General features: G+C 44.8%; 2 protein-coding genes across 2 annotated transcripts; both read left to right on the plus strand.

The window, feature by feature from the left end:
• Positions 1-28394: 28394 nt before the first annotated feature.
• LOC142803112 (CRISP/Allergen/PR-1-like) lies at positions 28395-37311 on the plus strand. The gene is made up of 2 exons (XM_075888216.1): positions 28395-29123; positions 37303-37311. Exons 1-2 carry the CDS (start codon positions 28395-28397, stop codon positions 37309-37311), a joined length of 738 nt encoding a protein of 245 aa, XP_075744331.1.
• Positions 37312-37409: 98 nt separating this feature from the next.
• On the plus strand, positions 37410-38291 carry LOC119168585 (CRISP/Allergen/PR-1). The gene has a single exon (XM_037419981.2). It carries the CDS (start codon positions 37410-37412, stop codon positions 38289-38291), a length of 882 nt encoding a protein of 293 aa, XP_037275878.2.
• Positions 38292-72089: the final 33798 nt, after the last annotated feature.

Consider the following 72089-nt stretch of genomic DNA (forward strand, 5'->3'; position numbering starts at 1 on the left):
GTTTCCCTGTAGTGAAACTGCGATTCGGCCTAGTTGGAACTTATCCATCTTGAAGTTTTTGCGCAAGCGCACAGGGACAAAGAAAGAAAGACCGGGAGCCCGTTTCTTTTTCTTTTTGTGTCCCTGCGTGCTTGTGCCAAAAATTCAAGAGGAATTCTTTGTCCTCGTCTTATCCACATTGTCGACATTACCTACTCGCCCAATTAAGTTCGCTGACAAACTTCTTCTGCAGTTTATGCATTTTCTTCTTGTATAGGCATGGCCGCCGTTAGAGGTAACACACAGCAGGGGGCCGCAATAGTCGGTAAAATATGATGGATAATTTGCGCCGCACAGGTCGGCCACGCGAGCTGTAATATATGCAGCGATGGTCGCGCCTGCTCCTCCCGTGCGATACGTGGCGCCCCTTCAACTAGCCGCTAGATTGATTGATTGATATGTGGGGTTTAACTTCCGAAAACCACCATATGATTATGAGAGACACCGTAGTGGTGGGCTCCAGAAATTTTGCTAACGTAGGGTTCTTTACCGTGCACCCAAATCTGAGCACATGGGCCTACAGTATTTTCTCCTCCATGGAAGATCCAGCCGCTGCAGCCGGGATTCAGTCCAGGTACCTGCGGGTCAGCTGCCGAGTACCTTAGCCACTAGACCACAGCCACGGGGAGTAGCCGCTTAGACGTTGCTTTGAACATATCTTAAATAATGTGCCAAAAATAATGGAGCAGCAACCTCAAACACACCAGAAAAACACCGCCGGGACAATTAACAAAGCATTAACAGAAGGGGCACACAGGAAGTCTTCTAGGGTAAGCCGTTCGGCGCGAGCCAGTTTGTATACAAACACCGAAACAGTCTATTGAAACAGAGGTGCGTATGCCCGTTTTTCACCAGGATAGATTGTATATTTTTGAAGTTCTCCGTTCATTGGCACTTGCTTCGGCCACTTTTGCACGAACATCGCGGTTTACTCGGTGACGACATGCCCACACGCCGAGTGTCTTCTTCTTCTGCAGAATGAGAAATGCTCGCCGTCCTGAAAGGGCAAAGACCTGAATGGTGGCACTGATGTACTATTTTACACTACACTGCGCCTCGCCGTCACACCATCTTAGCGTGTTTCTGGAAGGTTCACCCCTCTACCTCTTCGTTCTCTTCCTCGCCTCTCGCAGCACGTCCTGGACATCCCCTGCCCTTGCCTTCGCCTTTCACAGCAGGACTCGCTTATCGCAGCACACACAGCCCTTCCCTACATATATACCACGATTCACCTTCCCCGTGATACGAGGTTACGGGATCAGCGATACCCCAACGACGGACATGATATCCTCTGCTGAGAACAGCTTCGCTTAAAAAAAAAACGGCACAGCAACTAAATACTCTAAGCACCTGCCAAGCACTTCATCGTTCTCACTCGTACATACCCATCATCATCGTTTTGCTTGTTGGTGTTATGATCCGAGACAGACATCACAAAATAAACGCATCTGCTGCTGCTGCCTAGTGAAGCCTCCCTGCGTCTTTCAGTGTGGTGGAGGCGGATCAAGATCCCGACGTCTTCCTACTTTCGTTTTCCACGTAAAGTTTTGATCCGGTCACCGCTTTCACCCAGCCACCCCACGGGTAGGCAGAAATCAGACCTAACACATAGCCCTAACGATACAGCCTCAATGCCGGCGGCTGCCCGCTCTTCATCCGCTCTCACCAGCTCTCACCGAGAACCGCTAAAGCTCGTGGGTCTCCACAGTGTCGTGGCCGAGAATGGCTCGACCTTTACAACCGTGTGGGTTCAGCCAATCGATAGACTGAAGTAGAGAAATCAAGCTACCTTCCTTTTTACTTGACTGGCGTAGCCAAAACATGGTATTTCAATCAGGAAGCTGACTTCGATTGGGTCTACTTTTACCAAGAAACTGAGAAAAATTTTCGAATGCTCATTGGTGTGTTTTAAAACCGCGAAACAGAAGCTGGCCGTTCGTTTTCAACTGCACATAAGTCTTACAATTCGTATATCGAGGATGTTCTGGCCCTACGTCGCCGTGCGAACAGCGATATGATGGAAGACGAGCGCGTTCGCCACATTCTTAAAGGAATCGTACCAATTGCGTTCAACGTCTTGGCTGTCGGCAATCTCACTACTTTTGAAGACATATTTTCGACTTGCCTATGCCTTGACCAGTTGCCGTCTCTCCACCAACAACAAGACAGCGATCCTCGCCTTATGCCTACCTCCGAAATAAAAGCCCTCATCCGCACCTTTACCTGGGAAGAACTTCAACACTTCAGAACGCAGTGGCCCACTGTTGCCTTCACCCACTCCGTTCCCACTGTTCGATCTACGGAAGCTCGTTAGGCAGGATGTGGTGGCAATGACGGCACCGATAGCCCTGGTTGCTCCACCAGCGTGCCCTATGTCTACATACGCTGATGTGACGTCCAGGATGACACCGGCAGCATTAGTTGCTCCGACTGTGTTCCCACATATGTGAAGAGCACTGCAATTCCGCCTGGTCCCATGATACTTGGGTCTTCTGACATTGCTTGTAGCCGTTTGACTGCTGTGCGAGGTGGAATGACGGCTGCACCCTCGTATCCTCGATGGCGTCCACTCCTTCCCGTTTGCTTTTTTGCGGTATCGAAGGCCACATTTCTCGCTACTGCCGTTGCCGCCAGAAGCAGGAACAACGAGGCTATGCTGAGTTTGAGCGAGGCCGGCTCCGAAGACCAGATTTTTATGCTGCAGACACCTATCCGTTGACACATTACCGATTTCCGTCTCCCCCAGTGTCCACTCGTCAACATCAGAACTACCGCTCCTTCAGACGACACTCTCCATTGCCCTACCAGTGCTCCGCATTGCCGTTTCATCCCATCATCTCCCGTCCTGTTGAACAATCTTCGGAAAACTAAGGATTGCAGTTTTTTTAGAAAAAACTGCGTCCCGTCAACCGACAAAAATACCTCCTGTTCACCCAGCCAATATGTTGTCAGTGACTTTTGAAGGTATTCCTTTGCAACTCTTGTTGACACCGGTGCAACCACTTGTGTTTTGCGTAGCAACTTGTGCTCGCGGCTCCGTAAAGTCAGAACTCCATATGCGGAACCTATGTTGCGTGGCACAAATAACATGCTGATTCAACCTGACGGACAGTGTACGGCTCGTGTTTCAATTGATGGCGTACGTCACAACATTCAGATGACTGTGTTGCCCACGTGTGTTAAACGTATCCTTGGTTAGGCCTTTCTGCATTCTGCTTCCGCTGTTATATCCTTTAAAGAGAATGTCATTCACATCGCCGATACAATGGATGCGCCCGTTCCAGTTTTGTCACCCTCGATCTCCAACTTGGGCATTGTTGAAGACTGTGTCCTGCACCCTGGTCACGAACACGTGATAGCTGTCGCATCTACCCAAGCAACCAACGGTGATGCACTAGTGGCTCCTTCTTTTCGCTGCACCTCTCGTGGAATTCTCGTCGCCTCTTGCCTCCTCCGGTTTTACTGGGACTGCACTTTTCTACCTGTTTGTAACACAACTTCAGAATCTATGCTGCTGCCCAAGGGAATGACAATGGCAAAGATGGACACCTCTCCACTGACCTCCATTGCGGCACTCTGCCCGCCTTTGTCACCAGTACCAGCCCCAAGTTCACATTCTTTCTCTTTTCGAGCTGCTGTCGGTTCAGACCTCACACCTGAACAGTCCAAAGCGCCATTGACCCTTTTAGCTAAGCACAAAGCCTGCTTTGATAGCTGTTTCACAACATTGAGTCAGATTTGTGCGGCTGTACACCGCATTGAAACCGACAGTTCTCGTGGGATACGCCGTCGGTCATATCGGGTTTCGCAGCCAGAGAGAAAAATTATTGAAAATTAAGTGAACGACATGCTATCGCGAAATATAATACGGTCTTCATGTTCCTGGGCATCTCCAGTCGTTTCAGTTAAAGATGAGGATAGCTCTATTCGTTTCTGTATTGACCACCGCGCGTTAAATGAGATCACACGCAAGGACGTAGATGCTATGCCTCGAATTGATGACGCTTTAGACACACTACAAAAGGAAAATATTTTTCGATCCTTCAGTTATGATCAGGCTACTGGCAAATCTCAAAAAAGAAGCTGACGAAGAAAAAACTGTTTTTGCTACGCTGGACGTTTTTTTTAAATTTATTGTAATGTTATTTGGCTTGTGCGACGCTCCAGCCACGTTTGAGCGCATGATTGATACTGTTGCCCGTGGCCTAAAATGAAAGACTTGCCTCTGGTACTTACACATTATCGTTTTTTTTTCATCAACCTTTGTCCAACATTTTCCAGGATTAGATGGAGTACTTCAGTGTTTTTCCGAGGATGGCCTTGAGATAAATACAAAAAGTTCACATTTGCCAGCAAAAGTATCAAGTCCTCGATCTCCTCATTTCTAAAGACGGAATCCAACCAGATCCCGAGAAAAGCAGTGCTTATAGTTCCCTCGACCATCCAATCAAAAGATGTTGCGCAACTCTCTGGCTCTCGCGTCCAATTTTCGTCACGTTCTACGCAACTTTGCTACCCTAGCGGCTCCGCTAAATGAGTTATTGGCCACTGGTGCTCCTTTCTCAGGGTCCAACGACTTTTAGTCCGCATTTAAAATATCGAAAGAGCGCCTGACTTCTGGAACAGTGCTGCGCCACTTCGATGAGAGAGCGACCATTATACCCCTACTGACGCAAGCGCACAAAGCATTGGAGCAGTCTTTCTGCAGCGTGATCCCACCTCCAAGGAGCAGGTTGTGGCCTACGTACGCTTGCCGGACTCTGTCAACAGCTGCGCGGAACTACACCATCACGGAGCAGGAGTGCCTGACTATCACCTGGTTGACACAGAAATCGCGCCCGTATCTCTCCGGTCGGCACTTCACCATCGTCACCGACCACCAAGCACTGTTGGCTCTCATCAATAAAGAACATGTCAGGACGTCTAGGGCGCTGGATATTGAGCTTACAGGAGTATGATTTTACCATCGCGTACAAGTCTGGCGATTGTCATCAAGATGTTGGCACGTTGTCTTGATGCCCACTTTTGCTCTCTCTTGACAATAGGTTCACCGCATTGGCTTCAAATGACTCTGACACCCAGATTGCCTCACAACACGTATCACTAGCCTCACTGCAGGGACCCAATGCAACTATCTTCGAGCTCCGAGTTACGTTCACTTCATCTGGCAGACTCCTAATGTCGGGCTTTCATTGATCGCCTTCGCGGTGTCACTCAACACCCAACAGCCGCTTGAGACACCAGCTTAGGCAATTTCGCCTTGAGAATGGTGTGCTTCAGGGCTACTTTGACCATCCACCAGCAACAAGTGGGTGCCAGTTTTTTTTCGCTGCCTTCGTCTTCGAGTTTTGGAAGCATAACACGATTATAATACTCCCGGTCACCTTGGCTTTCACAAGACCTACGATAGCATCAAGACGGGCTGCTTCTGGCCTGGCTTGTCCACAATGGCAGCCAAATACGTGGGCTTGTGCGCGTGGTGTCAGCACCACAAGTGATCCACATCTCCGACTGCTGGTTTCCTTCAGCCTATTCCCTGTCTGACCCCACCATTTGAATTTTTCCGAATAGGCTTGTATGGTCTTTTGCCACTGACGTCTTCCAGTCATCGTTGGATTGTCACTGCAGTCGACCATCTAACGAGATTCGCCAAGGCTTGACCTCTTCGTTCTGCTACCGCCACAGAAATCGCCGAATTGTTTTTGCACTCAATCGTCTTGCGCCGCTGAGCCTCTCGCGTTCTTTTGAGTGACTGTGGCAAAGCCTTCATTTCCAAGGTCCTCGAGGAAGTCCTGCGGGCGTGTAGTACAACGCATAGGACTATTTTAGATACCATCCGCAGACGATTGGTCTTACTGAGCGCTTCCACCGAACACTATTTTACGTGATATCCACGTACTTAGTTCCTGACAACACTAACAGGAATGACTTTTCACCGTATCACATTCGTCTACAATGCTGCATTACAACTATCGACTGGCTACTGCCCTTTTTTTCTCGTGTATGGCCGATCTGTCTCTTCGGTCTGTCACACGGCGTGCTTATTTGCACCTGCTCCGAGCTGCACCTCGCTCCCTGAAGAGTTCGCTGCCCGAGTCACGCACTGCCACGAAATCACTCGCCAAAACACGGTAGCAAGCAAAAAGTAGAAAATGCGTCACTGTGATCGCAAACGATGCAACACGGCCTCTCATCCGGGTGATAAGGTTTTAGTATTGATTGATTTGTGGGGTTTAACGCCCAAAAACCACTGTAGTGCCATCATCACCATCATCATTTCTGAATGACCGCGCCGTGCCTCTCGTGCAGCTGAGGCTAGCTCGAGAGCTCGAGCTGCGCGAGGATTAGAACAAGCTGGCGGACTTGGTGTGTCGGACGTGGAAAGCCACGCGGCTCCGCTTCAGGCGTGGAATAAAGTGGCGAGAGAACGACACGACGACGTTGGCCGCCGTCCCATCTTCCTCTCTCGCTACACTAGCATTTGCTATGAGAGACGCCATAGTGGAGTGCTCCGGAAATTTAGATCATCTGGGGTTCTTTAACGTGCACCCATATCAGAGTAAACGGGCCTACAACATCCGCCTCCATCGGAAATGCAGCCGCCGCAGCCGGGAATCAAACCCGCGACCAGCAGGTCAGCAGCTGAGTACCTTAGCCACCAGACCACCACGGCGGGGCATAAGGTTTTACTATGGACCCTGGTTCAAGCGTCAGGGTTTTACGAGACATTCCTTCACTGGTATGTTGGCCCATACTCCGTCGTACCGCAGACAACCCCAGTTGACTATCTCGTCACCCGCTTCAGTTCCTCACTGACCACCGTCTGCACAGCATGGACATTGCTCAAGTCTCGCGCATGAAACCTTTTATTACTCGTTCAGCCGATCTCAGAGTGCCGGCCAGGTTGGCCGCTTCGAACAAGGGGAAAACGGTAAGCACTTTCCAAGCAATTCGTTCTCACTTGTACATAGCCACCATCATCGTTCCTGTTCATTGGTGTTCTGAGCCGAAGAAGACATCGCGGAATAAACGCTTCTGCTCGCCCTGCCTGGTGAAGTCTGCCTGCGTCTTTCAATACTAGTATAAATATGTGGGGTTTCACGTCCCGAAATCACAATATGATTATGAGAGACGCACAAATAAATACTCGTGGACTGCTTCGCATCGAAGTCATTTCCCCAAAAGACAAGACCTGCCACTTTTTTACAACTAACCCTTCATAGCGCTGTTCTTCATTTGAGCACCAGCACAATTGCGCAAATATTCATCCCTGAAACATATTTTCTGTTGTCGAGACGTCTGCTTTATTGGGGGGGGGAGTATTTATGTTTATAAGAAGGAAAAGAAGAGAAAAGTGAGCCCCGCAACTGTCTGCATCAGGGTGCGACATCTCAGCAGTAGCTCACAAGGGATGGGGGTGAGGAGGGATTCAAAGGATAGGAATAAAGGTGTAGAGAGAGAGAAAGAGAGATGCGCTAAGCCAGCGAGCGAGGACATATCGAGGGAATAGGAGAGATGGAAAAGATGGAAACGTGGTCACAGGAGTCCGAGGACGGGGCACCACTTGCGAGAGCTCTTGTCGGCGTCTTTTTTATGGGGCATATGTCAGGTAACTAACTAGTAAGCATCAAAAGCCTGCACACCACGTGACATTTACTTGCTTCATTTTCGTCGGCTTAGTCTTTTATGTGTTGTTTTGTTAACTCATTTGGTAGTTCGTTTTTGTCGTGTATACTTTCGTCACGTGTGTCCTTCCTAATCATCATTTCTAGTTCTTGTAACCGTAGCGCAATTTTTGAATCCTACAGATGAAGTTACGCTGCCCAAGAACGTAGAGGCGAATTTGATGCCATGAAGCGAAGACAACAATGTACCACTGCATGTAAATCTCAGTGCCTCAGAAAATTCACTACAGCATATAGAGATAAATACTATGTAGCACCCCTTTAGGCTTCGTCATCGTGGAAGTTCGAACTTATGTGGCCACAGCATTTGTATACCGAGGAGCATGGTGAAGGGAGACATCTGCATATTGATATTTTTGGGACAGCTCGCCCAAAAACATCAGCAGCAGCAGAGCTTGCAGCACTTCATGCCACGCTGTATTTTATAACGACTAAAGGATGCAAACCTGGACAATTTTCTGCATCTCCAAGGCGTCTTCTGTTATGCCTACGCTATAGTCCGCAAGAAGTTATTTTTCGAGAAGGCAGAGATGCTACACCACATATCCGGGAAAGGGCACCACATTACATTTCAGTGGCTACGAAGTCACTGAAAAATAATTGGTAATAAACGGGCCGATGAAACAGCTCATTCAGCTCATACAGAAGACCACGACCTATCGATACCTCTCCGTCGGACCGACGCTGCTAGAAAGCTCCGCATAACTGCCTGCCAATGCTCCACGTCAAATTGGCATGAGCCGCATTTTAGGTATGCTCGAATACGCTCAGTGGACTGTACGTTATGCCTTCGAATTCTGGCATGACTCTGACGAGGTGGCGCTACTGTTTCGTGCAGATATTGGTTGGGAATCGCGTTTACTCGTGCGTATGAATTCCGCATAGTGATGGCTGACACCACCTCCTGCTGACAGGGTGGGGCTGAAGAGGTGATTCGACATGTTCTGTGCTACTGCAAGGATTTCGACATACAAAGGCAAACTGTCTGTAGTGCGCGTAAAAATTTAGCTGGCCTCCGTTTGTCATAGGCAAGATTATTACGCTATCGTTCAGACTCGACGTCGCAGAAGTAGGCAGTGCAAGCATTACTGGGCTTGGTGCAATCTACTGGACTGTCTGGCCGGCTTTGCCCTTATCTCTCTCTCCACAAGATTATTTAGGGCTTCTTTACAACGTATGGCGGGGTAACTACAGAAAAGGCACACAGTCAACACGTGCGTTTATCACAGATAACCTGCCATGCAGAACAAGCAGAGTTCACATAGGCGGCAATGCACTAACCAAATAGAGCAACAAGAACAAAATCACATTCAGTCACATCAGGAAGGGCTTTCGCAATTTCGGTGGATACCTTATTTTACAGTTGTGAAAAGATTTATAAACCACTTGAACCTATATTGAGCCATTTTTGTAATTGTGAACCACTAAAATTATTCCACATGCGATTCATTCTTTATCCCACCCTGAAATCTTGGACTTTTCTGCCTGGCAGGGAGCTCTTTTTTTTTGACACTTACTCAAATCAGCAGGACCTGAGCTCTTGAACGAGGGCGTGCACTTTCTCCAACAATCACACTTAAGTCAACGTAACACTATTTAAACATAAAGGGGGTAGGTAATGTCACAGCACAAACACTCTCCAGCACACCTACAGCACACTGTTGCTCTTCATTTTCAGCGCAGAAAGGAGTGGACGCAATGGACAGCACGTAACGTAGAATCGAGGTGGTTGGTCAGAAGAAGGATGCCAACAGTAAACTACGGCAAATGACGCTCTGAACTGCTGCGAACTGCTGCGAACTGCTGCGAACTACTGCCATCATTTTTCAACTGAAGAGAGTGTATACAACACTGCGTGCGAGATAATGCGATTGCAATGCTAAAGTTTAAAAGAAGCATACTATGCAGAAAGCGGGAAGTTGGCATAAACTCATGCTCACTACACACTGGAACGCAGTTTTTTGTTGCTGTGCTCAGTGCTCTCAGAAGCGCTTCGCTGATCTCGGAAGGAATGCTTATATGACGCATCAAGGCTTTATCGACCAAGCTTTTTCGTGCATGGAAGGTTGGCTCGACTATCTATGCCGCTGTCTTTGAAGTACAATTTCAATCACTCAAGCTACGACTATATGAAAAAATGCGCAAATTCCACGTACCTGTGAATCAAAGTTATGCGAAGCATGCGGAGGGAAGACGACCGTGTTGCAATTTTTTTTATTTAGCAACACGTCTTGAAATGACGCTAAATTTATGTACATACGTTGCACGCACTGACATATGTTGAAGAGTTGCAGATGTTTGTATAAGCAGTTGTTTGCACTTGCGCAACTATGACAACTGAAACATGCGTATTAGCGACACCAGAAGCTGATATGAAGCGCTGATGCTCGCGAGGGTGCTGGCCCTGGACAGTGCTACATAAATCAACTTCAGCGCACTGCAACTAATCACAATTGACGTTAACCCGACGTAACGGCTGTATGAAAGGAGTACATATTCTTACAAGGAGACGCAATATATGTTTATAAAATTGGGTACGCAGCACTGCAACCACTATTGACGTTACACGACGATAGCGTCTATTTGTAAAGTAGTGCCGAGACCTGGCGTAGCTTTGCGGTAAAATGCTTCATTGCCACGCAGAATGTTGGATTTGATTCCAGCTGGGACGCTGGCAAGTATTCTTTGCATTCGTTAGGTCGACGCTACCGATGTCGGGTATTTTTTAATGCTCCCTGGTTAAAATTTCCCATGTCAGTTCTAGTCGCTCCTGGGTAGACACTAAGTATCAATCGCCTGTGGCACATACCCACATACCAGCGGCACATACCTGCCTGTGGGTATGTGCCACTGTCTGATGGGAAGTGTTTGACGACGTACAGGACAAAATTGTGACATTATTCGTTTCTTGACCAGCGCGTCCTATTCGTCAAACCATCTTACCCTCTCATGCTGATTTTGGTTAACGCCAAGTAAAGGGGTGACCACGAGAGCACCGATACGTAAGCAGCTAGATAGAGAGAAAGATAGCTCAAAGTCAATGAAGTTCGCTAAAAAATGCTTCGCATTTAAAAATGTTGCTGATTCGTGCTAACTCGTTGGATCGGCAGGTGAGCCAGCACAGATATCCTGGCCAAACAGCGACGCGCTACGGCAGCAGGCACAGTTATAACCTCCTGTTACAGCGAAAGCTGTTATGAGATCACAAGTTCAGTCATTCGCCGCGCCGTAGTTGTCCGCCGCCGCCAGTGCCGGTGTACGTAACCACATCGTGCGAAATTACCAGAAATACCTTACACCAATGACACAGTGGGGCTCGAACCCGGGTTCGCTGGGTAGCTGCTCAGTATTCTACCACTGAACGACGCTGGTGCTTGGAGTTTTCTGACAAACATGCCTTAGGCAGGCTTGATATCGAGAAAACAATCACGTTAACATGTCCTATAAAATGTTTTAAAACAGCGAAAGAACAAGTAGTCGTCACACAATGCGAATAGCGTAACGAGTGGGTCGTCCAATGCTCCAACCCATTACAAAAGTATGTGTTTGTTCAGCTATATACTGTGGCGCATACCTACTTCAGGCATAATTTCTCATCGTCGTCAGCCACTGCACGAACAAGGAGCACAAACTTTCTTGCAAGTGTTTAGCGGACACCACGCTTCTCATAAGAACGACAAAAAATAGAATAGCGAATGACGGCCTACTGTATACGCTAAAATTTTATTATTAATGTCGTAGTGGGCATCAAGCAAGTGTGCTTGCAGTAGTTACCCAAGGAGTGTTTAGAGAAGGCTTTGAAAAGCCGCTGTTCTAGCTTTCGCTGTGACATGTGCTGCGCCTTCCACGTAGGCCTGGCGCTTTTTGTTAAGTTCCCTTCCCTCCTACTAACAAGCAAGAAACAGTAGAGACACAATGGTAAAATACAGTTTTCTATAAACTTATGAAAAAAGAGCGAGTTGCTGCGATCGCTGGTAAGGTTCACGGATATAATAGCTTGGAATTCCAACCACTACTTGTCCGAAATGCGTCTCGTGAGTACAATATTGAGCTTAATTTGTGTAAAAAGATATAGGGGGCCGAGTTCAACGCACAATATGCGCGTGTGTTAGACGAAAGTTGTGGCAGTTTTCACGTTTATACCGTCATATCAAGCAAACACGCATACAAGCGCGAAATGTGGAAGTAACTGACGCAGATTTTGTGGGGCCAGTTCACGGGCTTCAGCACTCTTTCGATCAGTGATGTTACGTACTACGTCGAAGAATTTCCTTTCAGAGACATGAAAATTCGCTATTTTGGAAATTTTCCTTCAAAGGTTCACAAAATTTCCAGCATATTTGTTTGTGCACAACAGTAGTGATTTACACCCCCATTCAGGCATACACATGTTACAACTACACTTGTCTCACGCACTGGCGACATTTCAAATTATAACTATAGCTCCTCCGCTGCCGCACAACAAAAGTATGACTTTATTAATTAATATATTGTTAGAACACTGCACATTGTGGGCTTCAAGTCTAACACCAATAGCGAAACTAGAAATTGCCCCGCGTACATTTAAGGAACAAATTTCAAAGGCTATGCTTGCGCGGTGCTCGCGCCAGAATAAATTACTGCAGATGAAGGCGCACTGTGGCCGCTAATATTGGTGTTCATGAAAAAAATATTCATTCCTGAAATTTCCTGCAGTATTACAAAGATTCTCCCTTTCTTCTGGCTCAAAATGACAGGCGAGAATTCCCTTACAAAGGGAAAGGGAAAATTCCCTACACGGAAGATCACTGCTATCGATGCCGCCACCGGAAGCTTGGAGTCGGTCCATAGCTCTGAGCAGTGCAGACGGCATTGAACGCTAGGCAAGCGGAAGTTATTGTTTTCTTTCTATTTTAACAACTGCTGCCGAATAAGCAACTCTATTGGCTATAGTGAGCTGACTATAGTGTCTACAATGGTCGTTCAATAGGTTCCCCTAATAATAATAATAATAAATATATTGTTAGTATTACAAATATTTATTTCCACCTAAGCAGTGCAGATGGAGGGTGTTAGAAAAGAAGCGACGAGCCACTTGACTCAGTTCCCAGCCCACGGTTATGACAGGCTGGGGTAGTGGTGGCGACAAAACACATAATATTGTGCAATACCTTGACTAATTCTAAATGAAGGCAATACAAGCTATATCGACTTTTCATTTAGAAATAGGCATACAGAAGCATTTTTACAAATGCTCTTTACAAATACAGCAAAGAGAAGGCATTAACAGCAAGGGAAGAGAGAGAAACCAAAAAGGCGACACATTAGTTGACCCACAGAAGGGTAAGATTAATAATATCCTTTGACTGTTTCAAGAGTTGACGAGAAACTCGCAGAGCTACGCCAATGTTATGTCTGTAATCTCAATGTCCGCGAAATGACGTTTATTCAGTTGTGACGGGAACTGATAAGATACTCTTTACAGTCGATATTTTTTCTTGTGCGAGGAGGCACCAAGCGTGGCTGAATACAACGTTGGCTCATTGACCTTTAGGTTTGCATACCGGCTAACCTTGATAATATAGGTAACTGTCTTTAATGTAGTACTGTAGCAGTCTATAATCACGTTAATTGAAATCATTGTTGATGCTGTGTGAAGTAACCAAGGGATGAGTTTCTTGTCCCTCAGGAAAGTTATAAATTAAGCGAATGATTTTTCTGTGCAATACAAAAATCGCCTGCCATTACTTTGTGTCGTCATGGCTCACATTGATAGACAGTATTTGAAATGCAATTAAATTAAATCATGATATACGGCAAGCTGTGCTTTTAAAGGTAACAGTGATGTATGACGCAAAATTATGCAATCAGCTCTAGAGGCTTTAGGAAAAACAGTATTGACATCGTCATTTCATAGCATACTTGGTTTAATATAAATTCCAAGCGATTTTATAGATTTCACAAAGAACTAAGAGTCCAACCTTCAGGCTCTTGGTCTGGGACAATGCCTCTTTATTCCGTGTCACGCTTTCTTCTACATAAAGGTTTGGATGTTTTTTTTTTACCGAAAGATACAGCTATCGAAATAGTGTATTCAAGGAAAAGAGAAAACACTTTGGCAGGCTATTAAACGCATGCGAAACAACTTCACAAAAAATGACCAAAATCAGAAGAAGAAATTCCAAGGCTGCGGTATTGGAGAGGTAGATAACGGAAACTTAGAGAGTTTGTAAATTACCCTTTACGAAAAACTGAACCAACTGAAGAAAACATGATGACAGGCAGTATTGCTCACTAATACAACGGTGAATAATAATAATAAAAAATACTCGAATAGCCCTTGTCGTATTCCTCTAAGACTTCAAGACAAAAGCCATTTTTTTTACTTCTCAGTCTACGTATCGATTCTCACCGCCCCTATCCGAAAGCTTTTGCACCTGACATCGTTTGGCACTGCCGTGATGAGCGATTCACCATTGACCAACTGATGGTGTTGTGCGATGATGTTATGTGGACGGCACAAGTTGTGTACAGCTGTGATGTTCCCATTGCATCACATGGGGACGTCATCGCTCTATGATGACTTTAACACGAAAGAGTTTTATGCCGGGACCGATTACAGTTCCTTAGGATGTATTTTCGGGGTGGAAAACGGCTCGTAAAAGTAGTGACAAAGAAAAGTGAGAAGAAAATGCTTCGTTGATTAGGATGACCTGCTAGTCAACCCTGAACCTCCCGGTAGTACGGGACAGTGTGTGCCAACGCTCGTGCGTGAGCCTTCAAAAACGCGCCTAATATATCTCACCTCTTTTCGAAATCGCTGGGACTTTGGTTGGAGCCCGGTGGAGCAGCAGTGTAACCGTCCGAGTTCGGTGAAGTGTTGTATCAGGACTCTAACGAGCGCCGCAAGAGAACGCTTCAGTAATTTACACTTTTGGTTGAGCGAGAGACAGGTTAGCGGCAAGCGGAACGTGGGCTCACGATCATGGATCAAGCTACCAGTTCACCCTCCCGCGTTCTTCAAGTGTCGGGGTCCGTCACGCTACGCAAAACCAAAACGGAAATTGAACACCTGCACAGCGAAACACGAAAACATCTGTACACTAAACCGATTTTGCATGTACATCGATAAATTATATGACAGCAGAATACATCATAATGTGCGCCATCTATCTGTCCATGCGTCCATGCATTTATGCGTCTGTCCACCCATCTGCCCACGTCCGTGCATCCGTCAATCTATCTGTCCCTACTTTATACTAGTCGGTGACTTTGACTTGATGGAGATGCGTGTGTTATTGCGAGAGCAATTACATGAACAAACAGTCTCGGGCGGATTTTTGCCGTCACCGCCGCCGTCAGTCATGCACACACACAAACACACATACACACACACACACACACACACACACACATATATATATATATATATATATATATATATATATATATATATATATATAAACTGGCTTGAGCGGACAATTATTACTCCTACGTTTCGGCCGGGGTCCGGCCTTTGTGAGGAATTCGGCATTCCCTGACGAAGGCCGGACCCCGGCCGAAACATAGCAATAAAAGTTTTCGTATGTTTGTCCGATATATATATATATATATATATATATTATATATATATATATATATATATATATATATATATATATATATATATATATATATATATATATATATATATATATATATATATATATATATATATATATATATATATATATGCGAGGAAGGACGCGCTAACTGCGGAGTGAAGATCGCCTTTCCAGCCGGGCTCGCACACGCTTTTTTCACTGATTGCCGCGCTATCGCGGCAACGATGAGCGCGCCTTGTGTCCCCACAGCAGGCGGGAGCTTCTACGGGCTGGGCTCTCAACACCGAAAAACGGTGCCAAAAGTTTACCTGGAGCAGCCGTGTTCTCCTACACCAGCATTTTGTAGAGTCACGTGAGATCGGATCTAAATGAATTGTCTGCCAGCCTCATTTCGTATATCAACGCCGTCATTACGCGCGAGCATTGTTGTGGTCATCCACTGTGGCCAAGCCGCAGGAAACTTGGTTACCTCGCAAGCGCGCTTTTCCTACAATAATACACCTCAAATTGCTAGCCTTGCTTCGTGAAACATTCCAATATGTTGCTATCTCATCGATTGCTTAGGCCATTTGGAGAAACTGTGACTTTTTCATACATGCGCGAGTAAAGGCGTAGGGTTACTCTATCAGTTTCGATTATTCAAATTTACTTTTCCCTTTTATGTTCACGATGCAAGTCTTGTGTGGGTGGAAACAAATGAGCCCCTGCCAAAATACGATTCTTGAGGTCTTGTTCTTGGCTGCGCTTACAGATAACCCGCCTCGTACGTATCTGATTTCTTTCTTGCTCTAAATACCGTGCTTAAGAAGCTGTTATCTGAAAATGAGAATGTGATAATAGTGGGTGAGAAACATTATTCTCGTGATTGTCAATTCTAACGTGTACACTGCCGACACTAATTGCTTTAGTCGGTATGGTCTTGAATATACCATCACATCACCAACTCGATGCTCTCATTTAAGATCCCATTCTTATTGATCATGTTGTAACTAACATCGACCTACCAATTACTGCAGGCGTTATTTATCCTCACTCTATGAATCACTTTCCAATTTTTGCAGTTTTAAATGCTCATTTCACTAGAGTTGCACTTCAAGTTATATCACAACGTTCGATACAGATAAATTAATTTCTACAATTTGCTCAAGCTACTGTCTTCTTTCAATTCAATGAATGAGCCTACGGTGGCTTCCCTTTTTTGTGATGCTTTCATGAAGGCAGTTCGTACCACATCTAGAATTGTGCGCTTTAAAATTAATAAAAATACCTGGGATATCCTTGGATAACTGATGGTTTATCAAAAGAGCTTGAGGAAAAAAGATAACTTGTATTAGAAAACTTAAAGAGAGTCAATCAACAGTTCTCTACCTAATAGGCGGAAGAAGTATTGGAAGATTCTCACTAGCACTCTCCGGGGAGCCAAAAGGCGACACTACAAAACCGAGTTTGTGCAGAAAAAAGACAACCCTAAAAATCAATGGCAAATACTGTATGAATTTTTGAGTCGTAAGTACCCAGCATTTATATCTAAAATTGAACACGACCACGTACCTTTCAGCCATTCTGCTGAAATCGCTATCCCGTTTTCTGATCATTTCGCATCATTTTAGAGCAGCCAGTTGTCAACTTTTCAACCTAGAATAAATCATTTGTTCCATTAATCTTATATTTTCCCGGTTGACCCAAGTGAGTTTTCATCTACTATCCGCAATGCTCGCAACACAAGCCCTGGATTTAAATAGTATTTAAATAGGCCATTTAATACAGGCTACTCACATAGTTTCATCTTCAAAACTGGCGAATTTCCGCAAGTATTTGAACGTGCTAAGGCGAACGCGGTTTTCAAACAATAAATAAAAGAACTGCTGTCAAATTACCATCCCATTATCATCTTCCCACCCCTAAGTAAAATAAATTACGTTATTTGTTTACAAACTAGGTACTTTGATAAATTGCACTTTAGTAGATCTTGCCAGTTCCATTTAGCATTGCTCTAACAGATCTCTTTGAAAAAACGTCTCCATTGAAATGTACTCGTCGGTTGTGCCTTTCTCGGCCTGACCTTTGACATCATTATTCACAAAATTTTCTATCGTAAACAAGAAGCCTATGGGATCCCTGGCCCTGCTGCAATGTTTTTAAAGCATTTTTTAGGTGGTCGACTGTTTGTGGTGCATGAACGTAAAGCGTTCTCTTCCCTAAAAGTACTGACCAAAGAGTGCCACAGAGTTCAGTTTTGAGGCCATTGCTTTCATTTCGATAGCAATTATATGGACAGTCTAGACTGGATTTTGCCGCCAGCATCGCCATTACTCACCGTATATGTATAAGTATCTATATATACGAAAACTAAAGAAAGAAAAATAACCCAGAAAAAGACTTCGGCGTTTGGACTCGAATGTGGGACCTCTGAATTGTTAGTGCAATGCATTAGCCACTGAGCCGCAGAGGAGCAGCTGCTTGAACGTTAGACGGCGAACTATTTATATCTATCACTTACCACTAGTGAAGGGCAGCTCAGGGGAGTCATCTTGTTCTGAGCATTACCAACGACATGGCGCAATGAGAGCGCGTCGCCACATCGTCACGACGCGGTGGCGTGTGCTCTCATCTCCCACGCGTACTTTGCCCCGCGTAGAGGGGGCAGGATGGACGCTCACGCGTACGCTTATCTCGCGGTGGGGACAATCGTACACCTTGGCTGGCCTTGAGCTTTCACCGAAACGGTTCTGTTGTAGTTACCGGGCGCACAGAGGTTACTTCAATCGTTGAACAGTCTCGAGGATCCGTTCTCGAAAAGTGCGTGCTTTTCAGACACAGGGAAGTAACAACTGAGACGCTTTTTTGTGGTCATTTGTACCTGTGAGTGCATTTCGGGCGTCATTTGTGCGTGAGAAACGCAGGGCACGTACCGATCTGCTTACTATTCTGCGCGTGACCTTCCAATTTGTTGCTCTTGCGTTCATTCCTGTGCGGCAAAGCTGTGACTTTTTTCCATTTAAATTAATGATTTTCATGACATCACTGATTTACGCCACTTTGTATTGTACGCAGATGGTACACTATATATGTACCGAGTAAATCTATGTGTTCATTACTAAATAAACTAAATATGGCACTTTATCATCAAATAAAAGGTGGAATAATAAAAGCTACCTATTATTTTATCCAAAACATTTTTTTGTTTTCCATCCACATCAAAAGCCTCTAAATAATTCTCCTTCCTTATCATTGAAAATCAGTTTATTCCCATCAATGACCTGGGGTATATCTAAACGTGACAATTAACTGGCATTTGAAGTATTATATTCACGTCAATCGTAATAGTAATAAGCCGACCTTCATTATCTGTGCGCTCACCAAAGCACGCCACTATTTTTCACCTGATGCATTATTCATTCGCGTAATAACTATGACGTTATCGCTTGAGTAATACCTTTTAACGTTATCATCATTCCATCCAACACATAGGAAATCAAGCTGTACGCATCATAACGTACAGTCCATCTGGTTCGGATGCCCTTACCCAGCCAAATAAGCACAAACTTTTATCTGTTAAAAAGCTACCCCAGTACAACATAAGTATAATGTTTCATAAGTTACTTCATTCCCAGCTCTCTCTTGAAGAGATGGAATGTAGCTAAGTTTTAAAAAATACTATCCCCAGCAGATTTGCTTCTACATGTAATTACTTGGTACCGCGCATTCGCACTAACTACGGCAAGAAAACAACTGAATTCTCTACCATTCATCTTTGGAAGAGTTTGCTTGTAGAACCTGAATATGTGCCCAAATTTTAACTTTTCAAAACATCAATAAAATGTTTCCTTTTCACTACTAACTTCTCACTTGAGCTGTAGAGTTGTTTTCACTTGTTCAAACTTCTTTTCTTCATGCCTATTTAGGTTGTCTGCGTAAATTTAACATTTCTTTTTCATTTTCAATATTTTAGTGTGCTTTATCTACTTTTATTCTTTGTTACATCTGTGTACGACTTGACTTTTCATTGCACTCTTTATATATCATATTTCACATTAAGCCTTTTATTTTATTCTATTGCTATTATTTTATTTTGTATTTCAAGTGTTCTGAGATATTTGGCCTGTTTTGGCTTGTAGGTCGTAATTGTAATCACCTGCTAATCTTCTGTCAATCGTTATGCATTCAATTTTGTTGTAAATTGTAACTGAGAGTGCCGCTTTCAGCTTTCATACTCTTGGAACCTCATCTATATACAAGTGTTATGTAATTGATGCTTATATCATTATTAAACTAAAACTGAATTAGTACACATTTGACATCAATACAAACGTTCGTTAGGCAGTGTTTGATGCCATCTTTTCACAGGATTCACCGTATGACCTGCTCAGGTGTATGTGACTACTGCAGAGACCAGAAATATTTAGTGAAGATGATGGATCTTAGTCGCTGAGATGCAAACGTACCTCTATGCTTCAACGTGGGTGTGTCCACGTTAGGTGGTACTATATAGCTGCCAAATATCAAATAGACGTTGTGGAAGCTCTCATACACGAATGTACTATAAACAATCGCTTATACCCCTGGCAAGACATAGTTCAGTTTTTTTTATCACACCAACTTCTATGTCGAAGGATTGAACGATGGGTGTTTCATTGCAATGTTCATGTTCGCGCCAGCCACGCCAACGCACGCGGTTAGTTTTAGCCACGGTGTATTTTTCTTACACCGTGTTTTCTAAGGCTCTCACTTTAAATTAAAACGATTGCTTTAGCAACATTGCGGCCGGTGTACCGGGTTTGATCATCTCTACCTAGCAGAGTTTAAAAACACACCGACACGATCTGCAACTAGGGAAGAACAAATGCATGTTGCTGACGATTGCATGCAGTAAGTCAGACATGTTCTCATCTTTTGTTTCTATACAGGTGACGAATGTAGCCAAAAATTTTAGTAAAAAGTTGTAGATCACTTTACAAAAGGTTCAGTTACACAATTTTATCTTTGCGTCAATGAAGTAAAATTGTTTTGTGTGCGAGGTACAAACGTTATCGCATGGCATTCCTGCTTGCAAGCCTATGCACTCGGTCATTCTAGTGCACGCTGCAATGAAATTCAGGTGTTGACACTGAGTGTGCCTGAGCAGCCAAAGTATGTTCGGCTACTTCTGGGCTCACCTAGCAGATCTGCTGCGAGCGAATAGGTGGCGCTGTTGTCACAGTAAGCCTTCATTCCTATCCGGTGCTACCAAGATAAAGCTCCGCTGTATACCCAACATTTTCTTTCGTAGATATGTGAGTAATGATCAGCAGCGAAGGATGTACATTATTGTAGAATAAAATAACAAGTGTACACTTTTCAAAGATGCCCTAAAATGCAATATGTTGTGCGGGTTGCGAACGTCTTGAAGACATATCGATCGGGCTTCACTAAAACCCCATTCACGTTTCTCTTATTTGCACGACTGACTTCGCTTGTTCGTGGCATGCGTCCAGCAAAGGTAAAAAGAAAAGAACGTTAACCAGCATGGTTTTTCGAAATCAATATTTCCCGGCCACGGCAGCCACATACAGTTATCTGGAAGAAACGCAAATAACAACTGTTTGCTTAGATATAGATGCATGTTAAAGAACCCTGCTAGAGGATTGGGACTCTGCCTTATGAAGTTCAGAGTTGCTACCACAACTATGGGCTGTCCAGAGAGCCCACGATGCGGCGGTGAGGCTAGCCCTCTCCGATCCTACGTGGGAGCGGCCAGCGACACTGCAATAAAACAGTAGCATTTTTCAGGACCCAATAAAGTTCTTTGTCTGTCTGTCTGTTGATCGAAACTATTCAGCCGCCTTCCACTACTGCATCACTGCTAATCAAACCGTGCATTTGGCTTGTAAACTTCAAGCAATAAATATTATACCTCCATGTAAAGAAAATAGTGACTGAACTGGAGTTGTATTCGTTCGCATCAGTATTTCAATTCACAAAGATTCGAATATATCTGAACTTGTTAAGTTCCTAAAACACAGTATGATTATGAGAGACGTGGTAGTGGAGGGATGCGGCAATTTCGATCATCTGGTGTGTCACGTGCACGGTCATCGCACACTTCACGATACGCAATTATTTGGCCTCCAACGAACAGTGACCGTCGCGGCCGGGAAAATTCGCAATCTTAGGGCCAGCAGCAGAGCATTGTAGCCACTGATCTAGCATGGCGGATGCAATTCACACAGGAAACCATGCGAAGCACAGTACCGTGAGGTCAATGTGACCGCGATTCAAAAATAGATGTGAACTGCACAAGTATTTTGTGTACAGCGCACTAGAGCAACGTGGTTGTTCATGTCTGGGCATTACTATAAGATCGCTCATATAGTGATAGAAAAACTTTTTCAAGTTGAAATTTATCAGACGGGTTGGAGGTAAGGTTTTGACCTTGGATAAGAGCGTCATAAATAGTCTACTAAAAAAACTGGGCAAATAGCTTTCTTAATACAATTCCCATTACACTACACAAATACACCCATCACACTAAAACTTTCTTCAGTTTTTACTTTACAAAGCTACAAGAAAAAAATCAGGGGATCATTAAGCTTTGCCTTGAAGAATTGAAGACGATAGTGTTATCCTGTCACTAGAAAGCGTGCTACAAATACTTAGTGCATGAGATCATTTAGAACTTGCTATGCACCCACTAAGTGGCTTTAAGGGAATAGGTGCAGTAAACTGTAGTAAGTGAGTGGCTTTAAACCATGAAGTTAATATCATAATTCCATGTTCCGATGCCCGATTACAATGCATGTTTCTACCACGCATTATTATTGTATAACATGTCGAACTGATAAGGATGTATACAGAACGCATTTGTTAGTAAAAGAAGTTACTTTTACTCCATTTCCAAGCAGAGAAAGATATTTTCACTGTAATAATAGGCATATGCATCAATAAATAAAGAAGAAGGAGGAGCATGGTTGTGTGGTGAAACACCTACTTGCCCCGCAAATAACCCGGGTTCGATCCCACTGATACCTAAAGTTTTCTATAATTTGTTTTATCTACATCTTTCTCCATTTTTTGCTCACGCAGAAGACGGTGATTCTTCGCTCACAACCAATGAAACCGACGCTGACACCGGCATTTCTGTGAAACGAGCTCTTTAACCCTGTAGTGCTAAAATGTGTACGACATGAAAATTTTCAATAGGGAACAACCATCTTAAACATATATGTTCTTGTATACGGCCATGTTGCGGAAACGTAAAATGAAAATATTCAAGTCTGCAATGAACCCCCTACTTGTGGGGCATAAAAAGGCAAGAACTAACGGAAGTGTTACATATACATGCAACAAAACTTCGACGAAGTACGGTGGCACACACGCATATATTCTCTGTAGAACCTGCGGCCAAGATGAGCAAAGCTTAGCCATTTTCTTCTTTTCTCTCTCTCTCTCTCTCTCGTGCCTCCTTCTTGATGCTGATGGCATGTTCTTACGACGTGTCAAGTGCACTTTGGCCTGAAGCACTTCCTATTCGTTTCAAACGCCTCCCAGCTGCCACTTATGTCGAGACATGGTGATGAAACGATCGCGAACAGAGGAGCCCCCTTGAAAACAGTGGTGCCTCACATGCCAGGAAAAGATGCCGAATGAGCAGCATGTGCGTTGCTACTGAGACGACAGCACTGATAGATAGATGAATGGGTGGGTGGATGAACGCTCTGTGTGAGAAACGAAGAAGGAGGCCCGGACCCAATCGTGTGGCTGCATCCATGGTCAACGGAACTATTCAGCGAGCCAGCGCCCGTGTCTCTTGCTTGTACCCCCCAACCTTCGTCCTCCTTCTTTTGTAACACTGTGAGCGTGTCCTCTATAACTGGACGCCGACAAGTGTGGCACTTGGCTGGGCTACTAAAGAAAAAAATTCCGCTTTATTTTTAAAGTTTCCTAATGCCTTAATTGTCTGTTTCAAATGCCCCATTCTTCACAGTGCCTTCGCTGACAAAGCGGCAAGTCACGCGAAAATGGCCCCAACATAGTCTAGCCGCGCGAGAAGGGCGCGTTCTAGAGGCGTCAGAAGAAATTTTCTCGGGTGGGTGGTGGTGGTGGGAGGTTTAATGGCCGAGTATGACCCTACCCAAGGATCAACTATACTACACAGCTGAATGCAAAAGGCGGCACACATGAAAGGGTGAAAACTGCTTGCCCGGTGCGATCACCGAAAGCACTGGCTCGCATATGCAACTTTGCTGGATGTCCCGCCTGCTTAATGTAGAGGGGTCGTTTATTTGTGCTTTGAGGTTCGTAAAACAGGCAAAGTTCTCGGATGTCATTTTATTCCATGTTCAACGGCGTTGAATTTGTATATTAGGTATGATCTGCGAGCGTAATTGTCTTTGAAATAGTGCTATTTTAATGGAATGAAAGCTGTGCTCTTTTAAATTTGTATGTTTCGAAATATGAAGGTTTGGTTGTGTGTTCACATGCAAATTGTGGTTGTTGAATCTGATTCAAAAAGGCGTATTAGTTTGTCCATTATATTGTTTAGCGGAGATGCCACATTTCAACACGTAGACAACGTTTGTAGAGTCGCAGTTTAGGTAGCTAGGTATGATGTGTGTATAATTATTATGCGTACTTTCAACTATCGTTGCTGTTTGCATGTGCTTGCACACCTGACATCTACTTTACCCGCAGGGATCACAACCGACTTGTCCTACTCTGTACGTGTCAGAGTGTACTACGTAGTTCCTAACATTTTTCGGGCACGCGTATACACCCGCAGCGGACTTGTGAAAAGTTTTTTTAGGTGGTCGCTGTGTTTGATGATTCTGAATTGTTCTTTTAGGACATTGTTGTTAACATTGTGGGCGTTAGTAGTGAATGTGAGAATTAGGTAGCTCTGTTCGTTACTTTCATTGCCCTGATTGTGCACAATATGGTGGCGGTTCAGATTTACTGCTTTTTGTATCGCGTTATCAATGATGGGAGGTGGATAGTGCTGCTTTATAAGGATGTTGCGTAGGCTATCCGTGTTTTCTTTCAAGTTGTTCGTTTCAGAGCAGCTCCTTCTAAATTGGTGTGCCTGACAGTATGGGATGCTGGTTTCGCAATGCCTCCGGATGAGAGCTTCTAAAGTGGAGGAATTGTGGCGTGTCTGCGGGCTTATTGTAAAGATTATTAGTTTACCCCCTTCCAACTTTATGTTAACATCAAGAAAGTTAACTTCAGTTCTAGAATACGTGTGCGTGAAAGAAATGTTTCTATGAACATTGTTAAATGCCTCGATAAATTTACTTAGCAGTTCTTCGGTGTCCGTCCAAATGAGAAAGATGCCATACAGGTACCGCTTATTAAAGGCGGGGTGCGTGTATATGTTGAAACAAAACTCTGTTCACAAATGTGAACAAATATATGGGCATAGTTCGGCACCATCCTAGTTCCCATCATTGTTTCATTTGTTTAAAAAAAATATTGACTGTTGATCAAAGGTGTTCAATTCGAGGGCAATCCTAGCTAGAGTCCGAAGGGCAATTAGTTGCGGAGAAGAAGCTGGTGCATTTTCCCTGTAGGATTTTACAAGAGCCTGAATTCCATCATCATGAGCAATGTTTGTGTATAGCGACGTGATGTCTAATGTGACGAGAAAAGCCCCTTCCAATATGTTAAGTTTTTCAATTTCTCTCAAGAAGTGGTTTGTGTTAAGCCGGTGCGACGGATGGCGAAGCGAAAAGCCCTTATCAAGAATGTCATGTAGCTAGATAATGGTTCTATAATTGTTCCCGTTGAGATTGTTGTAGGTCTCCCAGGGTTGATTTTTTGTGTACTTTCGGTAGCATGTAGAAACGTGCAGGTATGGCACGAGCAGGAATGAGTATTTGCAGAGCTTTATGTCTATAGCTCCCGGTTTCGCGACTTGTGGTGGGTCGCATTACTCAATTCTTGGTGCTGTTTGGTTGGTTCAGAATCAAGTAGTTTGTAAAATTTACTGTCCTACAGTCGTCGTACACCTTTGATGTTTTCGCCCCTGTTGAGAATGACATGTCCACTTCTTTTAGGTGATTCATGTTTTTTTAATTAAGTTAGAGATGCCGGCTTTATTAGCAGTCGCACTAACTAAAAAAGGGGTTTCACACAGTCTCTTCCTGTCGAGAATGAAGAACGTCAAAAGGTATTCGAGCCATCTGGTGATGTCTGTTCATATAGCATTCGTAACCACGTCCTTAGAGTCAATGTTCACAGTCGCTTCTCGAACGCCCCTTCCCCCTACCCCACCTTCGTTTCCATATTTTTTCATGCTCCTTCATTGTGAGCAGGGCATTCCAGTTCTGCTTCAGCATCATTTCATGGCGTGTTTTACCCGGGTAATTTTATCACATAGGCACTCTTGCCGACGGAGATTACCTGACATCTTTTGACCACCCGTGTTCGTCACCTCCGTTCACGCGCGCGCTTTTATCCGCGTGTAGAAAATACGATATAGAGGGAAATGATGCCGATGCGGACTTTATGAGTTTATACGGAGCATGACAGCGACTGCGATGACGACGACGAGAGCCTATCGAAAGTGTCAGTATAATTTATATCGCAATGATACACGGTACAAATAAACTATGAAATTTGAGGTTTACTAGAAAGAGAATTTTTCGGCGTCTCTGAAGAAACCCTAGAGGTTAACAAACACTCTTGATCCTCTAGAAAGGAAGGATTTTTCAACATCTTAATTAGGTTATAGTTAGGCGGCAATCATTGCATTGCTATTGAAAAAAAAACAAAAAATTGCTTCCTATTGTCTGCTTGACCTAATTGTTCGTTGGTTTCATTAGTTTTTCCTAAAACAAAATTGCACGCCTCGAAAGGTTCTTTTTTTATTCAAGGTCACGAAGTGCACTTGCCTTAGCGCTAAAGCGAAAATCCGGCAAATCCCGCGTACCATGGGAATCAATGTAATGCGAAGCATGCGCAAGGATTGTGACCACGATGTTTTTTATTTAGGCCAAACATTAGAAACTAATGCTCAATATATGTGCAAATGTCGTCGCTCAGATATTGTCGAACAGTCAGGTATCCTTTATATAACCAGATATTTACAGTTGCGTAGCGATGGCAACGGCAACATGGTTATTTCCAACAGCAGAATCTCTGATCCTCTCAAGTTCTGCAATAGCTCATAAAAGTGTCACATTTATGCTTTACTTAATTATAAATGTAACTACACCGCCTTGAGCTTGTCACATGCAAGTATTTTATACTTTGGGGTGACCTATTCGTTATCAGTCACTGCAGTGTGCAACCAGGTCTCTGTCAGCAGACTAACGTGTGGGTCACGGTCCCAAAGGAGCATTTCAAGTTCACATGTTTTATTCATGACACTTTGTGCATTTGAACAAAGTAGCCGTAAATGACACGTGTCATTTCGTCTTCATTTGGACGCCCCATTTGCAGTGTTTTCTTGTACAGTTTGCAGCCTCGTTTGCCCCGCGCACAGTTACTTTGTCGCTGCACGGGTGGTCATTAAAACATTGCAATGTGCGTCGTGCTTTTCATTACCTCGTGTAGTGTCACCGTCTGAATCCGTACTGGGCTCGGCAAGCTTGCGTCTTCGGCTCATTTCCTCATCCCACACGTACATCACCTGATTGAAAACCAGCTTATCATTCTTGAGATACACTTAGTCATCAGGTGTGCGGCTATCTTTAACGGTCGACCACAGCTGCTTCCTTATTTCCTGAATTCGGAGTGAATAGTATTCCGACAATGAGTACCCAGCGTTCTTAACCTTCCTAGCAGTTTTAGCAGTTCTATTTATTTCACTCAGATAAAAAAATGCATAATAACTGGACGCAATTTGTTAGCTTTCTTTCTGACGAGGTGGTAAATGCGTTCAAGGCTGCTTATCTGAATTCCTAGTTTGTTTTCAAAAATATCTCTCAAAAGAGCTTCTTTCAGAACACCCACGGCTCCAGTTTCACATTGATCCATCCCATAAAGAATCAAATTGTTTCGTCGATTTATATTTTCAACATTTTCCATGTTTTCTCAGTAGAAATTCTGTCTTTTCATGCAACCTTGAGACAACACGCTCACACTCTTCGACCCCTGGTACAGCCTCTGAGCATGACGGAACTTTCTGTTTTATTGAGGCTATAACTTTTTGACAATTTCAGTGGTGTGACATTCTAAGCTTTCCCGCACAAAGTCAAGCTAGCTTTTGGTCTCCCTTTGATTACCTAAAATTGCTGACACTTGCTCAGAAAACGTAGGGCCAGGGTTTAGTTCAATGTCCCCGCTTAACAAAAGAACTACAAAGCACAATGCATCAAAACAATCGTGACACAATCCCACAACACCCTCGGACATGGGACCACAACTAGGCACAAGAAATTTCTCTAAAGGCCTTGACTAGAAGCTTTTAGACGAACCTGCTCAAAAAAGTCCAGCCAGGTTAGCCGCGTCTTCATCTTTAGGTTGGTACCCTGCCCACTGAAAAAAAAAACGCTTGGTGGGTGGTGCCCATGGCGCCGGGTGGTTCGAATGATGACAATGTTACTGCAGTTTTCCCTTGTAGCACAAGATCCTAAATGTATGGCCTCACTTTAGGTTCACAGGACATCAATGGCATCAAGTCCGGCAGCATTCACCGCTAAGGGAAGCCCGATGATGGATGTTGTCATACCGACGTTGAGTTCTTGATAGCGCACTGGTGAATTGCATGCAGCGAAAACCTGCGCAAAGAAGACGAGCCAGTTTAGTCGCGTCTGCATCCTAAGGTTGGTCCCCTTCCAACCCAAGGATAAATGGTAGCTAAAAAATGCTAATGTTTGAGGCATATTCTAGGAATATCATTTGTTTGATCATCCAGATTCCCGACTAGCGCCTAGCAGTACCCATTTTTCACAATTTCAGTATACTTGCTATCATCATCTCTTCGATAAGTAACCATGAAGAAGCGGATATGAAAGCCCAAAGGGTCATTCTGGTGACTCTCTGGCTTTCGTCACTCACAAAACAGAGCCTCCAGGCGTGCCGGGAAGCATACAAGAAGCCGGGGCCCACGCACACCGCCTGCTTACCGCCGAACACGGACTGCACCATTGAGTCAAGACGGGTGAGCATGGCTGAACAGAGAGTCATCCTCGTAACGCACAACGCCTACAGAAGCATGGTGGCCATGGGCAAACTAAGGTACTTTCCCGAAGCCACGAATATGCAGCAGCTGTTCTGGGATGAAGAGCTGGCTTCCGTGGCACAGGCGCTGGCCGACCAGTGTACACCCGACAGCGGAAAGCTTATTCACGATGAACCAGGTGCCCGTTTCACCACCAAGTTTAACTTCACGGGACAAAACTTAGCTTTCCGCGCAAGCAGTGCCCCCTTCAAGGGCCCCGACTGGCGTGGTCGTATCAAAGTGTGGTTCAACGAATACCCGCACTACCCACCGAGTAGATTGGGCAACTTCTCGTCTCGCTCCGGGGATCCTACTGGACACTTCACGCAGCTTGTGTGGGCGACGACGCGCTACTTGGGCTGCGGCTACGTCAGTTACACCGTCGTCGGTTACTCGCGGTTGCCGTACATGGAGCTGTACGTGTGCAACTACGCCGACGCTGGCAACGTCTACACGTTTCCCGTGTACGATGCCGGTGATATGTGCTCAGCTTGCCCCGAAGGCACCACTTGTGTCAAGGAGACCGGACTGTGCTCGTCTCTTCAAGACGGTCGCCAGTCTGGAACAAAGGCGGAGCTCCCAGAAATGCGTCGCGATGAACGCAATGACCACTATGCGTCAACTCAAAAGAGCACAGCACCTGTAAATGACGAGCCATACTGGTCTGCTGCTACGGTGTGTTTGACTTCTGCTGCCTACGATATAATAATGAACTGCTGGGAGTCGGTAATTTGGCAAGGACGCCAAGCAGAACATAATCTATCTTGCCTTTTAACAATTTTCTTCTTGACAGTGACATTCTCCTCCTAAAGACAACAACAAATTATTTTGTACGAGTTACCGTGAGGTCACCAATTATGCGTGGAAATGACATATGTACTGAGATATATATAAACCTTATTATCAAGTTGCCCTCTGGTCAATCGTTCATGTCGAGTTACTTGAGTGCACTTCAGGTTCACTTGTTGGTTACAGGCGTGGTGGTTTCTCTTTTTCTTGTAAATAAATGTGTGATTTACGTTCGACCCTCGTTCAGCGCCTTCATTTGAGAGAACGCGCAATCCTTCCAAGAAGGGTCGGAAAGCCGCGTTGTGCAGCTTGTTGATGTACCTGATGAAGACGGAAGCAAGAAACTCTACGGAGGCAGATATCCAGATGCACCATAGAGATATACTTCTGTTTGTTCGTGTAAATACCCGTAACTACTTTTTCCTATTGTTTTTTCTAGCAATAATAACGGGAAAAACATATTTAAACTGGACGCGCATGCTTAGCTAGATATTACAAACATTCTAATCTTTTTGCGCCACAGTTGTTCTGACTACTTGTCTTAATGATTCATATTATTGTCTTCATCATGCCTCTGCTTTGTGGAAAAAGGTCAGTTTTATTGCAAGACGCCATTGTGACATTTAGATTCTATGACAACTCATACAATTTCACGCGAAGAAAGGCTATCAGCTAATTTCGGTAGGTATTTTGTGGTGAAACTCGACCAGAAGAAACGGCTTTTCAGCTAGCGAAGAGGTTGTCGTGCTGTCTACCACTTTAAGGCTAAGTGCTGAGGGCCTAAAAACGTAAAAATGCACAAGCCGTGTGCTGATCTAAACAGAAATACTTCACCCGACAGCGCGCTTTTGGTAAAAGTTTGCAGTTTCTCCCCAAGGAAGCTTTGAAGCCTCCTTGTTGCAGCCTGGTGCATGCGATCCATCCCTCAACGGAACCAGCCAACACATTTCATGTGTGCTTGAGCCCCTCCCTCCTGCAGCCACCTCAAGCTATCGTTTGAGGTCGCTCGCATACGCAGCACTCTCATACATAATGCGCAAAGCGATGATTTTAGTGTCTTATATCCCTTAATAGGCCATTGTGCAAGCTGATAAAGCCTAAGATGGCAACGCATCCTCTACAAATGAAATTACGAGGAAACTTGAAAGCACAATTTACCCTTACTTTTCTTGTAGGATTCTTCTGGGAGGTTGCTTTTGTGGGATACGAAAGATTATGGCGATGGAAATACACAAAACCCATGACCACATGAGCCATAATTGATTGATTGATGCCATAATGCATCAAACCTCATGGTAACTACTCCCTATCCTTTCTTTTTGGCAATCAATTGATTTCGTTTTGCACGACCACACCTTGTGAACTCGCTTGAACAATGTGGCAGTAGATTGTTTATTGTGGAGTTGCCGATAGACCATCGTGGCGCCAGGGCTATTTGATGTCGTCTGTCCATAGTTAGCCTAACAGATGCTGTCAGTGGATGCAGGCTTCAATATGCATGCAAATGACGGTATAGGTCGGCATATTCACCCAGGAGCCGACCCACTAAAACTTGAATTGAGTCGTGAGCCTGTGTCTCAATGTGTGTCAGTGAGCAATATTTTATTGAGTCTGTGTCCGAGTGGGTCCAGTTGAGTTAACAATTGGTGAGTCTGGGTCTTAGTGAGCCCTAAGTGCAGCATATAATTTTTGAAAGAGTATGAGTGAGGTTCACTTTTTATAGACAATGCATGGTTCTATTTAATCACCTATCAGTATTACTATACCCCTTTATCGGCTTAAGGTTGTACTGCAGCCTGATCACACATATCTAAAACGCACTACTGTTCTTGTGCCACCTAAATGTTTTTTGATAATAGGCGTGAGCTAGAGGTGGAGGAGAGGGCAAATACTTTCTCCCACAACTCTTTCACGAGACGTTATTATATAAATATCTCGTATGGGACGCATATTTAATTAGAAACTCCTGACTGATCGCAACCGAGGATACCTCGTATTTCAAGCTACAAGTTCAAAAAGTGCACCGTAGAGCACCCAATATGCGGGACATTGGAATGAAAGGGCGTTTACACTTTGGTTAGCAAAGCTAATTCTACGCCAGTGAACTCATGCTCACCAAATGCAGGCAGTCAAATCCTTGACGAAGTATGGAGAAATGATTTTCCTAAACCAACTTTTTGTCATGTTCTAGCCATAGATGCTCCGGTAATAATACATCTCCCCTCCTTTCGTAGACATACTCACCCAAGTGAAGATTTAGTGTGGGTCTGCAGGAGTTCGGCTGAGCAATATGTTGACGAGTTTGAGTTCGAGTGGATTGATAAAAATGTTTTGTGAACCTAAGTCCGTGTGAGTACAGTTGAGGAACATTTCACTGACTCTGAGTCCGAGTGAGTTCTCAGAGCAAAAGGGATTACTTGAGTGTGTCTGAGCGAACTCAAAATTTTGTCGACTCTTGAGTGAGGGTACCGTCGAGTTGGTGCCTCGGTCACCCCAAAGAACAAGCACCTGAAAACGCCTTGGATACTTGACAGTGCTGGAGCGTTCAGATGTAGCTTTAGAGGTCAAATTGTAATAGAGAACTGTAATAAAAAAATTGGTTCCTTATCGGCATGTAATCTGCAAATGTCGTCGAAAGACGATAGTCTTGCGTGTGTAGAGAGTGAACAATCAATTTGATGCTCTGCGCAAGAAAATCGGTGAATGGTATTTTGGAGGCGCTGCGTTAGAGTACCCCGAGCGTGCAGCGGAGGCGAACCAACGCATTAATTTACGTCACACGTGAGACATGAGCGCCACCTGGCAGTCTTCTTGCAAAACGAAGCGTGTGGCTTTGAGACGGGTGTGCGCACCTGTCTCAGAAGTAATAAGGTGAGGAACGTAAGGCGACGGGTAGGTGCACCACCATCGCGTCTAAGCAAGGCGTTGGAAAGATTCACCTTTTCATGCAAGCGTTGCATGGTCAGCGCAGCGTGATAAGCGCTACGGCCCTTAAAATTACCTATATATGCACTTTCAAGTAAAAGAAGCACACGCAGAATATATACGTGTTGTTATGGTGCCCCAGACTTGCGCAAATTGCTTGTTAATTGACAATTGGACAAGTATGAACGCTAAACCCTGAGCAACATTGGTGGGTGCTGCGGATGGTGCCGGCCGTTTAAGTACACGGTGCCATTAAGAGTGGACGAACAGACAAATGTACAGACAGACATACAGACAGACAGACAGACAGACAGACAGACAGACAGACAGACAGACAGACAGACCAAAATGTTTGCGTCGAAGGTCCCCAAGAAAGAATATCGCCTTTAAAATCACAGCATATCCACGGAGTGAATGATGATGAGTGGGGTGAACCACCCATCCGTACGTCCGTCTTTCCGTCAGCGCGTCTCCGTCCGTCATGCCTCACTCGATCTGTGTGTGCATTCATCCGTCCGTCTGTTCGTGCGTTTGTCCATCCACCTGATCATCCATGTTTCTGTCTGTCCATCCAGGCGTCCTTCAGTCTGTTTGTCTCTTCGTTCGTGCGTCCATCTGTCTGTCTGTCTGTCTATCTGTTTAGCGAACACTCAAAGTACTGCCACCTTGTACCTTTTCATAATATATTTATTAGACACAAGTACCGCCATCCAGCGGACGTTCTCAGGACTAAACAAAGGTGGCTGCTACGACGACGACACAGACATTCGACCCACGACGTAAGAAGCTTCGCCGTAAAAGAACTCTTAATCTGCACGCATGTGCATGTGTAATATGCAAGTGCCACCTGATTCATTAAGAAGTTTCTTTACGACTGATTAAATGTACGACTGAATGTATGATTTCAATAATAGATTTGATGGTTGGCGTTGATTGATAGAAAATTTCTACGTGCACTGCCCCTTCAGTTTCAATAAAAAATACAAATAACAAGATGTAAGTTAGTCGTTTGATGGCATAAAGCACCCTAATTTTGCGAGGCAGGTAGGAAATCACTGTCATTATTCATGATTTCGTGAAAAGCAGAGTACTTAGTAAGCATGTGTAAGACATGGGCACTTCATTAACCTGATATCGCTGAAGATCTCATCTCGTCGAAAATCCGGCGTCACCATCGAAGTCGGTGTAGTCGTCATTCTCAAAAATAAATTTATCAAGAATAAATTTGAGAAATAAATTTCTCAAAATAAATTTTTCTTTGAAAAATAAATTTTTCATTCCCAAAAATAAATTCTCAAAAACTCCGTGTTCTAGTGAGGATTGAACCCGGCTCGTTTCTTTTGCGTGGCAAGCGGTTGTTCTACCACAGTGCCACCTATTTTTTGTGGTATGGAGCCAGACTGTGCACTCTTGACCGTAAAGCTACTTCGATTTCCGGGTGTTTTCAGATATATAATATAAGCGCTCATTTTCCTTATGGTGTTCAGTGTACTAGCCATCTTGACAGGGCTCTAAATTTTTGTGGGCATGATGTATTGATTTTCGGGGCTTCAATTGCGAGAACGCTGGATATTGTACACTCGCGAGAGCTCTAACCAGCCCTAAAATACATCTAAAATTCACTAGCAGGAATCTTTCTGTATCTTCGTGGTCGATCATTGCTTGTTTCACCAATGGCGACCATTTTCCGGTGATGTATAATATTGCCGATCCAGTGAAATTAGCTGCTGAGAAAGTTATTACCTTTATAAACTACACCGAATTCAAGAATTGCTTGGTGTCAACAATTTCTTCATTATCCAATGCGTCTGATGAAGAAAAATTAAAGAAAATTTGTCGTATTTCAGGAACTTCTAGAAATGACTCGGAATTCATTGTTCAAATACAAGAAAAATTATTCGTTCAACCCTTCGTGGAACGTGGATTCTTCACGAGAAAATAGAAGAAAGGAAGGAGACCGGAAAAGCTTCCTACGTAACCACTGTTCGAAAAATTGTAGTGACTACAACTTACACCAAACCATAATCAAACACATAGTAACTGAAGCAAAAGATGAGTACGACGATAGTTATAGCGGGAGAACAAAACGACAACACAGAGACAAGAAGGACACGAAGACACGAGCGCTAACTTCCAACTGAGGTTATTGTGCAGAGCGCGAAAATATATAGAGGAGACAGTAACCATGTGGCAAAAACCATTTGGTACAAATAGCAGAACATGAGTAAGAGAAAAACAATAACAAAAACACTCGCGCCAGCTCGCGAGAACAATAAACTCAGCTGGAAATTAGCGCTCGTGTCTTCGTGTCCTTCTTGTCTCTGTGTCGTCGTTTTGTTCTCGCGCTATAACTATCGTCAAGCCATACGATCTAGCCCAAGCTGCCACACTTCTGTGAGTACGACATTAAGAACTACGATTTTCTATCGAAAGCCAAATCTAAAAGCGCGCCTCTCAAATTTCTTCGTAATAAAAAAATCCTTCATAGTCCAAACATAGATTATTCAGTGTTAGCTGACGAAGAAATCAAACAAGTGCTGAACTATATAGTGAGTGGCCTAGAAAAGAGATACTCATTTCCCCTATCACCTTACAAGAAATTTAAAACACACACACGAAGTCCTGATTTCAGTGAGATATCAATGGTAAAGCTGGCCACGGCTATATGCAAGGACATCGAAATCCTACACCACATAATGACGAAACACCACAAAAAATTTTCAAAACGCTTTTCAATGAGGCTCCTGGTATTTCAGTGACTACAGGGAACCATTCTATAAAGTGCTGATGAATTCCTTCTAGTTAGAAAACTGGTAAAATATTTCCAGTTTCTAGAACAACTGCGCAGAATACAGCCTAAACAATATCAGACCCAGTGCGCTACCTTCCGATCTGCTTAAAATAATAAAAGAATGCTTTATGCTCGTCTCGTTTACTTAGTAGAAGGCTAGAAACATTGTGGACCTATTCTAAAGTAGCTTTAAACCAGGATGCTCCATTTAGTCTGTTCGTGTGGACTTGGAGGGTTCTATAAACTAGCGCACAATCGCAGGAAACAGCAGCCCTGGTAACATTGGATAGCTCAAAAGCCTACGATAGCGTAGAACATAAAATACTATTGGATTAAATATACCACGACAGCCCTAATTATATGGTTAGGTGGTTTAGTGAGTTTTCACATGGAAGGTTATTTTATTTCTCACTAAAAGGTCATTTCTCAAATTTACATTCACAGTCACAAAGAATTTCTGAGGAAGCAGTTAGCTCAGCTCTTCTTTTTATGATATTACTAGCCACAATTCTCAGTCATGATGGATTACACACTTATGTATATGCAGACGATATCGCCTTTTTCGCCTCAGATACTGATATACATTCTCTATACTCTTGCTTAATTCTTATATGTGCACCATTGAAAATTGTTTAAAGACCATCCATTTATGTAATAATGTTAAGAAGTGCAATTAGAGTTTTTATTTTGAACAACCATGTTACTATCACACTGACGTGTAGCCTGTAGAATATGCCACAAGTGGATTAGGTCAAATATCTGGGAATAATTTACCATAAAAACCTCCTGTGGCAAACGCACATTGAACACATTGCCAAGAAAGAAGTACGGGCTCTAGGAGTCCTACGAAGGCTATGCAACAGTACATCGGAGATGTGAGGAGACACACTGAGTTTGATACACAAAATATACGTACGCCCCGCTTCAGAATTTGACTGCTTTATGTTCAAGTGCACCAGCTTATAAATTGCGTCCTCTGGTACTTCTTGAAAGAGAGGCCCTTACTTTGTGCCTTGGATTACCGAAATTCGTCGCCAATAATGGTCTGTCCTTAAAGGAAAGTTTGCCCTCTATTTTGTGCAGATTCAGGATACTAACGGTACAAATATTTCTGAAGTTTTTTGAGTATCCTACAAACGAAAATATTATTTTAAGCACCAGCCAGTTTTTCCTCTCTTATGGGCCTCAGTTTCGGACTGCACGGGTGGGATAGGTACAATCACTCGTTGCTCCATAAAATGTTAAACAGTGCAAAATACCTCTCATAAAGTATGCAAGACAGAGTCTAGAAAATATTTTTGATGATATATATCAGAATAATGCAAAAACTTTGTCTTCACTGTTAATAAATGGCCTTCTGCAATGGCATTTAAAAAAGATAGATAGATATAATAAGTATCATAGCTACAGATGCCTCCCAATCTGAAAATAAATCTGGGATAGGCATGTCTTTGAGACCTTCAACTGGTACTTCTCATGAAGACTTCCCGATTTCTTGTCAGTATTCTTGGCAGAATTTCATTTCTGGCGATGACTATGGCTCTGAAAAATCTCAGCCCATGAGCCTCACTTTTGGTCATAGTTACAGATTTGTTACATTTGTGTTCAGCGCTCACTTCTAATAGCATTTCGTGTTAATAACACGCGTTTCATTTTCTGGTCTCGACTTATACAACTTTCATCAGATTGATCTGGGTTCCGGGACACAAAGAAATAAAAATGAATGAAGTGGCGGAAACTCAGGCGAAAGCCGCTCTCAGCCGATAAATACTTTCAATTATCCCCACAGCAGCACTCATAAAGTGACATATTGCGAAAGCTTGCCAGAATATAAAACTCTGGTAAAAGAATAATCACTCAACTAAACGAATATCGACACCTCTTGTTCCTTTGGCGCAGAAGGTTCCAGTCAATACTCAAAGAAGTCATTTTTACTAAGTTACGTGGTAGAGTTCCTAAACTAATATTACCTACATTGAGCTGGTCTGGCTCTATGACCTCTTTGCGCATTGTGTAACAAGGATGAAACAATCGAGCATTATGCTTTGTCTGCAGTTCCTTCAAGTCACTTAGGAAACACGTACTTAAACTGGCTTTTTTTTTAATAGGATCGAATTTTAATATTTTTTATTCTCTCCTTGGGAGCCTCCTCATTAGCTACTCGACACCGGGATACGTGTTCTGCTGTAGAAATATTTTTTAATCAAATAAAGGCGATTTTGATCGCAAATCTGTCAAACAGTAAAATTTATCCCTCTTCTAAGCATAATATGTATAGTTCATTAGATTTACAAATAGTATGTGATCCCCTTCTACCCCAATACACGTTTCTTGGCCCTTCCTCCACAGAGGGTGTGATTCATACATTTAGGCCATCATCATCATCAGGCAGAAGAAGCAACGGCGACGCTATGAGAACACGGATGATCGTATTCACGACTTTTTGGTTATCGTCGATGGTTGCAAGCAGTGTCCAGAAATGCCTAGAGGAGTACAAGCAGCAGAGGCCCACGCACACCGCCTGCTTGCCGCCCAACAAGGAATGCACCATTAAGGCCAGCCGCGTAAGCAAAGCCGACATCAAACTCATCCTCAAAACGCACAACCACTATAGAAGCATGGTAGCCATGGGCAAACTCAAAAATTTCCCGCCGGCCACCAACATGCGGCAGCTCCTGTGGGATGAAGAGCTCGCTTCTGTGGCGCAGGCCAAGGCGGACCAGTGCACGAACGCCGATGGAGAACTGCATCACGATAAGGCCGCAGACCGGTTCACGACCAAGTTCAAGTCAGTAGGGCAAAATTTGGCCTTCCAGAAAAGCAGTGCCTCATTCGGGGGAACTGACTGGCCTGGTCAGATCAAGGCTTGGTTTGACGAGTACGACCACTACCCACCGGCCAGCGTGAATAGCTTTGCACCTCCTTCCGGTGAGCCGACGGGGCACTTTACGCAAGTTGTGTGGGCCCTGACAGGCTACGTTGGCTGCGGCTACACCGACTACACCGTCGCCGGCGCCAAGGAGATGCCGTACATGCAACTCTACGTCTGTAACTACGGCACAGCAGGCAACGTGCTGACGCGTCCTATTTACCTGACTGGGGCAGTCTGCACCGCATGCCCCAAAGGCACCACCTGTGTCAAGAAAACCGGATTGTGTTCCCCTCCTGAAGCAACTGCAGACCTCGACGAACGGGACACTGGGAGCGAGAACCGTGAAAAAAGCACCGTTAAACCTTCCCCTCCGTATCGAAAGAATGGTGCCGGCATAACCTTTACGCCAAATCGGCACGCAATCTTTGGCATATTTGCTGCGACCTATTTAACCGTGTTTACCTAGTTTCCGTTCCTCAACTGAACGCAATGCTCTGATCCAGTACTGACGATTGCAACGTTTTCTTACGGCCCCACAGTGGTGCCTTTATAGAACTGCTTCTAATACCGAAGGAAGTACCAGTAAAATGGGGTTTCAATTTATGATACAATGCTTTAGATTAATGCTTGTCACTGTGGCCTTAATAATAACAATAAAGTGCTTGTTTGCGTCTACACGTTGGTTTCTAGAAATAATATATCTTGAAATGTTCTGTAGAATGCATTTTTACGGCGGTGTGAGCATGAGCCGGTTTATGCGACACTGTGAAATAGCGCTAATATCTAAGGTCCACACTAGGAACACCAGCTGTTTTTCTTGCGTCCTGACTAGTGCTTTCTAACATTATGATCTCTATAAGTGCGTGAAATTTACATTACCAGATGTGAATAGTCTGGGGCTTCAATTTAAAAAAAAAGCGGAAATGTCAAGACAATTAATGGTGTACTTTATGACTGTCGTCATCAACTGTATACAGCGAAATTGGTTATCTAGTTATGTACGCTAGGTTATGCCGTAGTACTTCAGAAAACTAATTGGAGAATCCAATGAAACTACACGCAACAGTTGGCGGTTGGCATTCCCAGAAGGCAAACGTATGATGAAACTTGTGCCCGGAATGCGGCGCATCTAACTTCGTTAAACGTGGTAGTGCCATTACCAAAGCAGCCGTGAGGAGCACACTATATCACTCAGAAGCAAAATGAAAAATTGGACAGGTTTCACAGAGCATCGGGATGGACGTCATGCGAAGCATGCTGCGGGAAGCTGACCGTGGGGAATTTTTTAATTGAGCCAGACGTTACGAAATCAAGCTAGAGGTATGAACGCATGTTGAACGCAGAGAAATATGTCGTATAGCTACGTATTTGTCAACGTGGCTTTTGGGGGTAGTCGGTTATTTGCTTCGAAAGGCGGCATAGCGTTAACACACACGAACTAGAAATAGATGACAAAACGAGTGCCACTTTCAACTGATTGTTGAAATCAATTGAATTAGTTGAAAGTAGTGCTTGTTTTGTCATCTCTTTCTTGCCCATGCGTGTTGGTGCTATGCCCCTTTTTGCAGTCTTGTATGTTCTAAATGGCCAGTTGTTTATAGTTTCGTAATGATGCCAACAGCAACATGGCTATTACCAACGCCAGAAGTGGTAAACTGGTAAGCACACTGTGCTTGCGGTGATGAAAGCCATAGTTCTATATAGACCAACTTCAATGCATGGCGCTGAAGTAAACAATTAGCGTTGATTTGACGTGACGCCTGCATTGTAGGAGTGCATATGTAACGTTTATAAAGCGAGGCGTACCACCACTGTAACCACAATTAACGTTTCACCAACACAATTTTGCAATGGATCTATTGCCAATGCAGGTCTGAGACCTCACTTGGCTCTGTCAGATAATACTTGACTGCCACGCAGAATGATTGGGTTCAATTCCTGCAGAGGCCCTGATAGTTATTCGCTACCGATAACTAGTTTTTGTTAATGCTCTCGCATATAAATTACCGACGCCTGTTGTCGTCGTTCCACAGTCATCATCATCATCATCATCATCATTCTGACTACGTCCACTGCAGGTCACAGGCCTCTCCCATGTTCCGCCAGTTAACCCGGTCCTGTGCTTGCTGCTGCCAATTTATACCCGCAAACTTCTTAATCTCATCTGCCCACCTAACCTTCTGTCTCCCCCTAACCCGCTTCCCTTCTCTGGGAATCCAGTTAGTTACCCTTAATGAACAGCGGTTATCCTGTCTACGTGCTACATGCCCGGCCCATGTCCATTTCCTCTTCTTTATTTCAACTATATTCTTAACCCCCGTTTGTCCCCTAATCCACTCTGCTCTCTTCTTGTCTCTTAAGGTTACACCTACCATTTTTCTTTCCATTGCTCGCTGCGTCGTCCTCAATTTAAGCTGAACCCTCTTTGTAAGTCTCCAGGTTTCTCCTCCGTAGCTAAGTACCGGCAAGATACAGCCGTTCCACAGTAGTTATATACTATCAGAGAGGTTTACAATAGCGCACCGCAATTCCTTGCGGTGTGGTCACTGCTGCTACGCATGCGTCTAAACGCGAGCCGCCATTCGCGCTTGCAGCCAGCTCGCAGAAATTTCGAAATAGCGTGCGGCTCGTGCGGCTCGTGCGACCAGCGAAGCCCCAAAGTACAGGTGTTCAGGCTATAAGTACCTTTCATGCATTTGATTTTTAGGGAGGGGTGAAGTCACTAGATTTTTTCCTAGGGCGCAAAAGTGCATACAGGCCAGTAGACAAAATTTTTCTGCGTGAGGGGCCGAGGGGAGGGCACCTGTTGAAGACCGTGAAAAATCCGTACGTTTAAAATTTATTTTTGGTAAAACATACCCTTTTACCTGAACGTTGTATGGGGAACGGGGGCCCTTAGCCAACCCCTGTCTCGCCTGGCTACGAGCTCTCCCGTTTACCGGGGTCCAATGTATGCAGGTGTTTGAAGTAATGTGTTTGACGAAGTACGCGACGGTGTTCTCACGTTATTCACGTCATGACCAGACAGTCGTATTCGTCAAACACTTTTACCCTCCCATAATAATTTTCCTCTACCCACATGTTAGAGTGGGGATCACGAGAGCACCCAGACGTAAGCGAACTGATAGATAGATAGATAGATAGATAGATAGATAGATAGATAGATAGATAGATAGATAGATAGAAACGCCCCAACAACCGGCAGTTAGCCACGAAATGCTTCCCATTTAATACTTTTTGTTGATTTAAATGTTAAATTTATCATAAGGAACAGCAGCGACATAGCAACGGCGCAAGAAATTCCCACGCTCGAACGCAGATGCGTTCTCTGATAGCGTAGCCTGGTGGTCTTTTTTCGTGAAGAAAAGAGAAAGCCGTTGTAAAAAGGTTGTTTCGAGTTTGATGCTCTGACTCAGAAAATGCTTAAGAAAGGGACGAATGGTTAAATTCACATTGTCGCTTATGCATTCGCACAAGGTGACTTAAAGAAAGCCTAAAGAGCAAAACAATTTTCGTCCTATTGGTAAACAAATCTTTCACACTACAAAAAACACCCTGTTTTCGGCGAAAAATGCTTAGTAAGTGAGAAAGCGCCCCCCCCCCCCTAAAAAAAACTGTTCGTTGTGACGTCACCTGGAAATTTCTGCACCATTCACCATGACTTCACATATTTTTTGACGGCGCCTACTAGGGCCTGCGCAGTTACTGATGGGTAAAGGTGGAGTGCATTGTCCTCTGAGTGGGCCAAGGACTTACCATACTAAATTTCAGAAAAGTTTGTTGAGTGAATGGTGCCTGATTACGGTCACTACACAATGGAATTCATGTCGTCATGCAAGGTGATTATGACACCAAATTTAACATTAAAACTCTCAAATTCATTTGTACACTTATTATAAACGTATGATGATGAAATCAATTACATTAGAGTTCTCGCAGAGAAATGTGTCAGTCCAAACCAATTCATTATTTATTTTAGTGTCCTTTAAAAGGATGTGGAAGGAGAGTTCCGTCCTATTTTTTTTCGCAGTGTACTCTATTGACCCCCGTCTGCCACTCGTGGAAGCTTTCTGAATCCAACGTGGTTTTGCTCCTGCACAAGTATCGGCCCCACTTTGTCCGAGATGACGTCATGTAATGAAGTCATCACGGAGGTTAGGTTATGCAACATCACGACGGTAAAAGCATCGCATTTTGACAATTCGCCGTATTCCTCTAAATGGCACCGATGGTCACTGCATGCTTCGAATGAGGCCTCTAAGACTGCCGCTTTAAAGGTGCTCATGAAGCGGCAGAGATCATCAGACTGTCTGGGCCTTTCGGCCATTCTTTTTTTCTCTCTTCATTGCAGATGAGTTCGGTTTCTTGCAATATATATTCGGTGGCGTTTTTATTTTCATATGTAGGTCACAGGACGTGAGTAAACGCGCGATATTTCTTTTTTCATTTGAGGATGAATGTGAACCGCTGGTGAGTCACGCTAATCTCGACTGCCGAGTGACTGGCGCCGAAGATAACAAACACCCACACAAGCCCTAAAACTTTTGCCGACAAGCAACACATGTCCATGGCGTGTTTCCAAACTGACATTCGATCGCGTAACATGTGCCTATACGCACAGAATGTGGTAGAAGTCGTTCCACCGCTACTTAACGTGACTCTCAACAATTTGTCATGGCATAGCGCGCCCCTCCGAAGTAGAAATTTGAAGCCACCTATCGACCCTGGACGGGGCCCGGTGACCTGCACTATACCGTGGGGCCCCACGTGAAAGGGCTTTCAGACGCAGTAAACAAGCAGCTATTTCATCAATAAAATTTGTTCACTCTCTCTAGGTGCATAAGAATGTCTATAGCGTGCTTTTATAACGCAACAAACAGAGGGACACGGTGCCTATTATCATCCTGTGGAAACTAGGGCCAAGTCGCACCACCCTTTAAGACGCGTTTACCGGTCTCGTAGAGTACAGATTTCGCAGCAAATTTACCGTTACGCAGGAAGCCATTAGAACTAGTGTTGGGCTGAATACTTGCACTGAGTGCGTGCAGTTAGCAGACGTAGTTTCCACGCAACGCCACTTACAAGTGTACTTATCACTTATGTCAAACGACGACGACAGCTAGCAACGCAGGCAGCCTTGTGCGCGTTTGTACCAGCTGCTTTGGAAGTGTCGAACACAAACGCGCGTACGCTGCAAGACTGCATTTATCGCCGCTAACGCTTGCAGTGTTCGTGCGAGTGTCTCTTTCTGGCCTCCTTTCATGAAGAAAGATGCACTTGTCCTATTTTTGCTTGTTTTTTATGGCACCGTTTAATGTTCTTACGTATATTTGCACCATTCACCTCTTTGCAAACTGTATGCTGGAGCTGGCGGTCCTCTGCCACATCAACCGTTACTGTAGCGCAATTCCATCAATAACGTGTTCTGCCCGAGTTTGTGTGCTATGCTCTACAAACTTTTCTTTAAATCACTGTGCCGTTTCATCATCAAATAATTTCCACCGTTCTGTGTGTTCTCGAGGATAAAAGTACACAATAATAGTATTTTACTAACACCAATTGGAACATTCCTATCGTCTGCAATTTTCTGTGTGTTCTCGAGGATAAAAGTACAAAATAATAGTATTTTACTAAAATTAATTGGGACATTCCAATTGGCTGAAATTTTGGTAATGTTTTTCATGGTAAACCAAAGCATGGCGCGCAATGTTGAGGAGATGCAATGATGTACACTCAGTGAAGGAAGGCGTGTTGTTCGATAGCTAATGCCCTTTTAATTGAAGAAGTGTAACTTAAACACACGAGCGACCTTCAGAAACTGATGAAGTAGTAACTCAATGCAACAGGCTGCCTCAAAAAGTACACCTGATGACTGTTCGGGCGAGTTGGTAGATCTGCATCGGAAGACCGCGCACACATCAGCGCTCGTGGCGACGGTTCCTTTCTTATTCTTTGTGTTCGTATGCGGGCGTGGTCTTAAAGGGGCACTAAATGTAATTATTGAGTCGAAGTTGATTATTGAAACAGCTGTCCATAAGCCTCGCAATGCTACTTTCGAGCCAAGGAAGTGCTTACTTTAAAATAAAATCACGTTTAAAAGGTCCTCATCGCATAAGCAGAGCGAAAGTAGTGGGAGCCACAGTAGCAACAACAGCCAATGTTTTGCAAGCTTGGAGGCTATGACTCAGCTTGCTTGGTTCAAGTAGGCCCCGCTAGATGGAACCACCGATCCAGACTAACGAACCGAAAAGTGAATTTCTGAACCACTCTAGCCATTCCCCATAGTAATGCCAGACGGTTCATTTACTGCGAAAGTTGTTATGAGATCACTACACGGGTCACGTGTGGCGCCGTAGCTGTCCGCCGCTGCTGCCGATATCCGTAACCACTATCGCGCGAAATGAAAAAAACAACAATTACTACATCAAGCACCGAGGACACAGTGGTATTCGAACGCAGGCCCCCTGCGTGAAAGCCCAGTAACCTACCACTTATCCACGCTGGCGCCGGGCATCGTTTGCAAAATGGCCTTAGCCAGGCTTGATGTCGGAAAAGAAATCGCGTTATAGGAGTAGTAATGTGTTTTAGAACAGCAAAGGAACAACCAGGGGTCACACATTACCACTCAGTTGCGCAACGAGTGGGTCGTCAAAACGATAGTTATAGCGCGAGAACAAAACGACGACACAGAGACAAGAAGTACATGAAGGACACTTGTCTCTTGTCTCTGTGTCGACGTTTTGTTCTTGCGCTATAACTATCGTCATGCCATACCAACTAGCCCAAGCTGCCGCACTTCTAGGTCGTCAAAAGCTCAAAATTTTCACCTATCAACTCTGACGCATACCCACTGTGGGGGATTGTGGAGACTTGTCTTGTATTGTCTCCTAGGAGATCTTGGCTCATACCCACATGGGGGATTGGCCACACTGTACCTCATTATAGATAATTTTTACAACGCTTGCTAAAATTAATAAAGAGAAATTAGATAGGAACAATAATAATGTTCCTTTGAAAAAACGTGAAAAAATTGCAGAAGAATGCGATAAACCAGAATATATAAAACAAATTAACAAGAATGAGGAAGGGGGAAGAAAGAATTAGATATATCTGGCAGTACCACTAGCAGCGTATCCTTCCGGTTGCCTGAATGAATTTATGTAGCGCTGACAGAATAGCACTGTCGCCCACACCCAACTGAGACTACCAAAGCTTCTGGCATAATTCTTCGCCGTCGTCAACCACAGCACAAAAAAAATTGCACAGAGTTCCTTGCAAGTGTGAAGCGTGTACCACGCTTTTTTGGTGAAGCGTGTACCACGCTTCACCAAAAAAGGGAGAAAGATGGCATAGTGAGTGCCTGCCTACTAAACAATGATTTATGGCGTAGTTGGCGCTCTGCAAACGTGCTTGCTGCAGCTATCCAGGAACTATTACGAGCTTTCGCTGTGACAGTGCTCAGCGCTCCGCCCAAGCCTGGTGTTTTTTTAAGAACCAGACAGAAACGAACAATCAGCATTTCATAACGTCTTATGATAAACGTACGGTTCTTTTTTATTGCAGCTAGCAAAATACTAGTGAGTAATTGTATTGGGACGCTCTCATGTTATCGGGATCATTTCGCGCTTGTGGCGCACGTCATGTGATATATTTGTCTTAATTTCTTAGTAAGCAAGGCACTGCTGCTGTTGATAATGTTGCCATTTTAGACGTTGTAATACATTGAGCTCTCAGTCAGACATAAATTGTCACTCGCTACGTTGGGTGAGAGCACCAGAGAAAATACGGAAGTGTGTCTCGTCTACAGAGGCTGGCCTGGGTGAAAAGAACTGAAGAAGGCTGCGTGCTTCCCAATGGAAAGCTTGTGAAGGCAATGTCCGCGTGTTATATTGCCGGTATTTTGGGACGGTTCAGGAACTCTAAGGAGCCGACTGGGGCCGCTAGCTTAGTATCACGGCCTGTGCCTGAATTTCAGAATCCGAAAGCGCGTTCTTATGTTTCTTATTAAGGCGCATGGAGATTAATGCGCGCAAAGCTTATCTTCGTAAAGATAGGTGACTTTGCGAAGAGCGTGTAATCATGATGGTTGTAAAGAGATGTTGCGTATACACGTGGTTCATTGTTTCTGGAATGAACATTGGTGTACGTTAGCACCTCTGCGTGTAACGTCTTTCTCTGTCTGCGTTTTTTCGTGCGCTGTAGACCCAGACAACAGATGACATCTTATGGTCATCCTTAAATGGTGCACACGTCCTTGTTCACTTGGCAGCATCCTGAAAATGCCCAGGTCACCACTTTCAGGATTATCCTTGAAGTGTTTCAATGGGCGGAGGCTTCAGGACAGCAACCAGCTTAGCTGTTCACGAATAGAGATTACAGGATTTGTGCAATGAACACCATTTCACTGCAGAGTTATAAAAAATGCATCTAGTAATATCACAAAAATGATGATTGCCGACGCACACGTTTTCACCTATATCAAATGAATACATATATTCATCGTTGACACTATGGTGCACAATGCTTAGTTATTTGTGCTGTTTAAAATGCACTAGTTAGGGGTAAAATAAGCCTCGCAAAGTTAAAATTTGTCCATTTTAATTACGCTAATGACTGCTGCTTTGCAGCCTGCAGTTACAAAGTGTTTCGATGAATCTAATAATAGCTATAAATGGGTTCACAATGGCGAACCGATGACATGTTTATAAGAGATGCCATAATGATAGCCTCCGGAAACATTGGCAACCTGGGTTTCTTTACGTGCACCTAAGTAAGCGCACCTCGAATATGCGGGCAGCACGGCCGTAATTCAATCCCTTAACCTGCGAGTAAGCAGCAAAACACCATAACCACAAGACCACCGTGGCGGTATTTGGAAGGCACTAGTTGCTGCTGCATACTAGCTTGCCTCAGTTTGAAAACTCGGGGTATTTTACCGGTTAAACGTTGTCGTAACGTTTCTTTCTAAAAGCTTGTAAGTTTCTGTCTAAAATAAAATGCGAAATTCTTGGACTCCTTTGAATACTCTTTCTTTACCTGTGTAGGCCTTGTTTGAAAATGATTGTCTTCGTATTCCAGAACCACTCGTAGAGTATACTATCTTTATTTGCATTCAATTAGGTGAGAACACTATGCCATCTTTATACGTTTGTTTCCTATATTCACAATTTGCACACGTATTATTCGGCCCTAGCTGTAGTCACGGTTTTTTGGTATTGATGCGGCTGCAGTGTTTCCTACAAGCGCGTTTCATTTACGCGCTGCGCGTCGGCACACCCGTATGTCCTTTACTTAAGAACTATGTGTAGGGTAAGCGTAGCGAATAACTGGAGTCACGACGTGGCTAGTACGCGGGGCAATATGCCGAGCAGGCGTACAGGCCACCATCACACCACCTGTACAGGCCATCGGCGCGAACCGCTCCGTCTCTGGAAGCCACCGGTGCCTTGTGTCGTCCGGGAACCTGCATGAACAACAAAAACATGTATCAATGCGCGAGTTACTTGTGCAAAAACTTGGGTCTACGGAAATCCATTTGCTCTGCAGTGGGCGTGGTTTGCTCTGCAGTGCTTTGATGCGGGCGCAGTCAGGCTGATGATGGTGATGATGACGACATAAATACATCACTCTGAGGCTCGGAGGAGAGCCATTTACGTGCACGTTTGAAGATGCCATTACCCAATAATTGATGCGTTCTCCATCGTCCCGTTGTACACTTCTTAGCGGTCAGGAATTTCCGGCATGGCAATCCGCATCGGCATCTTTTATCGCCGTTATCGAAGCGACTTCTCGTGTTTCGCTGGAATATTTCATACTTACCTGAATATGCAGTGTCCTCTTGCCTACACCCCCCCCCCCTGCAGTAAAAGGGGGGGGGGGGGTAGACTGCAGGTAGTAGAGCAACCAATAAAAAGCAGACGTTTTAACACGATGGCATTAAAAGCTAGTTTCGCCTAAATTCTGCCGTAAGTGTCGGCGTCGTTGGTTATGAGCGAAAAATCATCTCATAAACATGTGAATAAAATCATAAACATGTGAAACATAAAATCATAAACATGTGAATAAAATATTTGATAACAACCCATGAGTTTCATTAGGGAACAAGCCCGGTTTGTTTGCTTGGCAAGCGGGTGTTATACCACACAGGCACTTCTCTGCTTGTGACTACAGTGAAAGTAACTGCATTTGCTTCGAAATGCATAGAAAGTAACTTTTATGCTTTGTAAACACACGCCTCCTGTATACTTGCTTCATAATACAAGATGTAATATCGAAGTAATAAATAGTGGTGCGAGCATACATTGCCGTCGTGCGTCAGAACACGTGATTATCATTATAACTGTATAGTTTAAAGCCGGTCACCCACTACAAAAGGCACACACGTTGCTGCACCTATCCCCTTAAGGCCACGTGGTTAGTGCAGAGCAAGTTCGAAAAAATTTCTTTGACTATGCGTTGGAAGTACCTTTCTTTCTTTCTCTCTTTCTTTGTCTCTTTCTTTCTTTGTTTCATCATTTGTTTATTAAGAACAATTACAAAAATTGTCCAAGGAAACACGGCTAAAGGCAAACATTGCCTGACTGGGCCGTGCTACTCATACAACAGCCCCAGTAGTAGAAAAAGACATTTACAAATATAAAATGGTACATAAAAATCAAATACTACACCTCAGAATAATGATACACTGTCGTATAGCACTAAAAAAGAAAACACAAGTACACTTTTAACAAAAAGTATGCAGCACAACTCCCAAGCAGGAAAAAAAACACATTATACTAATCCACGAAAAAAAATACTGGGAACAACTTGTAGGGCTCACCACCTACATACGGAAAGAAAAAAAGAAAGAAAATCAAAACAATACATAGCATTGATACAGAATTAAGTTATTCTTTTATTTTCTTAGTCATCTGAAAATGATAATTTTTTATTGTTTTTATAGCCTTGCTTTCTAATTCCGGATTTGAGGAGATGTATGGTTAAGGCATAGACATGGAGGAGATAAGGAATTTGAACAGCATGTTTTTGTTCCCCGTAATTTGTTTTACTATGTGGTAAAGATACAAAACTATTTGTGAAATAATAGCTTGTCGTCTTCACACTGTATTCAGTCTGGAAGGAATGCTTGTCAAACTTAAATACGTCCCAAGTTTTCTGTTGCTCTTAGCGCATGGTTGTGAAGCATTTGATCTGATCCTAAATTATACTGTGTTGTAGCCGACCAAACTAGAAGACAATAGGTTAAACGGGAATGTATAAGTGCGTTGTAGATATGGTGCTTCACGCTTGTTGATAGTAAATATCGCAGCCTGTTTAATTCATCTACAGCACTGGCAATACTACGTTTGAGACAGCCTATATGTGGTGACCAGGACATCTTCTCATGAAATATAACTCCCAAAAATTTCGCCATGCTTCACTGTAGAATATTTACTTTCTGGAACTACAGCTGAGAATGACAAGCCCTGTTCGTTTCTTTTGATTTAAAGGGCAAGTATTTTGTTTTACGTACGTTTATTCAAATTTATTTGCATTAAGCCACATATCTAATCTTTGTAGCCACGTGTCGGCTTGTTAAAAAACTTTGTGCGATTCCCTTCCTCAAGAGAACGCGTTAGTGTCATCGGCATATCGTATATTGTTAGAGTAGCTCTGTACCTGTACAATATAATTTATATATAACAAAAAGAGAACAGGTTCTAGAAAGGAACCTTGGGGTACGCCGTTCTTAACAGTCAATTACGAAGGTAGTGCCAATGATCACAGTGTACTGTGTTCTTTGCCTTAGATAGCTTTTTATTAAGGAAAAAGCAGTGTCACGAATACCATAGTGAGGTAGTTTATTGAAAAGACCATTATATTGCACGCAATTAAAAGTTTTTCTAAAATCAAGAAACAAACCAAGGGTTATCATTCGCTTTTAAATGCTGTCAAGAAGTTGTTCTTTTATTTCAAATAAAGCTGTTTCTGACAATTTATTTATTTTTACAGAAACCAGACTGCTCTTGTGCAATTATGGTTTTAGTGTTTAAAAAGCCACTCAGTCTTTTGGTTATTACATGTTCGGCAATTTTCGCGACAACTGATAGCACAGATATTGGTCGGTAGTTATTCATATCACTAACTGGTCACATTTTTAAATAACAATTCCTCGAGCTAGCTTCATTTTATCTGGGAAGACGCCATTCGAAAGAATTAGGTTACAGATCTGAGCTGGACGTAGGCTTACATGTTCCATTACGGCTTTCAGCAGCTTCACCTTCACATCGTCAGCACCAGCAGCACAACCATCTTTAAGCTGTAAGATTATGCCCTGGACCTCCCGCCGGTCGATGGCAACCAAGAACAAAGTAGAACACCTATTTGCCATATATTCAGATAGAGAGACTGGTAAATTGGGTTTTGAAGATGAACCAACCTCTGTAAAATGGACATTCAGTGCATTGGCAATCTGAACGTCTGACAGCCCACTTTGTTGGAGAGTAACATCATTTGTTTGGGGAATCTGTTCATTACCTAATTAATCGTCTTCCACATGAGATTCGAATTTCCCTATGGCAATGAACTTATTCATATATTATTCTTGTTTACTTGGGACAGGATGCTGTTCTCTCATTTACCTTTTGAAGGCGAAGTTCAGGAATCCCCTAATTGTTTTGTACACAACTGTCAAAATATTGTGCAAGGGATGTCGTCAGTGCTATTATCTGAACTTATCAAGGTGGTAATCTGCACACGTTGGTATTTCAAGTATATGTACAGTAAGATAGCACTGAATGTGACACAAAACGAAGGCACACACACGAACGCAAACAAGATTTCGGATGAGGCATCCGAGCAGAAATAGCCAGGACGAATTCAGCGTTCATCCTGTCTACTTTTACTTTGGTGTCTTGTTGTCCCGCCGGGGTGGTCTAGCGGCTAAGGTACTCGACTGCTGAACCACAGGTCACGGGATCAAATCCCGGCTGTGGCGAGCGCATTTCCGATGGAGGCGGAAACGTTGAATTAGATTTGGGTGCACGTTAAAGAACCCTAGGTTGTCAAAATTTCCGGAGCTTTGCACTACGGCGTCTCTCATAATAATATGGTGGTTTTGAGACGTTGAACCCAACATATCAATAATCGATCATATGGTGTCTCGTCCCAAAGACAGAATCGTTTTACACAATTATGTGTCATCAGCCAAACCCCGCCCGTAAAGCACTCGCTTATTGGGGCGTGTGTTTAATACGGGCACCACGCTATGCGGCAAGGTCCGCACTTCCAAAGCTGTCACGTCTCGTTCTCTGGCACCATAAAGAAAGCTATACCGCTGAGCACGGGCTCTGTGACGCTCGCCTAGCATGTCGTATTTCTATGCCATCCAACGTGATGACCAATTTAGATAATCAGCAACGTATTATCGCGAGGGAGCCACTAAATTTCAAGAATTGGAGCAATAATTAAGGGCTGCTGCTCTTTCCGGATTATTTTTTTTGTAAAATGTGCACCTTAGCCCGCTCCTAACATTATGGTAAGGCGGTAAGTCGGGCCAGTTGGTTAGTGTCCATCGTGAACTTACTTTTTTGCTCCTTCCCTGTCCTGTATTTTTTCTGGTGTTGCTCTGTAAGTGAGTTCACGATAGATCCTAACATTATGGCTGGAGGGAGTCCATGGGCGTGCAGATAGGTTTCGTCGGGCCGAGTTGAAGCGACAAGGAAGGGTATGAGAATTCTACCTGCATCTCCAATTAATCCGCTTTATCTTATTTATGATGCAGTGGCTCTCAGAAACCCGTCGAAGGAAACGCCCCTGCAAGGAGTTCACATAGATATGTCATACACGTGCTGGTACGTCGCAGAAAGAAGTAAATGCAAATGGAAGGACCTCATATGCAATTTTTCTTCGTGCGTTGCTGTTGTGCCTGCGGGTGGAGCTTGCATTCTTTATTGGTTTGTGGAAATGTACAGTGGTGCGTGCAGAATAACAGACAGAATAAATGGTACTGAAAAAATAAGTGCTTTCTTCTTCAATCCAAGCGAACTTTGTTATATCACACCAGATATCGCCGACGCAAGTGTCAGCTTTGCCCACTTGCATGAGTGCATTTTACAGAAAGGAGCTGTGTCGCACATGCTCTGGTTGTCCCGCTGTTCAAAGTATCGACTCAAAAATGACACCGCAGATATCGTATATTTGCAGAGATTTTATACGCTTATGCAATTCCCTCAGAACGGTTTCCGTGAAAGTTTTTCGAGTAAACTTGGTAATACTGTTTTGAAGAAGATAACGCAAAACAGCTTTCAAACCACGAAAGTAGTACTTGGCGTATGTTGAGAACTTTTTCAATGCTTTCCAGAATGCCAACAACGTGTTATATTGAGCAAGTTCAAATTTTTGGGTATCAGAGGCATAGCACGCTTTATTTAATACATTTACTTCAGGTTATAATGAATTTAGGGGAGCGCTCAAATGAAAAGCGAATTAAATATGGGGGCACTAGAGTAACATTATGCGACTTGGCCAGTCATACTTTATCTTTAGGTGATCCCAAGTACCTATAAGAAAGCCTAATAAATAGTGTATGTAGTAGATCCAAGCTTATATTTTTGAGAAATTTGGAATCGGCACATGTGGGGCTACAAGGATGGTGCACGGAGAGACAATGCAAGTGGGTAGGTAAAAGTTGTAGAGCTCACTACGACTCAGTCATGAAGTATATTTGACGTTTAGTGCTCATACTGATTCAGACGCATCAAAATATCCTTGACCTGCACCTAGTGCCTCAAAACCTCACAAATATATTACTGGCACGAACAGATCATGATTCAGACTCACTGCTCAATATGAATCAGAGCGAGTCGACACATAAGTGAGTTCGCCGACCTGTGGGACAAGCCCTCACCTGCCGATTCCAGGCGCAGGGCAGGAGATGCAGGAGTGCCGGCACTTCACACGAGGCCATCGTATAGAAATCATGGTCGGCGAGTGGTGCAGTGGACCAACCGTAATTTTCGGCGATTCCTTCGATCTCGGAGTAGAGGCGGGCGTAATCCTGCGACTGTCGTATGCCTTCGAGGTTCAGCAAGATGACAGCACCATTCAGGCCAGGGTGGCCGCCAACCGTCGGGGGATCGCCGCAGCTGCGCTGACTTTGGCTGCCGCCACTCCGATGCTTCAGGAGCCGAGCATACCTGCCGCAAGCCATAGTGAATGCTACACTAGGAAAATGCGGCAAAGTTTGCGCGCGTGCAGATTACCGTGCAGACACGTACTACGGCCGCACTTCGTGATTTTGGTGCGGCGCAATCTTTATAACGGCATTAAGCATTTCGGCTTATTTTTTTCGAATAAGTGTAAGTTGAAGCTTAGCTTTAGTAGTGCCTTCCCCCACACCCCATTCGCCCAGAAGAAAACTAGTCATTTTGATATCTGAAGAGTTTGATTGATTCCCTGCACACGCCGCGCACATGGCTATTCATGTTCGCTTGCACTTTCAGTGCTGCTTACAGTAGGTGTGTTACCAAAACAGTGAACCACTTCATTCTTGACGCCATCGACGGCGTTGAAAACTTGTTCCTTTAAAACTGTTCGCTTGAAACAGCAGGTCATCTTCATAGGATCCCCGAACACTTGAGAACCAATGATACTATCCCAATATGGCTTCTGTCATTCGTTTGGTCTAGAGGCACTTGTGTTCAGCCCTAAACGGCCTGTTGATGGAAATGTCAGACTTGCGATGCAAACAGCTTGCGCAAATTTGTTGACGTGCACGAGCGGTGTCGGGGCACCGAAGGGTAACCATAGCAGGGGTTTTATGTATCAATGATGCCCCGAGCTTTTCCTAATATGAAATTTGCTCAAGACACGTGACGGATCTACCTATATATAAATCAATATAACACTAAAGTTGAACGTGCCATTACAGAGGTAGTTGAGCGTTCATTATGCATTGTTTCAGCTACAGCAACAAATGGAAAAGTTACGTTACGAACGCTAAGAAGCGCGAACCTCGCAGCGCACACCCCAAGCAGAACGTACGCACAAAATTAGCATACACAGGACGAGCATGGACTAGCGATCGTCACAGCACGACACTTAAAGCGCTCTCTTGAACCACAAAGACGCACGAAACGAGCGCGCAAGTATACACAGCACAAGCGTGAACAAAAGTCACAATCGTTCCCATGTCGTGTGTCAGCAGCGTGCTCCTTTTGTATACGCGGCCGTGGCAGCGTGCGACGTGACCTTCGTTATCTCCCGAATTACGATCCAGATTAGCGTGTGCGCAACGCGGACGAGAGACCACGCTTTGCGTTGGCGGCACTTTGTGGAGGCGAGAACGTTTAGAGCGCGCCCAACGCGAGCCCGTCGCGCCGTCTGGCCAATAATAACAAAAACACGTTAAAATTTTGAAGCTCCGAGGACTACCAACTGGTGTATGATTTAATACATGGCTTGCAATCAGCATTCCGGTCAACGTGCGTTTTTCGGCGCAGTGTTTAGCGCCGCACGCTAAGAATCGAGAGGTTGCTGGTTCCATTCCACATAGTAGATGCTTGCTTTCTGTTTTCTTGTTTTCTGTTTTCTTTTCTTCTATATCTCAAGTATATATTTCATGACGGAAGTGCGCCACTGAAGTCGTGGTGGACCCAGGCATAAAAGACTTTCGAGTTAAAAAAAACCGCTAGGCCTTCGCGGATCGCGCAGCACAGTTACAAGGAAAGCTTAAAAAGCACCCTTTCAGAGCCTTTTTGAACATTCTTTGGGGAACTGTTTCAAGCACACTTGCAGGTTACCCTCTGCGCAATAAATATTCCCAATTTTTGTGTAGTAGGGACGTATTCACTATGCCATCTTTCGTAATTCTTCGGAGAAGTGTGTTGTGGTACGCGGTACACACTTGCAAGGAATTTCATGCAATTTTATGAAGGTGTGGCTGACAGCGATGAAGAATTATGCCTAGTGCTATTGTGTAATGGGGCTAGACCATTCGATGGCCCACTGGTTACTCAATTCGCATTGTCTGACGCTCGGTTGTTCCTTTGTCTACTAAAGCGCTTTATTACACATGTAATGAAGAAGAAAGGTGTCGATTCCATCGGATCAACTATCATCAACACGAGAAGAAGGCACGAGATCGGCGATCGAGCACCATCATCTGGATCAGCCTGCGTTCTCTTCGAGCTACCACCTGCTTGCAAGTCTCCGTCAATACACCGCATTTACATTTGGTGGATGTGTGGGGTAAGTAGCGGCCGCGAGAGGTACACTGTCTGTTAGGCAGCGGCAATTTGCATGGTCAATGGAAGGGTGTGGGATCGGATTTCCAGAACGTCGGCGATGTAGGTACCCAGTTGCTCCGGCCCAGTCGACCAGCGAGACCACCCTATCCACTGACATTGCATCTATTTCCTCAGACAACAAGTTGTCAGCTCTTGACGTGGACACCATCTCTTCTGCACAACGCAACGACCCATGGACCACTTCGCTTCTTGACGCGTTATTCGAGGAACCGACACTTCCGCTTACTCAGACCCTGTGCCGCCAGGCACCGCACTTTAGTATTAGGTATTGGTTTTTGTACCAGCGCAACTATTCAGCAGACGGTGGGAAATGGCTACTAATATTTCGCCGAACGCTGCGCTCTACAATCTGTGCGTCGTTTTAATCCGACTCGCAATGTATTCACCGCGGTGTCTTTAAGACCTACGAGAGCCTATGGAAAAGATATTACTGGCGTGCAATGTTTACCTTCGCCCACCTGTTGCTTCGCGGCTGCCACAAATGTTAGCGGCGGAAAAACCCGTCGCATCCTGAAACAGGTTCAGTGCAGCCACTTGCATGCCCAGACCACACAATTGACCGTGTTACGGCCCACTGCCCTTGACAATAGCAGGTAACAGATGGGCTATCGTGGCTGTGGATCATCTTACACGGTACGCTGAAATTGCTGCTCTCCCCACAGCGACAGCACAAGACGTCGCAACTTTCATACTCAGTCGTTTTGTGCTTTCTCATGGTCCTCTTCGCGAACTCCTCAGTGACCGCGGGCGTGTATTCCTCTCCGGTGTATTCCAAGCAGTTCTTCTACTGTGCCATATTCTACACCGGAATAGTACAGCCTACCACCCACAGACAACAGATTTGACAGAGCGGTTTAATCGTACTCTGGAGGACACGCTTGTGACGCATGTCGCTTCTGATCAAACAAGCTGGGACCTCGTTCTTACATTTGTTACATACGCCTATAACACCGCTACGCAAGTCACTACCAGGTTTTGCCCATTTTTTAGTCCTGTACGTTTGCCAACTATCGCCCACCATTGAGACTTTGCTGCCATGCACGCCAGATCCCTCCGAATGCATGCTTGTCTCAGAAACCGCTCATTATGCAGATGAGTGCCGCAAGCTAGCCAAGCGGCTTACTAGAACCGACCAACAGTGCCAGAAGTAGACCCACTACGACCACCATCGTTCTGCAGCCACGTTCGCTTCCAGAGAACTTGTATGGCTGCGTGTACTGCCCTGCGCTCCTGGCGTCGGCCCAAACTACTCTCTAATTATCATGGTTTCTATCGTGTGGTCGAGCGTACTTCACCCTTGAACTACGCCATTGAACCCCTCACGCCACCGAGCGACCGTCGTCGGCCTGGACGTGATATCGTTCACCTAAACCGTCTCAAGCCCAACTTCGACCCGCTTGTCCCGGCGTGTTAGTTTGCCAAGATGGCTTCACCTTTTTCGCCGGGGGTGATTATAATGAAGAAGAAAGACATTGATACCATGCGCTAAACTATCACCACCACGAGGAGAAAGCACGAGATCGGCGATCGAGCACCATCATCTGGGTGCACCTGCGTTCTTTTCGAGCTACCACCCACTTGCTCGGCTCCTTCCGTGGACCCCCTTTTCAAACACTATAATGTTATTCCTTTCCTTATAAGAAACTCACCTAGGGTCAGTTCGTAACGGAGACCCAGGCACCGGCGTAGCTCTGTTGTAGAATGCTTTGTTACTACGCAGGGTATCTGCTTCGAATACTATTGTATTCGTGGTGTTTTTTATTATTTAGTCTTTTTTTCTTATTTCGCGCAATAGTGGTTACGCATACCGGTGGCGGCGACGAAAAACAATGGCACACGCGACCTTTGTTGTGATCTCATAACAGCTTTCGCTGTAAAAAGTCACTTTCCCCGCAATGACGCAATGAATGTGCTTGCGAGAATTTGGAATGCTATAATAAATACTTGAAGCAGCTCGATATTTTCAGCTTGCCACTGTAGCATATATCTTCTGGGTCATTCCTTTTTCATTCCATAAGGTTAGTGGGCACTCTATATTTCAGTCGAATGATATTAGGAAAGTAGTGACTGAGATTCGTTAAATTACTTGCTTGGAAGTATTGCACATTACAAAATAATCAACAGACAAGAATAATCATTCACGTTACTCAATGAAGCAAATTGTAATTTATGATTTCCATTTTCATCGCTGCCAGGTGTGCATAACGCTGTAAGGAGGGTATGGAATGTAGCTGCGAATGCATGGTAATTCATTGAAGCTATAGTATATGTAAAAGTATCAATGCCATCAAGACTGGTAGGCGGTACTCACCTTTTTATTCATATCTGTGCTCTTTTACTGTATTTGTTTTGTAATTAGAAACAAGCGAAAGTGTTTCAAACTTGTAGTTGCCGAATAGCTTCTCCGATTACAGCTTCCTGACGTTGTTTCCGATCAACCTTGATCAATTGCTGAATAAATAAGAATGTTATATTGCTGGACAAGCCAATCTTGTTGTCTGCATGAACAGAGTACGTTTTTGCTGCATAGCTGTGGTTGTTAGCCAAATGGACCTAAAGGTAGCATGTACAGTGGCGGTCCAAATATTGCGGACCATGGGAACGCGTGTCAAACAGCACTGAGACGTTTTCTAACGGCTATCTGCAAAGCTGGAGAGCGCGCACTGCACAGCGCGCTTTTTTTTTTACCTGCCAACGCGTGCCCCGGAACGCCAGAAGAAGGACAAGATGTCACTCCTCCTCTGTTCGCCGAAACACTAAGTGACAATATCATGACAAAAATAGGTTATTTGTACTGGCAGTGATCCTCGCGCGCCGCATTGTGCGTCTTGTACACGTACCACACGGGCAGATAAAATGGTATTTACCTCCTAATGCCTTCAAATTGAAGGTCATTCGCACGGTGCCACATGGATAAATGAAATGGCATTCACCGAAAGGCCATTCGTCACCTATTGCCATCGCCAAAGTTCATTCTACTGAGGAATTCGTACTCCCAACGGCACAGCTGATGAAGCAATTGTGTAAAACGACATTTGATTCGTCTGGGAGAAAGATTGTTGCGCATTTTTTTACTAATCACCTAAACAAGCGCTTAAAAACGTATCTTCAGCTGGTAGGTGCTGCAAAATAAGTGCGACAGGCACCATTTCCTTTTTACGCTGCGGATCTGACTAGCTTTGACTAAAGTTTCTACATGGTCGGTTGCAACGTCCTGAAAAAAAGTAACGAACGAAATCTAACGGCAGAGTAATATGCTTATTTATACATTAATTTTTTATCTGATGTGCATGAAGCTTGTAAACGCTTGTTTATTTTTATTGCTACTCACCCAATGCTCACGAGGAAGGTGCTGCGATCGACATCATCAAGTCAAATGTCATTAGCTTTGGACGTGTATACCAGCGCCGCCGAAAAAAGCGTCATTCGGGAACCGAATGCCTTCGCTACCGAATGTCATTTTCTATGCCTGAGTGGCACGGGTAGTCATACCAACGCTCCGCTCTGTCGAAAACGTGCATAGGGCGCAGGTTTTTCTCAAATCAATCTTTGTAAGAAGGCTCCCGTAGTGACAGCCGGAGTGACACCTTGCGCTTCTTCTAGCGTTCCGTTACGCACGCTGTTGAAGGGAGCGAACACGAGCCGGCTGGTGGGTAAAAAAGGGTGCGCGTCTGCAGTGTGCCTTTTTTAGCTTCGCAACCAGCCGGCAGACGGCATTGCACGCTGTTTGACACGCACTCCCATGGTCCGCGAAATTTTGACCACCACTGTAGAGTAGCTCCAGAACGCAGGTGAAAAGGCATAAAGCCGTGGCGTGCGGGTTAAACTTAGATCTGAACGAACTGGAGGAGCGCGTAGTTTACGCCATATATCTGACTGCTGTTGTCATCATTAAAACCGTCCAAACTAATAGATTCACGTTAGATGTGCGCAGTGTTAAGAGAGGCGCATGGCCACTCTTCATTAGGGAAGCGAGTAATTTCATTGCAGCTGCATCTCGCGTAGCCATACCGCCATTAGTTGATTCGGGACAGAAACACACTCCAGGCTAGGTGCGAAAAAAATGAAAAAGGAAGTCCCTTTCATAACGGCCTACCATTACTGCACATCTTCCTAGAGTGACAATAGATTTTTTATAGGTTATTGCCTCAAGGATTTTGTAGAGTCTGAGGACGTAATTGCATGATGGTATTAACACATCACATGCGTCTCCGGTTGCGTACACTCTACCTGGGGCTTTGCTCCCGTGCCAGGCCAAACACGGCTTCAGCGGGAAAGCGTTCAAACTGAGCCCAAAGAAAAGACACATCGTAGTGGAACTGGACCTCAGGTGCCAGGAGCAGCACGCGCTGAAGGCGCAGCAAGCGGTGCAGAGAAGTGCAGAGTGGAAATAGAAACCCACGTTGTGGATTGTGGTTGGTGGAGAGAAATGACATTCCTAAAGTGATGTTCATGACTTGGAGCATCCGCTTTCTTGATTGTAACTGGTACAGGTCCACCTGCATGCACACCGCAGAAATCGTTCGAACATTCTGTACGCAGCTTTGATGCAACTTTAAAAGGTTGAAGTATTCTGCGGATCGAAACTACGGGATTACTTCACATTAATCTAAGGGTATTAATGTGGCAAACATTATCATTGTCACCAATATGTATTTTCAATATATTCACCCCATTTTGCAGCAGTTACAAAGGGCCTAATGTGAATCACATTTTTTATAGGAATAATATTTAAAGTGGCATACAAATTCATTTACACAATTGGTAAACAACTAAATACAAGGAACCACGAAGTCGTCATACCGGCCAAATAAACCAGAAAGTATTCATACTGAAGTTTGTTATGTGATGTTAAAAACATATGTAGCGCACCTTCAAAATCAGCCCTTTCATCATGCGTCAGCCAAACTGTACTGCACTTCATTTGCTCGAGGGAAAAAATTACAAGACGGAAATGAAAAGCATGATTTCAAAAAGCACCAGATTTGCCCGTATCCATGATATGAGAAGAGGCGGACAAACGTCGGTGACCGAATAAACAATATGCGCAGTTTTCTAGCAGCACACTCCCGAACCTGCTCACTTGCGCATTCAAGCCAAGTATCTGGGCGATCGATTGAAGGAACAATCTTTTTTTATTCCTTCATTTTGGCACACTACGGCAGAAAACCAGGCTTGGAAAACTACCTTCTGGCACAGTAAACTGCAGAAAAATAAAAAGGGAAAGCAACATAAAGTTCCCGCATATTCACGAAATGAATGATGATCAGGGAGCTTGTTCCACAAGTTAAGTCCAGTAAACCGTGAATTGCTAGCTCTTCGCGCCGCCACTTTGGCTTCTGTGGTGTCCCTAGTGGGTAGTGGTATCGACGCGCACTGAGTGATGCCCGGCGAAAAAGTCACAGCATTTACACGAGGTGAAAGATAACGAGTTGGGCTAAGTGAACAGACGCACAGACGGACGCATGTACACTTCATTTCTCTCATCATAATTCACTCTGTGGGTATGCTGTGACACCGTTTTTATTGGCATGCAATGCAAAGCAACTGGCTACAATGATGACGTCGGGCATACAACCCACGGCGTAAGAAGGTTCGCCTTAAAAAAAAGGAATCACTCCGAGAGCGAGAGCCATATGTGTGTGCGGCCACCTAGCGGTCTCCTACCAAACTAGAGCACATGCCGAGAGTGGAGCGAGCATCGCCTTATATGGGCAGCGGTGTAGGTGCGCACCGAGCAAGGACAAGAGCTTTATGTATCCTCCTTGGCACCGAGTGACGTACGACGAAAAAGAAAGGAAGCCCGTCGAGAGCGAGCGGTACATGTAGGCGCGGCCACCTAGTGGTTCCATGCGAAACTAGTGCGCGCGCCGAGAGTGGAGTGAGCATCGCCTGATAGTGGATAGCAGTATCGACGCGCACTCAGTGATGTCCGGCCAAAAAGAAAGAAAGCACGCCGAGAGCGAGTGGCGTATATAAGCGTGGTGACCTAATGGTCTCCGACCAAATCCGAGTACGCACCGAGAGTGATGCCAATGTCGTCTGATAATGCATAGCGGTATCGACGCGCACTGAGTGTTCTCTGGCGAAAGACAAATGGAGCGCGCCGAGAGCGAGCACTATATATAGCAGCGGCCACCTAGCGGTCTCCTACCGAACTAGCACGCGTTTCGAGAGTGAATAAAGCGTCACCGGATAGTGGGTAGCGGTATTAACGCGCACTGAGTGATGTCTGGCGAAAGACAAAGAAAGCACGCCGAGAGCGAGTGCTATTAAAGCCCCTAAATCTTCGTAAAGTAGCGACTTTTGTGGCTATTCACGCACCTCCTCTCTTTTCCTCCTCCTCCGGCCTCTCAGAGGCCGGGACTGCCTCAGTATTAGTCAGATGACATCACGTGGTACCGCTCACAGTGTTCGTTTGTTTACAATTGCTCGGGACTGCCATCTTTGCTCTGGAGGCGCGGACTCCCTGGGGTGCAGCGCATCTGTTTTGACGGATACGAACTTGTCCTTCTGTGCACGCTGTGCTGTGAAATACCTTTAATCCAAGAGTGACATCGCTGTTCGCTGCCATGAGTGGTCGTTGTGCCTTGTGCTACCAGAACAAGTGTAGTGATGGCCGAAAGCTTTTAATCGTACCGTCCCTTGAGCGCAACGAGTTGCGACGAAATACATGGTTGTGTAGAATCGGAAATGAGAAGTTCAGGCCGACGTTCTTGAATCCATTTAGCGAAGTAAGTTCTGCGTCTCTCATTACGAGTATGGTTCGTTGTTTGCTCAATTCAATGCCTGCTCTAACACCGTGGACAAGTCGCAGTTAATTGTGCAGGACGTCGTGGTCTCTCACTCAGGTTTCATTCACGTTTCTGTGGGGGGCTGCTTTTGTTTGTCAACAATACATGCTTACATGTTATGCTTGTCATAATGCTCCGACTGGTTTGCTTCGTGGTACTGGTTTGTGCACTTAGAATGTACGCGGTAAAATGCTTGAAATTGGGACTGCGGAGCTTTAGAGATTTCGCGTTGCTGTTCTGAATAAACAAAACTGAAGTGCCGCAACTCACATTAAGATTGGAACTCTCCGTTGGATTTTGTTGCGCGCTCGTATGTTTCAGAGCGAATCGCTCTATGTGGCTCTTTTACGTTGACTGATCAGCTGGGGGACTCGAGACGCAAGGGTGTGCGGCTATGCAAAGCATGCATGCCTTCGAGTCATTGAGAGTTTTGCTTAGGAACCTCGCACATATGTGTCAGTTCACGTGATAGTTAATACACTTTTTCGTGTAAAGGTTTAGATCCGCGAGTGGAACTTTTACGAAGTAATCGCGCATGGTGGCCCGCTAGTTCATTCATACGCTAGCTCATTCTTTCAGCGATATAGATCGCATGTGAAATATGTCGACAAGGCGCACTTCTGAAATATGATTGATGCGTCTAACCACTGAAACTTTGGGACCTCCTTCTTTACTATTCCAACCTTGCAACCGAATGTGAAACATGCAATAAACTTGATTTGACTTGAAACAACCACAGCAGTTTGAGCGTATGAACCCTGTGCCTCCGACACATTATGAGGACCTCAGATGCTTCAACAAACGCTAAAGTTGGCCCTCGGCGGCATCGCCGTCCCGCGTCAACAGCGTCAACGCGAGTTATTGATTTAACTGCATGACAGTCACTGTGGATGCTCTCTGCACATATTGTGCGCCCTATATACAGCGAAGCTTGCACCACCCATGCGCTGAGTAAGGAAAGATAGCCACACTGTCCCATCGGGTGCTATTGGGCCAGCTAATAGAAAGGTAAGCTATAGCAGGCGTGCATGAACGTTTAACGATGTTATTTACAGTGTAAAACTAATTCGGAGACGTTCTAAACAATGGACCAAGAAAAAAACGAGGGTTCTTTCTAGCGAAGAAAATTTTATGTTGAATGCCACACATACTAAGGGGTGATGCGCACAAAGTTAACATCTCGTCACTGTGACGCCGAGTGACTCAATTAGGGTGGGATCCATCTCACGTACACGTGGCACTTGGCACTAAAAAAAGCTGTCGTGCGCCAATGGTAGACTCGTTAAGATAACTTTAGGGTGAGTGAAACGGCTGGCGTGAACGCCCTAAGAGTGCTGGCTGCCAAGCAAGCGCTCTCGTTGTGAAAGGGCGCCTGCTACGCAGGAACAACGTAGGTGGCGCCACGCTCGAAACGAGACTGCGAAGGAGAAGAGACCGCGGAGAAACGAGAGTGGACGAGGAGAGTGTCGCTACTTTACGAAGTTCTAGGGGTTTCAAGTGCTACATAAAAGCGCGGCCACCTATCGGTCTCCTACAAAACTAGAGCACGCGCCGGGAGTGGAGCGAGCGTCGCCTGAGCGGCGGCGCACGCTATTGAAAGAAAAAGCATAGCGGCACCTCTAGCGGGAGCAATGAGTACTAGCCTACACACCAGCGCAACGACGAGAGACAACCTCCCAGCAAAAGGAGCAAGCTCCTAGTTGTATGCGGAGCGTCCACTTACTACTTTAGGTTGCGCATGGTTTCTAGCGATGTGGTCTATGTGGATAGTGCGTCAGCATTAGTGACACTTGCATTTAATTTATTGCTATCGCGCATTGTTACCGAAAAAAATCACTTCCCAAAGACGTCGCTGCTTCAGGAATATTCATTCAGACTGTGCTCGTATTTAAGATTAGTAGGGCGTGACACTGTAAGTGTGACGTAGTTAGACACACCTACCTAGCAGTGGCCATGTAGCAATTTTCACAGAAGCTCCAGCACACCTCTTTTGCCCTAGTTGTGAATCAATGTCAGAAGCAGCCACAAGGCTTGTGGGAGAAACTGTACGTTTGCACTTGCTATGTACGAACCCTATGGCTTTGGGTCGCAGTGTCTCTAATATACAAATACCGGTTAGTGAATAAGGAAACTAAACCGTGTTTACATATTCCAATACAGGTCCTATGCACGTGGTGTATGCCAGAATTTGCGGGCGCAGGTGTGATTCTTACATGTCTGTATATGTGAAGAAGCTTATCTAGTGAGGCCGCAGTCAGGATTGCCAGATCGTCGAAGAAAAAAAGACGAGCCGTAAAATTACGCAGAGTAGCCAACCAGCCGCCTTTGTATCATCTTAAAGCCAAAAAAGTCGCCAAACGTGATTTTAGTTTAGTTAAAATGTCACCTTGTTCTGACACCAAAAAACACAAAAATACACATTAAAGCAATGTCTAACGCCTCGAAATGGAGTAAAAATCGGGTGACATCTTGGAAGAAGCATTAGGGCTATAGAAAAGTGGCAGCTAGTACTGCACTCAAAGTCAAGTGTACATAATCGTGTTCAATTATGCCAGCATGCTCCACGGCACTGTTAATGTACAGTGAGCAAAGTACATCGTATCGTATTTGTAGCGGCTTTTTAAATAAGTTAATGTAGAGCGTGTAACACCGTTAAGAAGTAGCCCAAATTTGATACTGATGATCGCGGTAAGTTCGTGCGACATTCCATTAGTTAAGTTGCTCTTAGTAAGAAGCAGAAAACAGTTGCTTTATCTCTGTGTTAAATGCAAAGAAACCAAAACATTTTATCACCCTTTCTGCAGTGTCTTGCGAGGGTTAGTACCTGATGCATCCCGGTAGGCTTATAGACGCTCTTCCGCAGTGGCGAACGGGCGCTGCCACATTTGAACACGTGCTCTAATGGCCTCCTCCTTTCCAGTTCATTATCGCTGATGACCGGCCAATTCGCCACCGCTGCTCCTGGGTTGAAGGCCAGAAAATCGGGCGCAGGGCACAGTCCGTGCCACTCGTTTCTCTCTCTTTTTTTTTCTTAGGCACTGCGCCGTGCCACCTCATGACTGACACAAATTAGGTGCTTTTTTCCTTTTTCAAACATCCCTACCACTACCGTTTCTTTCCGTAAGCTGCAGGAAACGTCCGCCACACGCCACATCGTGGCCACGCCCCCGAGAAGAAGGCCGTGGCGCTTCGGTGCGGTGGGGGCATTTGGTTTTGCATGGACAAACTAGCTGCAGAAAACAGTCGATATTTCAATCCATAATTCTGCTGGAATGTCGGCACTAACAATATCAGCTTGATAAAGGTACCGTAGTTATTCCTCTGTATGTGGAAGGGAGAGGAAATACGACTCTTGGCAAGGTTTTCATACCGTTCATCTTATTCCACCCCATGATGTGCAGTCTTAAGCTCGGGTTAGTAGAAAAACAAACCCGGCTGGGCTCTTCGCATTCAAATGTTTTTTTGTTTGTGTTAACAGATCACGCAAACAGCCTAGACACATTCAAGTAAGAAATCCATGCAGTACATCTTGCGCACCAATAGTGATAAAGATGACCCTGTCGTTTCCAAACAAATAAAATAGAACAGTCGGCATAACAAACATCATGACTGACAAGTGCAGCAGTGTCGGTAGTGAAAATATCAAGCCAAAAAGAAAAATGACTGCGAACACCTCAGGATGCATGCAGTTTGCGCAAGGCTTCTATGAGCCGCGCGCATCCACTTTTCGCCAACTTTCGTGTTGTATCCTGCAGTTTAGGTTTCAATGTGTAGGTTGGCAACACTGTGTCCCTGTGCTTGTATATATTTGTGGAACGTCTAATAAAATGGCAGTACATAGAGAAACATACTTTATAAAGAGTGGCCACTGGAGCCTTTTTGCGGCCCAGCAAGAAAAGTTTTGACCAACCCCAGATGGCATAGCCATTCCCACTTTTACTCTTTTTTAAGACTAGCTATAGCCTCTTCAGGAGGACATTGAATACCCAAGTTTGGCATAAATTTTTTGCAAGAAGAAATTTTATTAATTTGTGCAATTTTCCATATCTGCTCAACATCATGTCCCACAGAGCCTTACATGCCTTACGACAGAAAACAGTAAAGTATGACTAGGAAATTGTTTCTTTGTGCATAAGTTTTGCACAAAGAGGCACATTCATATGGTTTAGTTGTGCTGTACATGTATTCCCTTTGTGGAAGCATGGGTGTGTAGCCTCATTCTACTTCTGGTTTCAGGTGATTATGCCTAATCTGCCTTCCGGGCGTATAGTTGCGAATGCCATTTTTATGCATGGCGATCCGAGAGCCCGGCGTTACCGCGTCGAAGATTCCCGGGGCACTTTGGCCAAGCTTGGTGTGCTCGCCAACGTGTTGGCGTTGGGGGCGTATCAAGTGAACCACGTGTGGGCTGCGACACTGATGAGTGCTGACGCTGCTCGGAAGTTGCTCTCCGCCGTCGAGTTCAAGGTAAAGAATCACCCATGTTTGCATATTGACCCAAATAACCGCGAGGTTCGCTTGAAGCGTCACTGGTTGCTCCACGGCGGGACCGATGAAGACGTGCGTGTTGCCTTGACTCCCTATGAAAAATTATTTGAAGTGAAGCGGGAGAAGTGGAGAGCGCAGGACATCACTAAAAAGAGCCCAACGACACAGTCGTGGGACTAAAGCTGTGCTCCGACGTCAAGGTGGATGACATTCCGCACCAGCTCAAGATTGCTGGACAGTTGACTCTCGTTGTTCCGGGCCGTGCTCCGTTGTGCCTACGGTGCAAGAGTACCGGTCAAATACGTCGGGACTGCCGAGTACCCCACTGCAGTCGTTGTCGCCGTTTCGGTCACGAAGACGACGACTGCGCGAAGACATGTGCCATTTTGACTGGACCAGCACAGGAAAGTGACGCACTGGAGCACCTCATGGACGAAGCAGACTAGGAAGAAACAGCAGGAGTTAGCCCAAACTCTGCTGTGCAAGATGGGTCGTAATGCAGTCTAGAAGAGGGCGTGAGTGAAGCACCTGGTAAGCCCGAAGGTGGGCTTCCCTACGAAGCGGTAGGAGAAAGCCGTGAAAAGGTGGACACGTTTCCCGGCTTAGCAGACGAGACCACCTCCGAGGCATAACCGATGACTGTGAGTGAAAGTGACAGTGGCACTGTGACGGCGAAGCGTCCCCGTGACGCCGAGAAAAAAGAGAAGGGCACCACTGCTGCCACGCCGGACGAACCACCCCCCAAAACGACTCCCGCTCGGTGGCTTCTCCTTTGGCCGCGGCCAAACATTTTGACGGAGCACAAGACGGCGGAAACGCCGCCTTCGCCACCTTAAGGACTGTACTGAGACAAGGCGTTCAGGAAGGAATTGCAGTTGTAAGGTAAGCGCCATGCCCCTGGGTTTTTCGCAGCCTTACAATGTTGCAAATAGAAAATTCAATCCGTGTGGTCACTTTAAATATGCGTGGCCTGGGCTCACAGAGAAAACAATGTCAGCTTTATCGACTAGTAAGTGACCTCGACCTTGACATCCTGGCAGTCCAAGAGACTAAAGTCTATGGCGACGATGACACTGGGGGCATGGTGCGCCAATTCTCGCCACGGTATTCTGCTATAATTAGTCATGCCATAGGGACTTCTTTCGACTGTGTGCGGTTCGTGCGACAGAGTCTGCGCGGTAAAATAGAAGCCTTAACGTCATGTCCGTCTGGTCGGCTCATTGTGTGTGATCTTTTGTTTTCGTGTTTGGAATGGCGCGTAATTTGTTTGTACGCACCGACTGTTGCCGATTAATGACGCATGTATTTCGAACAACTAAAGCAATATACCCAGTGTAATAGGCTCCTTATCATTATTGTCGACTTCAACTGCGTCCTTTCATCTAAAGACAAAACTAGCGAATGACAATACAGGGATGCAAGTACCATTGTCTTAAGCGATATAATAAGGAACCTTGGATTTGAGGATGTGGCTGAATGTCTCGGTGGTGGCAGGACTTATACAGTACACCCACTTTCCGGCAGCCAGCCACGGCCAACTAGATAAGGCGTACGTGAGTTTTGAATCGGTGCCACTTTCCAGGCCATACCGTGTTAACGCCGTTTCATTTGGCGACCACTGATTGGTTGGTTTAGTAGTAGCTAGCACGAAAGAAACTAAAAGAGCCTTCGAGTGGAAACTATGGAAATTGAATTCGAATGTTCTGAGCAACAAAAAATGTATGGTGGAAGTAATGGCGGAAGTTGAAGAAACGAAAGTTCTCAGTAAAAAGATGTGCAGAGAAAATTGGGAGAACTTCAAGCAGGCCGTTAAATTGAAGGATTTGGAGCGCTCGAGTGCTATAAGCAGAGAAAAAGAAGCAGAAGAAAAGTACATGCGTACAAACCTGAAAGAGTTGCTCACCAAAGAATGTAGGGTTCCCGGCAAATATATTGACGATATTCGCGCATTGAAGTGTAAAATAGAACGGTTCGATATCGAAAGGTACCATGGTGCTATGGTGCGAGCAAGGACCGAGCGACTGATAATGGCAGAAGCACCGTCAAAAATGGCGTTGGGCTCAGAAGAGTGGCATGTGCGACGCAATCAGATAACAGAAATTGAACACGAGGGTGAAGTCAGCGATGTCGCAGATGTTATCGAACGTGCTTTCTTTGAGCACTTCAATGGTTTATTCGCCGCCAGCTCAGTTGATGTCGACTGTTTTAAAGAAGAGTTTTGAACGCTGATACCATAGCTTGACAATATTACGAAAGAAATATTGGAGAAACGCACTTCAGCAGAGCAAGTTAACAGTGCTTTTGAAAGTATGCATCCGGGGAAATCCTCTGGCTCTGATGGTCTGGCTTCCGCCTTTTATAGGTGTTTCGAGTTAGCAATAGCACCAGTCTTAGCCGACGTTTATAATGACGCTATAAATCTGAAAGTATTACACCCATCCTTTTCATCTTCCCACACTCTTCTTACACCAAAATCGGAAGATCCCCCTTGCACTGCGTTGAGTAACTTCTTACCGCCCGATTTGCCTCACTAATGGAGATTATACGATATTCATAAAAATCCTAGCTCAAAGGTTGCAAACAGTCATTACGGACCTCGCGGGTCCGCATCAGACGTGCGGCATCAAAGGTCGAACCATTTTCACTAATATACACGCAGCAAGGAGCATCCTCGAACGTTGCGACGCTATTCGTGCGCGAGTGGCAATGCTGCAAATCCACCTCGAGAAGGCTTTCGACAGGGTGCCTCATGAAATTCTGCTGTGCATCCTAGATTATGTGAATTTAGAGAAAATAATCAAAGAGGAGGTTGCCATGGCGTACCGAGACTGCTCTGTGCGGCTATTCGTTAACAAGGTGGTGGGGAAGCGCGTCCCAGTCAAGCGTTTGGTCCATCAGGGTTGCCCTCTCACCACTAATGTTTTGTTTGTACATAGGGTCCTTTTGTTTAAGTGTCATAGAGAATGACTGTGTCCGCGAGTTTAAGCTGCACGAGGTTTAAGTCCGGCTGTTGGCTTATACGGACGATATAGCCATTTTTTTGGCGTGCACTCTGGCACCTTAGCAGAGGCTGCCAAAAGTGTTACTAACTTCTGTGCTGCGAGTGGTAGCGCTGTAAACTGGGGAAAATGCCTTGGCTTTTGGCTCAGTGACTTTTCAGAAACCCTAGACAGTTTTGCCAGCATGGGGTTTGTTACGACACCGGTGAAATACTTTGGTGCGATTCGTACTGCAGGAGCCAAGTGGATAACCTGGGGGAAAGAGTGGACAAGCGGAATGGCTGGAATCGGTCTATGTTTTCTAAAGCCACCATTCGCAATATATTCTTAGTGAGTGAAATTTGATATATTCTTACAAGTCTTACAGTTTTCAAGGGTAAACATTCAAAAATTTCCCCGTGAGTTCACTGTCTTCTTGTGAGAATCGACTTGAGAAAGATCGAGTCGAACCTATTTATTTCTTCGAGTGCGAAAAGGAGGAATAGGCTTGTCGCATTTGTTTTTAAGACAGATAGTCAATTGATTTTGTTTCCTTGGAGTCGTCAACAACCCATTTTTTTGTACTGTCTGTCAACTTCGTCTGGGGCAACACTTGCCTAACATGGTTGTCTCCACCGGCAGCGTACCCGGTGGTGTTTATGGCTTTCTTCGCGAAGTTGTGCTTTTCTGTAGGTTTCTGTCAGCGTGGTTTTCACTTGAATACTTGAGTCAAGTCTGACGTAAAAAGTTGTACAAGGACCTATGTGATGTGTTTTTACCAGTTGCTTTGTATCGATCTCTTTAAAATGTATGCCATGGGCACGCTGTTATAAAACACGTCAAGGTGATGAAAATACCGCCAAGTGCTAAGAATTTCTTTTTTAAGTTACATACCGGTACGCTGACTGTCAAATCCTGGATGACTGTAAAGGGGTTTTGCGTTCCTAGGGGCACGAATTGCATAATATACAGAAAGGAGGAGACAATTGAGCATGTATTCTTTGACTGCTGGGATGCCGTTTTTCTTTGGGACGTGTTCCAGTGCAAGATCAAAGATTTTCCCCTTGATGCACATAGCATCCGGTATTTGCAAATACAAAGTGATGATGGCACTCCATATAATACGATAATGCTTACGACTCATAATAGCGTTTGGAAATCCAGGATGGAGCCATGAACTTTGATGTAGATGCACGAGCGCCCAGCCAGTACTTCAAAGAATGTATAAGAAAGTTTGCGGATGAACAAAAGTTGCAGGAATTCACCCCAGAGTGGTTGCTGCGCGTCGAATTACTATCGACGATAAAAAACATTTTAACAGATGCGTGGCCACATCATTTGAGCCACGGTTTTCACAATGTTTTGGATTGTGTTGTGTAATTATCCCTTATTATGTGTATTGTTTACGTGAGCCGAAGACAGGCAATAAGAAAAGGGTGTGTAGCCTAGTGGTAAAGACACTAACTTTCAATGCATAGGGGTACGGCTTCAAATCCCAGCATTGGAAAGAGGTCATTTTTGTTATTTCATTTATGCTAGACATTATCGGGTCTGACCAACCACTCGTGGCGCTGAAAATAGAACAGTAGCTGGGCCGCAGGGTCCTGCGAGAGTGTCCGCTCTTTATGTCAGTATGTTTCTCTATGGGCATTATGTATGCCACCACTACCCGAGGTTTGTTGGTCACGTTACTCATTTTCTACAATGGCGACGAGTTTTTTAACCCCGTGTGATACGCCCCCAGATGGCTTTCGCCGGCATCGCCTCACCAGATCCGTTTCTTCCGACACCGGGTCACCTCATGCAGCCATGATACCGATGGCATGACATGGTCAAGGTCAACCTGCTGGCTTTTGGTGCTTCAAAGTTCCCCCAGAGCGATGCTAGGCTATTTCACTACATTCTTTGGGACCCGAAGGTCAACGTGTTTTTAATACCCTTTATTTCGCAGGCGCCCGAAAAGACAGGAGAAAGAAAGGACCGCAGCTACGCCCGACATGTATGACTGCGCGGTAACGGCACTGGCTAAGAACTTCGATACCACCAGCAACAAGGTTGTCGAGCGCCACCGCTTCCACCATCGAATTCAGTCCCCAAGCAAGTCTATTCAAAAATACATGACAGCGCTAACAGAGCTCGCCGCGTGGTGCTCATTTACGACGCAAGAAGAGTCATTGCATGACCGTTTATTGCCGTTGTGTCCTCGCATAGCCTTGGTTAACGTCTTCTGTTAGAACGTTCCTCGCTTTCGTTCAGCAAGGCAGTTGCTCTCGCGAGTCAAATCGAGCAGGCAGCAGTCGAAATGAAGGAAGTTTTCATTTTTCTGCAACTAGTATCACTGCAGTTGCGCTCAAAACGCAACTCATCTTCGCAGCCACCGAGCTCACAGCCATGTGCTCGCACTTTCAGTCAACGCGACGAGGCACCTACGTTTGGGAACAGTCCCCCCCCCCCTCGTTTCAACAGCGGTGTCCATCGAATTCACAGCACCACGTGAATTCTTCGCATTGCTTCACAAGCGGTTCTAAGCAGCTTTGCGCTGCTTGGAAACATTGCCCAGGTAAAAGAAAAGATATCGAAAATTTCGAAAATGTTTGAAACCAGAAGCAGTTGCAGGCACCTGTCCACGAGATTTCAGTAGAAAGCCCGTTGCAGGATGAAACCGTAGAGGGTCTTGTGATTCAACAGGCTTTTACATCTGGAATTCGCATTAACG

This window comes from Rhipicephalus microplus, chromosome 3 (assembly GCF_043290135.1).
Source record: "Rhipicephalus microplus isolate Deutch F79 chromosome 3, USDA_Rmic, whole genome shotgun sequence".
Lineage (NCBI taxonomy): Eukaryota > Metazoa > Arthropoda > Arachnida > Ixodida > Ixodidae > Rhipicephalus > Rhipicephalus microplus.

Bases quoted from the DNA above. Each gene is read 5' to 3' on its own strand.
- LOC119168585 (XM_037419981.2), top strand. From the start codon at position 37,410: ATGGTTGCAAGCAGTGTCCAGAAATGCCTAGAGGAGTACAAGCAGCAG.
- LOC142803112 (XM_075888216.1), top strand. From the start codon at position 28,395: ATGGCTGAACAGAGAGTCATCCTCGTAACGCACAACGCCTACAGAAGC.